Here is a 72,089-nt window from a genome sequence, read left to right on the forward strand (position 1 = left end):
AGACAAGTAGATCGAAACGATTCTACATCTACTACTATTACTCCACTCATCGACCACTATCCAGCATGCATCTAGAGTATTAAGTTAAAAACAGAGTAACGCCTTAAGCAAAATGACATGATGTAGAGGGATAAATTCATGCAATATGATAAAAAAAACCATCTTGTTATCCTCGATGGCAACAATACAATACGTGCCTTGCAACCCTTTCTGTCACTGGGTAAGGACACCTCAAGATTGAATCCAAAGCTAAGCACTTCTCCCATTGCAAGAACTACCAATCTAGTTGGCCAAAACAAAAAGGATAATTCGAAGAGACTTGCAAAGATAACTCAATCATACATAAAAGAATTCAGAGAAGAATCAAATATTTTCCATAGATAATACTAGATCATAAAACCACAATTCATCGGTATCAACAAACACACCGCAAAAAGAAGATTACATCGAATAGATCTCCACAAGAGAGGGGGAGAACATTGTATTGAGATCCAAAAAGAGAGAAGAAGCCATCTAGCTACTAGCTATGGACCCGAAGGTCTGAAGTAAACTACTCACACTTCATCGGAGGGGCTATGTTGTTGATGTAGAAGCCCTCCGTGGTGGATGCCCCCTCCAGCGGAGCTCCGGAACAGGCCCCAAGATGGATCTCGTGGATACAGAAGGTTGCGGCGGTGGAATTAGGTTTTTGGCTCCTGTTCTGATCGTTCGGGGATATGTAGGTATATATAGGAGGAAGGAGTACGTCGGTGGAGCAACAGGGGGCCCACAAGGTAGGGGGGCGCGCCCGGGGGGGCGCCCTCCACCCTCGTGACCTCCTCTAGCACTTCTTGGAGTAGGGTCCAAGTCTCCTGGATCACGTTCGGTGAGAAAATCACGTTCCCGAAGGTTTGATTCCGTTTGGACTCCGTTTGATATTCCGTTTCTTCGAAACACTGAAATAGGCAAAAAACAGCAATTCTGGGCTGGGCCTCCGGTTAATAGGTTAGTCCCAAAAATAATATAAAAGTGGAAAATAAAGCCCAATATAGTCCAAAAAAGTAGATAAAGTAGCATGGAGCAATCAAAAATTATAGATACGTTGGAGACGTATCACCTCCTCACAGGGAAGATTCACCACATAAGTGACGAGCACCCTTGGTTTTCAACCGAGAGGTCTTGGGTTCGAGTCCCAGGCACTTTCAATTTTGTCCGCCTTCCTTCCTTGCAAAAAAAGGGAAAGAAAACCAAAGACTTGGGAAGGCGTACAGAACAAGCTAGTGTACCAGTAAAGAGACGTTGCCGAGTTTTAGAAAAAGAGAGACGTGCTCCTGTAGCTAGTTCGAATCCAAACCTAGACTATGACTATATATGGTGCTATGCTACTCTACAAGTAATGAAACTGCCATATCCAACATTCGCTTCTCCTCTTCTCTACTTACTCTGCCTAGCATCAGAAGCTCTGGCCGCACCAACCATGTCCGCTGGCTGCTCGTCCACCTGCTCTTCAGCAGGCAACAACCAGATATGCGCCAAGTCGCCACTCGTACCATCGCATGTGGGTCTCATCACACCCCCGCCGGCACGCGCACCGCAGCCGATTGCTCATCGCAACCCGCTGCCGTTGGTGTGGTGCCACTGCTGCAAATCACACAGAGTCATCCATCGCGTGTCAACCACAATCCTCAACCCTGGCCGAGTCTTCTACAAATGCCCGAATAATGGGGTAATAATATGTTTAAGTGTTGTTCTGCTGCTTTCAGTTGCTGATTTTTTTAATAGTCTGGTTGATGACCTTCCAATTTGATTCGTGCGGAAAAGGGAAGATTTGTGTGATTTGTATTTCTGGGAAGTTGCTGATGTGGGGGAATGCAACTACGCTGATTATTTGGTTAGCCGAGGAATCCCAATACCAGTAGGTTGGGGTGTTGGACAAGTAACTGAAGGAACGGCAGAAGAGGAAGATGCAGAGCAGAAGGTTAAAGATGCATTTCCTCTGATCATGGCCAAGCAACAGATGCTGAACGGCCTTGACAGCAATGAGGAGATGCAAGAGCTTGTCAAGATAATGGGCAAAATCGACGTGCTCTGTAGGATGATTGTCTCTTTATTTGTAGTGTATGTAGCACTCATGATGTATTCAGTGGCTATGACATGAGCACTTTGCTGAAACTAGTAATGAATGAAACCTGTGTAGCAGGCTAGGCGTAGTGTTGTGAACATCTAATGACTTCTATTAAAAAAATCAGGGGGTATCCCCTTTTGCTAATAAATAAATAAATAGCAGAGGCCCTGTCGGGTCAGCTTTGTTCTCATTCGAAGACGTCGAGCAAATTGCAGTCCAACAGCAAACTATGTCATCAAATTCAAGTTTCACAGCCAAATATGAGTACAACTAAACAACAATGTCATCATGTTTTAGTTGTCATACAATCACCAAACACAAATCAGCATACATAACAAGTGATGTTCTCACAGCAAAATACTAAACAACAAGTTCATCAGGTTTCAGTTGCATAGCAAACACAATTTCACATAGTAGATAAAAAACGTCTTCTAACAAGCAAATACGACAAAAGCAATGTAATCATCATCTGCAGCAGCAGCGTCAACATCTTCGCCATGTGTATCAGTCTGAATCGTAATTCCCCATGGTGTCATCTTCTTCTTCGTCCTCAACGTCCTCGAACGTTGGCTTCTTATTGATCAACTCTTGTATGTCCGCAGGACGACAAGCAGTCTTTTTGCCGGCGTCATTGACGTGATGGTTCTCAAAGATATTAGGAACATCTGTGTTATCTTGTACATCAGGAGCAGTGTAAGCATCATCTTGTTGTGCAACTTCATTAAACGAATTCCTCTGCTCAAACCTTTGCAATACTCTCCAGTCATCGCTACGTGCAAATGTGTCTTCTAAGAAAAATATCTGTGTTGCTTGATTTGCCAAAATAAAAGGCTCATTGGTCTGGTATGCCGCCTTGACATAGATGGATTTGAAATAATCATCAACTCTGGGTTTTGCGACCCTGGAAAACAGGTTATACCAACGACAGCACAACAGAACCACACACCGATGATCCTCGAAATTGAGATATAATGCAACTGAACAATGTCTGTTATGTTAGCATACATTTCAGTTGTCTCTTTGTCATACTTATCTGTGCTAATCATGGAACTGTTTATGTCTTCCTGCCTTCGTCTCGTGCAAGGGTGTTGTAGCGCACATCTCCAACAACGCAAGATTCATAATGTCTTACCCGAGTATCAAGACCCATTGCTAGTGAGTAAAGGGCATCATCAACTGCCTGCCCATCCTCCTGCATCTTCTTAACCTATGGTTAGAAAATAGACAAGTTGATCATCTTATGTACTCAATATATTAAAAAAACTAACAGTGCAATTCAAAAGCTTACATAGTTCTTGAACCATTTCACAAATCCTGCCATAACCAGTTTGTCAATGTTTCTTGGATTTTGCGGTAGTAACTCCTTTTTGTAGATGCTGCACAACATAGTGATCACGTCAAACATCTAAATATATAAGAATGTGCTAGAAGTTTAGTAGATTACGATGTATAAGCTGCAATACTGCACTTACATGATATAAGGTAGTATCTCAGGACAGTTATTCTAACCATTTTGTCCAAATCTTTAGGTTTGTCCTCTTGTCGACTCTTCCCTGTAACTCAAACAGAATAATCAAAAACATTGAGCCCGGGATTGTCTTCACCCACCTCTTTGCTAAGCTGATTAGCTGTTTCAATGTATTTTGAGCAGAATGTCAACGCTTCTGTAGCAATGTAGGCCTCTGCAATGGAACCCTCGGGTCTAGCTCTGTTCCTAACATAGCCCTTGAAAGTGCCTAGCCGACTCTCAATAGGGTACATCCAGCCATATTGTACTGGACCTCTAAGTAGTGCCTCATCATGTAGATGAACAGCTAAATGCACCATCACATCAAAGAAGGATGGAGGATATATCTTCTCAAGGTCGCATAGGATAGTTGGTATCTTGTCTCTAAGACGCTCCAAAGCATCTATCCTGATATTTCTAGTGCAGAGTTCCCTGAAGAATTGTCCCAACTCTGCAACTGATCTGTATAAGTCAGGGCGGCCCAATCCTCTAAGGATAACAGATAAAACCCTTTGAAGTAGGACATGGCAGTCATGAGTTTTCAACCCTTGTACCTTGTTTCCATCTGCACTAACTCTCCTTTCAGGGTTGGAAGCAAATCCATGTGGGAATCTCACACGTGACAGGACCTCGCAGAATTCTTTTCTTTTTACCTTGTCCAAGACGTACACAGTTGGTGCCATATCCCATGGTTTACCTTCATCTTGCACCTGCAAATCCTTTCTGATAGCCAGGTGTGTCAAATCAATTCTCAATTTTAAGGAATCTTTCGTCTTGCCTTCAATATTAAGAAGTGTGCCGATAATGTTGTCACATATATTTTTCTCGATGTGCATCACATCAAGATTATGCCGCAGATCCAAATCTTTCCAATACTCTAAGTCCGACAAAGTGGACCTGCAGGTAAACAATAATCTCTCTTCTGCCCTGCCATGCTTCCTTTTCCCGCTACCATTACCAGGATGGTTTCCTGGTGTAGTATGCCTGACCTTCTCTAATTCCACTTGCAACTCATCGGTGGTGAGCCTCTTTGGCGCATCACGGTTTTCATGCTTTGCATTGAACACATGTCTTCGGTATTTTCTAGGATGCGGCTTGTCCTTGGCAAGGAAACGGCAGTGTCCAATGTAACAGATCTTGCTAAGTATTGCGTATGACTGTGGATTCCTGTCACAGCAAACACATGCATTGTAACCATGTGTCGTTCGCCCTGACATAGTGCCCAAAGCCGGATAATCATGGATGCACCAAATTATAACAACACGCAGAAAGAAATCAGCTGGTGGGCTGCTATATAGGTCTCGAGTGAGAACACCCCTCCATAGCTGTTGAAGTTCCTCCACAAGAGGCTCCATGAACAAATCAAAATCCTTTCCAGGACCTTTTGGACCTGGGATGAGCAAGGACATCATGTAGTTTGATTCTTTGGTGCAGACATTTGGAGGCATGTTGTAAGGGATAACAAGGACTGGCCACATGCCATATGTGGCGCTCTGGTGGCCAAATGGGTTAAATCCATCCGAAGCTAAGCCAAGTCTAATGTTTCTCGAGTCAGCAGCAAACTTTTTGTGTTTATCATTGAAGCTTTTCCACTCACTACCATGAGATGGATGGATCATTACATTCTGATCTCTGTACTCCTGGTTCCTAGAATGCCACAGTACATCCTCTCTTGTTTCAGCATCATGAAACAACCTCTGCAATCTTGGTGTAATTGGAAAATGTCTCAGAACATTATGAGGAATCCTCTTCACAGCATCGCCTTCTTTCCATCGTGATGATTTGCATTTCGGGCATTCACTTAAGTTGGCATAATCCTCCCGGAATAGAACACAATTATTATTACAAACATGGATCATATCATATCCAATTCCAACTGCACGAAGGAAATTCTTCATTTTACTGTAGGTGTGTGGCAGCTCCGACGCATCTGGGAAAGATTTGCGGAAAGCGGCCAACATCGCATCGTATGATTTGTTGGTCATCCGCTCAGATGTCTTCACCTGAAGAAAGGTGACCATAGCTGAGAATACCGACAGCTTATTTCCTGGGGTGACAGGCACGTTGCATTGTTCCAACATGCGGGCCCACCGTTTTTCTTCTCCAGGTGAAAGTTTACGGAATGCACGAGTATTTCGTAGCATTGTTTCAATGTTGGTCAAACTCACTGGCTCCGCCACCACCACCTCCTCCTCCTCTTCCACCTGAGCATCAGGCGGATCAAGACGGTGATCTGCTGCTTCCACGTAGTCAATAACATTGACGTTCATAGTTTCACCATGATGAACCCACCTAGTATATGTGAGCGACATCCCATACAACTGTAGATGATTTTGCACAGTTGACTGGGGTCTTGTAACTGAATTCATACAACTGCTACACGGGCAGAGCACATCTGATTTCGGACCACCATACTCAGCTCTGATAAAGTTCATGAAGTTTTCAACCCCCTCGACATATGCAGCGGAGAATCTTCGAGCAGAAGTTATCCAAGTCCTGTCCATCTGTTAGACATACAAATTAGTTCTTCTACTAGATATTACACGAAAAACATATATTCTTTTTTATGAAGTCCAGAAAAAAATGCCTAGGTCGATGTCTAAAGCTATGGCAAGATATTTGGACGAGCAGATCTAAGTAACGAAATATATGTAAAGCTAATTCAGAAAACAGATTTGAGTGCTAAATTATGGCAGGTTGTTTTAGCAGTCAATGAGGCCCAGCACACAGCCATCGAACTATCAAAGGCCATCGCAGCAACACAGATCGAGTATAAAACGGTGTAGAGCTATTTCACCTAACAGATTGGCTACTAGACCATGGCAATCTATGTCACAATAAATATATGGCAGGATATTTTAGCAACTAATTGGCCTTGGCATGCCATCTCAGCTAAGCAGATTGAGTTCTGAACCAGGCAAGGAAGCTTCTTAAGCAGAGCATATTGAGAGTAAACTACTTCGGCAAATAGTGAGATTAACAACGTCTATCAACTAACATTCAGCGCTACACCAACATGAACAGGGCCTCAGTCTAGAATGCGCATACCGTGGGGGAAGCTGACCGCCATGCGTCTCCACACGAACGTCACCAGCGGTGGCGGCGCTGACCGCCGTGCGCCTCCACAAGAACGTAGCCAGAGGTGGCGGCGCGGCCAGAGGACGGCAGTCTACGAGAGCGTACTGTGGGAGCGAGAGGATCACTGTGCATCCCCTCGACGAACTGCGGCTCCGTCGTATCGGCGCGGCGGGGAGGGAGGCTTTGGCGGAGCGAATGGAGTGGAGGGGGACGGGGGTTTGGGGAATATTATTGGCTAGTTGGCTGAAGGGCGGTTGAATCGGATTTGGGGGGAATTTTTGTGTGGGGGGGAGGATTTTCGCGTGGTGGGCGGGGGAAGTTTGGCGCATGGTCGGTTTCTCCAAGTGCAGTCCCGCATGTCAGTGAAGAAGCAAGCCTAAGCGTGTTCCGTTTGCATGAGCCGTGTGCAGGACCGAACGTGTGTGGGGTGCAATGCGACCGCAACAGGAGTGCTGTGAGTGTACCGCCTTTTTTCCTTTTAAACTAGGTGCTTCGCCCCCTCAAAAAAATTGTTGCTTTGTGTAATTCGTCGATACTACTGCTAGTAATCCGGCAATCCCGACTAAAACGGCGCGGCCGGGTCTTTTCCCGCGCGATATGCTGGGAGGTTGGCTTAGTTGGGTTTTTTAGGACAAGTAATGCTACACCTACGTAATCCCAGTTACGTAATTAACGTAATGTGAAACGTGTGAGCTGTTCATTGTAGAATGGGGGGAGGGAGGGGCCCACCACCATGAAAATCAAGGGAGGAGAGAGAGAGGCAATTTGCGTTAACCCTTTCGTAGGTTCCCGTAGATGTAGAAAGATGTGAAATGTGTGAATGTGTAGTGGATGTACTATTGGAGTGCCTAAGATAAATTGTGTATGTATAGACCCTATGTGTTTATTTTACTTCGCACGTTAGATTTGTCTCGGTTCAATAAAAAGCAGAGTTGGTGATGATGGTGTGCCTGTCATCCTGCAATATAGGTTGTCCAATCTATATCTAACGGATAGGATGGAAACTATGACAATTTACCCACACTCCTCTCCACATTTGCAGATAAGGCTTTCCCGCGTTCATCCTTTTCTCCCACAAGATCTTGATCTTCTATGCAACGCACGGGCATCTTGCTAGTACTCCTACAATATGTATATTATTGTGAAAGTTCATATACACCGGCCGAGATTAATGCAAACACGGCAAATTTTCATTACATTTCGAACTTTTATAGGACAGAAAAATAAAAGAAACCCGACCCTAAACCTATTCTACGGCAGCGACCTACGTCCTCCATCTGTGATCTCTATGTACGGGGGCGGGGTCAAGACCCGTGAAGTGAAGGTGCGGTCTCCGGCGATGAAGAGTAGAACACGGGATACGGACCGGCAAGTTGGCACACCATGCCCTGCCGCCTCCCATGCCCTACTCATCCTTGGAGGAGTCCCCGACCTCGGCGGTGCCGGACTTTGGACGGCGGCAAGTAGGACGCGTGGCTGACGGTGCTCCCATCGTCGGCCGCCAGCGTGGCCACCACTTGTGCGGTCGCGTCCGCGTTTGGCTACGCCGCTATTGCATCGCGAGAGGCAACTTGAGCGAGGGCAGTGTCATGCCCAATATGCAACCCTATCCAAAAGGAACTCAAAGGTCCCATCAAGGATAGACCCGCATATTGAAACGCTTTTGCAAGGTGGATATCATTACATCAACATTACATAATAGATGGGGATACATCCAATACATACAATGTCACATAAATACAATAATACAGTATACAAGAACAACATCCGACTACGGATGAATCATAAACAAAAACTCAAACAATATCCACCCTGCTAGCCCAGGCTGCCGACCTAGAACCTATCCCCTGATCGAAGAAGAAGCAGAAGAAGAACTCCAAAACAAGCAAACATCGCTCTCGTGTCATGATCATCGCATAAACCTGTACCTGCAACTGTTGTTGTAGTAATCTGTGAGCCACGAGGACTCAGCAATCCCATTACCATGGCTATAAAGACTAGCAAAGCTTCATGGGAAAGGAAGGGGTAAAGTGGTGAGGTTGCAGCAGCGGCTAAGCAAATATGGTGGCTACCATACGCAAATGAGAGCGAGAAGAGAAACAAAGGAACGGTCGTGAAGCTAGCAATGATCAAGAAGTGATCCTGAACTCCTACTTACGTCAAGCATAACCCAAAGGACGTGTTCACTTCCCGGACTCCGCCGAGAAGAGACCATCACGGCTACACACACGGTTGATGCGTTTTAATTCGGATCAGGTGTCAAGTTATCTACAACCGGACATTAACAAATTCCCATCTGCCACATAACCGCGGGCACGACTCTCGAAAGTTTAAACCCTGCAGGGGTGTCCTAACTTAGCCCATGATAAGCTCTCGCGATCAACGAAGGATATTCCTTCTCCCAGGAAGACCCGATCAGTCTCGGAATCCCTGTTTACAAGACATTTCGACAATGGTAAAACAAGACCAGCAAAGCCTCCCGCTGTGCCGACAAATCCCGATAGGAGCTGCACATATCTCGTTGTCAGGGCACACCGGATGAGCCAGACGTCGGGTTGGCATAGACCCTGGTTGCCCAGGTTGCGCCGGACATCGCTCGGTTTGGACCAACACTTAGACAAGCATTGGCCCTGGGGGCTAAAATAAAGATGACCCTCGGGTTGGCCGACCCAAGGGAAGGGTATAGGTGGTGGTGAGGCAAATGGTAAAACCAAGGTTGGGCCTTGCTGGACAAGTTTTATTCAAAGCGAACTATCAGGGGGTCCCATAAATCACCCGACCACGTAAGGAACGCAAAATCTGGGAACATAACACCGGTATGACGGAAACTAGGGCGGCAAGAGTGGAACAAAACACCAGGCATAAGGCCGAGCCTTCCACCCTTTACCAAATATATAGATGCATTAATAATATAAGAGATATTGTGATATCCCAACATAACCCTGTCCACCATGGAGCAATCTTCAACTTCACCTGCAACTAGCAACGCTATAAGAGGGCTGAGCAAAGCGGTAACATAGCCAAACAACGGTTTGCTAGGAAGGGTGTCAAAGGTTAGAGGTTCATGGCAATTTGGGAGGCTTGAAGAACAAGTGATAGGTAGCGCAGCATAGCGATAGAACGAAGCAACTAGCATAGCAATGATAGTAGTGAGATCCAGGGTAACGGTCATCTTGCCTGAAATCCCGCAAGGAAGAAGAACGAGTCCATGAAGAAGATGAAGCCACGAAGGCGAACCACACGTAGACGAACGCATCCTCACGATCGCAACGAAACCGGAACTATCGAGAAGAAGCACACAACATGGTAAACACACCACACATAGACAAGACATGATGCACAACAAGCATGATGCATGACAAAGGCTACACGAAGCTACTCATGGCAAGAGATGATGCAAACAAGAACAACACATCAAAGCAAGTTTAAATGAGGCCGGGAACAACATATAACAATTCCGGTAAGTCCTCGTATGCAAATTTCGAAATTGATCCAGAACTGAATAAACATTAAGTTAAAGTTGTTAAACAGCAAGTTAAGATGCACCAATATGATCTACACGAGATTCTAGTCAAGTTACATACAAAGTTCATTAGATTCGGAGCTACGGCCTAGAGGATATGAGCAAAACAAGTTAAACATGGCATTGATGCAAAATGCATACAAACATCAAGCAAACACCTCAAAACAAGGATACAACATGATAATATGAAACTACATGCAAAATCAAGCAAGTTTCATATAGAGCACTCTCAAAACGGAGCAACGGTTCAACACACACACACACACACACACTATACAAGTCATAACAACAATCTGTCCAAAACAGTAACTAGGCATATTGCAAGCATCAAAAAAATATGCTACAGCACCCCAACATAATAACAAAAGGCATGGGCATGAAGTACTGGTAAAGCATGACAAAACATGAACACTGAGCTATCTCCAGAAACAACTAGAACATGCTCAAAAAGACATGGAAAGATTGCAAATAATAACAGTTTCAGACTTATCAGGAAATAACATCAGGTTGCAATGTTTAGAGCTATCAAACAACATGTTACAGGAAGCTATCATGGCAAACCAAGGCATGACATGAATCTACTAAACTCATAGAACAAAAGTCCCTTACTGACCATGAGCCAAAAGGGCACGGAAAATATGATGGCACCCATGTAAACATGGCAAGTTATATGACAGATTCATACATGGCAGGAACAACAATAAGTAGGCATGTTGGTGAGCTTGAATCACTCACCACAGAGCAATACATGGCATGGAAAGGCAACCAACAGTAAGAATACATGTTTATGAAGTTAAGCATGGCAAGATCAAGTTCATAGGGTGCAAGGATCACTAGGAAAACACATGGCCAAAATTGATCTTAATGTTAACAGGCTGACAGCAACATTATTTAGCAAGTTTGGAGCAAGATAACAACAATCTACAGCAAGCTATAAATGCAACCAGGAGCATAAATGGATAGAGCATGACATGTATAACAATTCATCCTTAGTGAACATCTCCAGATTATGCATAGAATGACCAGTAGCAGCAGGTTAACATAGCATCACGAAATAACAGAATATGTCTAGCAGAACAGCAACAGCAAGTACCCTACTTAACAAGCTCGATGCACTCACTACACAAGTCACAAAAATACATGGATAGCACCACTGAAAAGATGGCATGACATAGATCAAAACACATGTAGACATCAACCTCATAGGATGCACACATCAAACATGGCAAAAATGACAAATGAGCATGTTATAACAGTTTCAGCAGATTAACAGCAACATGCACTCTTCCAACAACATTTAGGGCATCAAGATGAGCTCAAATGAACATGATGCAATGGAATGAAATGAAGTACTCGTTGAGTCGAACAATTTGAAATATTACACGCGCAAAACGGAGCTACATATGCAGAGATATGATGAAACGAACATGGCATGATTATGCAAAATTATTCGGGACTTAGGCGAATCGGGGAAGGGGAAAAGTCAACCTCCGTCAGATCTGGGTTGCACGGGTCCCGAGGCGGGCTGGGCTCGCCGGAGTTGGAGGAGAGATGGCCGGAGACGGCGAAGGGGACCGGATCTGAGGCGCTCCTCGCCGGATCCGGCGCCCACGGCAGCGGAGACGAGGCCGGACGGCGACGGAGGGCGAGGCAGGGGCGGCGGGCACGCTCGCGGCGCCATGGTGGCGACCGGAGCGGGGCGCCGGCGGCTAAGGCGACGGGGCCGAGCCGGATCCGAGGTAGGGCGCGGCGGAGGAGATGGAGGGCGGCGGCGGCCGGAGGGCGCGGCAAGCGGGGCGAGGCGGCCGAGCGGGCCGCGAGCGGGGGCGACGGCCGGCGAGGGCTCGCGGCGGCGGCGAGGCGCTCCGGCGCGGGCAGGGCGAGCGACCCCGGGCGGGCGGCGGCGGCGCGCAGGCCGGGAGGGCCCCGCCTGGGCCCCGGCGGGCCGGCGCACGAGGGCGGCGACGGAGGACACGTGGCGACGGCGGGTTGGTCCGGCGGAGCGGGCGGACATGTCCGTCAGCGGGCGGACATGTCCGGCGGCGCGAGGATGAAGAAGGCTAGGGTTAGGGTGGATTCATCCGCGAATTTCGGGGGAGGGTGTGGTTATATAGGTAGAGGGAGCTAGGAGAGTCCAAATGAGGAGCGGTTTTCGGCCACGCGATCGTGATCGAACGACCGAGAGAATGGAGGGGAGTTTGCTGGGTTTTGGGCCATTTTGGAAGGGGTGTTGGGCTGCAAACAAAAGAGGCTTTTGTGGTTACCCGGTTAACCGTTGGAGTACCAAACGACCTCCAAATGCCACAAAACTTGACAGGCGGTCTACCGGTGGTATACCAAGGCCACTTGGCAAGGCTCGGTCCATTCCGAGAAAGTTTAACACCCGCACATGAGAAGAGGCAAAAGGGGAACGCCGGAGGACATAGGAGTGCCGGATTGCAAAACGGACAACGGGGAAAATGCTCGGATGCATGAGATGAACATGCATGCAAAATGAGATGCACATGATGACATGATAAAATGCAACACGCAAGCAAATGACATGGCAACGACGACGAATAACTAGCAAACACCTGGCGCATCGAATCCGGGGCGTTACAGGCGGCGACCTCGAGCTTCATCCCCAAAGACAAGCTCTCCCGCAGAGCGTTCGCACTTGCGGTCATGGCGGACGTCGTGCTAGGTAGGAAGACAATGCGCTATGGTGTGGAGGTTAGCTGGGCGTTGCCGCTTTAAGTAGCGCATTCCGGTGAGGCCAATTGTCCAGGTGTGTCATTAAGTTGCCGGAGTTGGTTCCTCAGGCACCGAGCCTCTTAACGATGACATACGAACAGACGGCATGAATGTGGGCAGCCGGCGCCGGCTGGAAACGCACCGCGTGACGACGTGAGGGACGAGGGTTTTGGTGTGCCAGGGCAGTCAGCTGCGGTCGTGGCAACGTTGGAGATGCCCTTTTCTCACATGCGATCCCCGCATGTCATTGCAAAAGCAAGACGACCCGGCATGGTCTCAGGTTTTGAGGATGCAGTTGGCCGCGCTACACCACTCCGCGGACGCGTCGCGGCGCCCCGTGCATCCTCGACGAGCCGGGTGTTGGGGTGTGTTTGGATTGTGGCCAAAGTGCACCTTACCAAAATTTTGGTCATGACCCAAAGATTGGTCTTTGTTTAGATGGTTGCCATTTTTTTGGCATGCCACTGAACTCTAGCCAACTCTAGTTCATTTTTCTTGCCAATGTCGGCAAAATCATGAGCAACCAATACCTCAACCAAAATTTTGGCTACCCAATGCTTTGATGGGGAAACCTTGGGCACAAACCAAACATATTGTTGGTCTTGCCACAACACTAACGCCACCCTCGACACACTGAAACCGACCGTGCCTAGCGATGATATGAGCGTGTCGCTCACCGCGGTCGCCGTGTCCAGAGGCGGTGCTGGAGTTGTGCCCCGTTGTTGGCCCCAACGACCCACATGAATGATTGTCAGTGGCGAGGAGGTCGTGGGCCAGCTCATCCATTGGACTAGTCTACGCTACGTCGTCCCGGCAGGTGTGCCCCACATGTTAGTTTCCCTGTTTTCCCGGCCATATTTGAGCGTCAGTGCTCCGCGTTGTGCATTAGGCCTTTCACTATGTACGCCAAGCGAGACAACTTATTGTTTATTTGAGCCGTTCAAGTATAATCATGTGGCGTTTGCTTATTTCTCATTCCTCTCCAACCCTCTTCTCCATCGACCATGTCGCCCTCCAGTCGAGTCCATCGTCCCGCATGCCTCATTTGAACATTCCGCCGAGTATCATTCGCATGTACCCACCTAGTCTTCTTTCAATCGATCTCCGGACCCTGAGATGAAATCGAGAGAGAACGAGTGGGGGCACGTGATACCTAAGGCGGATTCAAAATTTTGAACCAGTGATCATAGCATACGCAAATCATATATAAAGGGTATTCAATGTTCGTTTCATTTTTGAACGTACAATATACTCCCTCCTATCCTTTCTAGTTTACATATAAGTTTTATGTGTAGTCAAAGTATCTCTACTTTGATCAAAAAGGTATCAACATTCAACAACGCCCAATCAATATTGTTAGATTCGTACGTACTCCTAGATTTGTACTCGAGATGGTTTCCAATTTGTTTTCAACCATGTGAATTTGCTTGTTCTCGCGCATGCTCTTCCTACTAGGATTTCGCCACGTATAGCCAGTCCAATAGTAACTTTTTTAAGCTCCCTGTCCAATAGTACACGTGGAGTACTGACAACATCTGTACTCCCTCCTTCCATTTATATAGGGCCTATGTGGAGGAGAGAGATGTGAAAAAGTAAGGGGAGTGAGCTCTCATGCAAGAGCCTTAGCTATATACGCATTCCTAGTTAAATACTAGTACAGTAAATATGAAGAAAGAGATAGAGAGGAGATGGAAAAAGGTACTAATACAATAGCCAACCTTATATTTTTTTTGCGGGAAATAGCCAACCTTATAGCCCACACTACCGTATGAGTGCATATAATAGATGATGGCTATAGATGACATGGCAGTCCCTCATAGCCATCGACGGGCTATATTATTAACCATGCTCTAATGCGTTTTTAAAACCGCATTTGACTATTGACAAGATCAATAGTACATGAGATGTATAATGTGAAAATTATATCATTGGAAACTCCTTTCACATACGAATTTGACTATATGCTTTGTGTAAGTTGCATGGCATATATTATTACTCTAACATTTGGTCAAAGTTAGTCTCGAAAAATGCATTAGGCCCTGTATAGTAAATGGAAGGAGGGAGTAGTAGTGGAAGTGGATCCTCTGACGTAGGTATCCCTGCCTTACCCTCCCTTTCGGTCACTTACTGGCGGACCCCATGCTTGCTAGGACCCGCATGTCAGTTACTCAATGGGTTCGGCCACGTCAGGGGATCCTCATCCGTAGTATACTCCCTCTGTTTTTATTTACTCTGCATAAAACGGAGGGAGTGGTAGTATAATAAATGACGCGGGCGAGGGAGGGGGAGGGACGTCGGTTTGCTCTCAACTGCGGTCCCACAAGCGAGCGAAAACACAAAACGAAGTGCGTTCCATTCGGTGAGCAATGTGGAGGGTCCAGCGTGCCGGGCTGCAACGCGAACGCGACAAGAGCGACGTATAGTCAAAACCAATTGACCGGTCGTCACCGGAACCACTATTCACACCAGAACCTTCGCTACTCGGCCTACGCCAGCCACTGCCCTAAAACCACACCTAATCTCTAGCCCATTCACCCACCTTTCGATCCCCTAGACCGCATCAAGCATCACCTAGTTCGCGGGAAAGCCATGGTGCGCCGCAAGATCACTTACTACAAGATGCTGACGCCGGAGCGCCGCGCAGAAATCGCGGTGGCGGTCGGCGCCACAGACCTCCATTCCCAAGCTTGCTTTGCGGCGGGCCAATCCCCGAGTTCTCTGGAGCCAAGGTATGAGGAGGAGGAAGCCGATCCAATGTTCATGGCGGAGGTTGCAGCGCGGAAGGCCCCCGATGGGTATGAAATGATGGACGTCGACTTCGTGCCGGCGTACGAGTCCCCCATGGTGCAAGCGGACCAGCGGTTCAACATAGCGATACTAAAGGAGGACCGGGAGGCAGAGGCTCCGCTCGACGCGGAGCGCGCGCATGCCGCTGCCATCGAGGCTCTCCTACAAGAGGAACTGGATGTCGTGGATGTGAACCGGGCGGCGGAGGCTCAACTTGAGGCGGAGCGCGTGGATGCCACTGCCATCGAGGCCCTCCTACAGGCGGAACTGAACATCCTGGACTTGAACCGGGCGGCAGAGGCTCGACTCGACGCAGAGCGCGCAGATGCCGCTCTCATCGACGCCCTCCTCCAGGCGGAACCGGACGTCCTGGACTTGAACCGGGCGGCGGAGGATCGACTCGACGCGGAGCGCGCGGATGCCGCTGCCATCGAGGCCCTCCTGCAGGCGGAACCGGACGTCCTCGACCTGAACCAGGCTGTGCTCTCGTCCGTGCAGAGCGCCCGCACGCTCCGCTTGAACGAGTAGCTGGAGGCCGAGGACAACCATGGTGCGGAGACACACGTCGGCAGCTACGGCTGGTTCGCCCGGCAGCCAAAGACGACAAGGTCGTCTCTTTTCGCGAGCAGTGATAGTTTCTATTTATGTCGTTGTTTTTATGGATCTTTTGCTGTGTAAAAACGTATATTTGTTATGCAAGTCGCTTGACTTGGGTCAGTCTACCATTTCAGGTGGTTGGATGAATATCCTACGTCTCCTAACCCGTCTTTCCTTCTTCATCACCTCTTCTTCTTCCCCAACAGACCACCGCACGGGCCGTATGGATACTCCCCAACATGCGGTTGGATAAACATACTCTATGAACGAAAATTATGTGTCAGCGATAGGATGGCTGAGTTTGGTTTGTTCACATGCGACAACACGTGTCAGTGAGGGTGCGTTCCCTTGGTTGGGTTTGCGGCATGCAGGAGCGACTGTGTGAGGGTGCAGTGCGACCGCGGTGTGCAGGAGCGACCGTGTGAGGGTGCGGTGCGACCGCGACATCCGTGCGCAAGTGTACCTCCTTCTCATTTTGAAAACTACAGGCAAGCTTGGCAAAAATGTGTGGCGGAGTTTGGCAATGCAAGGCCTAGACCCAAACAGGATAAGTACGTACGTACTAGGAGTACTAGTGTTAAAAAAGAAAGGCGGGGTTTTCCTTTGCGGGATTTAATCGATACAAATCCTCGTTTCACGTGTCAATTAATGCGTTTTTTTCTCCAAAGACCAAAGAGCTAACCATCTCACTCCTCATCGCTTGATTAATGCAGCGCCATGCAAACCAACCTTCTCACTTCTACATGCATGCAGGGGATACTAATGTCCTTGGTTGCTAGTACAAGGCAAACCCCATCAATTTTGCCTCGATTAGTGTTCAAATTGTAATTTTGATATACTAGCCTTGTGTACAAAAAAATGGAGGTAGTAACTACATTTGACTTCCTTCCCCATTGCGGTGACGTTGACGATATCTTTTTTTTGTTTGGCAAAGTGCGTTCGACGGAGAACACCATTGAGGAAGACCACGATAAGTCATTCACAAGTGCCTCCTGCAAGCTGAGACAACCGCCTTATTTGCATCCAGGAAGTCCATTGAACCAAAGGACTAGTACTACTAGGAGTACACAATAGCGTCATCCGTCCAGCTTAGTGCGGTGAGATGGTTTCTCGAATAAGACGATGGAGAAGCGGAGTCAGCGAAGAGTGAAATGATGGTTGCTTCGTCCGTGCTTTTGTGATTTGACGCCTCACTGCTTTGTGATTTGTGATAGAAGGTACAGGGGAGTAGACTCTATGCTCTATACTGTACTACATGCGTCCAAGCATGGGAGAAAGAGGAGAGACGTTGCATTTTTCTATTCCTTCAATCTATCAATCAGGGAGCTTCGGTTCCATATTTTTGGCTTTGGCAACACCGTCCACAATGGTTCCCACGAGGCCAAAAGCTATTTTCACATTTGGCTACACATTGTGGATGACCTTAACCGTACCACTTGGTTTTTCTCCTGTGTGCTATCTATACAAATCTCAATTATGTTGATCTAAAAAATTATAGAATCAAGATTAGTAAAAAGGAGGTGATTTTGCTGCGCGGATGGCGGGAGAGGTTTCTTATTTTTAGAGGACGTTGTCCTGGCGGTTCACTAACATGTGGTCCCACGTGTGAGTGCTTTACCAAGCCGATATGCGTCCCACATGAGGCAGAACAATGGCAGAAGCAACACGTGGTTAAGTTGAAGAAGATGAGGGAGAAGCGGATTCAGCAACGAGTGAAATGATGGTTGCTTCGTCCCTCCAACTTCTTTTTTTAGCATTATTACTTTGTCCCTCCAACTTAACTGCGGGAAAGGTGCAGCTTTGTGATTTAACGCCTCATTGCTCATTACTACGCCGGCACCATGACTGGGGTGCTTCACCCCGGCTGCTCTGCACTGTATTCCGGTATGGCACGTGGACCCGGTAGCTTGATGTCCCACATGTCAGCGAAAGGGACTAGAAGATTTATGAAAGCGAGCGCTCCACTCTTACAACGGAGGAGTACAAGACACGACGGCCCAGTGAACTGTCACTTGTACTGTATAGTACTATAGTTTTGCTGTTTCGCACGATCCATCGATATAAACCCGATTAAACAGGAAAGGGCGGGATTTTTCCCGCGTGGTAGATGATACTGGCCATACATTTCAAAGGCAATTTTAATGTGTGCAAACTGAATAATTAAGTAACAATATGATATCTAGTAAAACTAAAAATACATATGATTTATTGTGTTAGAGTGTAGTAGTAGTGTTGTATTGCATAGTTGTTAGATGTAACATGCGAGAACGTGTAGAGATGTAGTTTTGTAGGGCCTACAGAGAGAAAAGCGTAATACGGTCACCGAAATTCAGAATAAGCTGATTACGGTCACTATATATGTTTTGCGGTGATTATACGGTCACTTGCTACGGTTTGGATTGCACTCTGTTGACCGGCCAAATAGTCTGCATCGCGTCATGTTGACTAGTTAAATTGACCATGTTCCTTGTGGGTCCCACCTGTCAGTTCACATAGGGAAAAGGTCAGATAGAGACAAATTTACGCAGGCGCGACAAGGCTCCAACCCGTGCGCGGGAATCACCTGGTTGTGTATGTGTCTGTCAGGGCCTGATGTGTGCGCATGCACGTGTAGGTTGAGCACTTGAGCGTGAGAGTGTGTGTTGGTCGTGTGGTGTACTGGTGTGTGCATGCATTCGTGCGTGTGTGCGTGTGAGTGTTGCGTGCGTGCGTGGCTGCGTGTGTACATGTGAGTGTTGCGTGCGTGCATGGGTGCCTGTGTTTGTGTGAGTGTTGCGTGGATGTAGTTCGTGTGCATGCGTGCGTGTGTGTATAATCACCACACTAGCTCCTGTGTGTTAAAACAGACGGCTCAGCATACCAATACAAGGCCACCTTGTCCGCTGTGCCCGCGGTCATGACTTCGAACCACCGTCTAAATATTTTTTTGTCGTTAGTTTTCATTCTTACTAGCAAGATACCTGTGCGTTGCACGTAACGTCAAGATGCATTTGTATGACTAGTTTATCTTGTGAGAGAAAAGGATGAACGAGGGAAGGCCTTATTTGCAAATGTGGAGAGGTGTGTGGGTACCTTTTTGCAAAATTGCCATAGTTTCTTTCCTATCCGTCAGATATAAATCGGATAGCCTATATTGCAGGATGGCAGGCACACCATCATCACCAACTCTGTTTTTTATAAGAGTGTATTTTCTGTATTTTATAAGAGTGTAGATGTAGAGTAGATACAAGTCGACAGGTGGGCATGATGGTAGTGAGATAATGTGATGCAACACTAGAGGTGCCACGTGGAGCGTTTAACTGGTCAACTAGTCATGTCATGAGCAAATACAGAGTTGTACGGTGAGCCCGTGACTGTATAATAACCACTAAACGTAAATGGTGACCGTAATGAGTGGTTCTGAAGTCCAATGTACGTATCGTGCTTTCGCTTCAAATACGATGATCGTCATTGCATATATCACGAGAGAAAGATGAAACATGCGTGAATTTTCTGGGGGCTTACTTTTAGAGGACCTGGAGATAGTTTTGTGTGCATACGTGAAAGGGGCGTACAGGGGGGGGTATGCGATGGAGAGAGAGATGCTCTTCATTTCTCTTTATTATGACTAACTTTGTATATAGTATAAAAATATACAAATTCACAGTGCGGAATAAATATCATTGTGGGCACCATGCAATGCAAATTAGCGTTCGTACTCCTCCATATAACTTTGTAATGTTGTATATATGTAGAAACTCTAAAATATTTTTTTGGCCACACTTTATTCAAAAGGAATGTTGTATGCGAAATAAACGTGAAGAGAAGGCTTTTTAGATCAATGGGGTACGTGATGTAACATGTGTGAATGTGTAGTTGATGCATTTGGCGGGGCCTAGAGAGGTATGTGTGTGTATTACGTATTCGAGAGAGGCATGGATATAGAGGGGCCGACGGGGGGGCGTGGGAGAGATAGCACGAGAATTGAGAGTGGTCTAGAGAGAGAGAGACGAATATGACGTCACGACGATGCATTCCATTCCCTTGAGTGTGTATATGCAAGGGGGGAGGGAATAGAGGCACCAGGAGAAAATTTTTGTGTGTGTGGTGTTTGTGTTGGTATGTGTGGGTGTGAGAAGATAATGAGACGTGGGGGCAGAGGTTGTGTCACCGCGTGAGGTCCGGTGGGTCGAGGTGAGGCCCTTCGTTCGGTTCCGTCCTGCGCCACATTGGTCGGCCCGTGACGCATTTAGAAAGACCCATGGATGACTAGTCGTACAAGACAAAGATAGCAGAATTGTGAAGGACTCTGTGTCCACTGACAAAGCCAGCTAGGATTCGTAACCCTAGGTTCTTGGACTAAGGTAACCCCTTTATCTCTGATATTACTATTCATCCAACCTAGCTTTAAGGGGCATCCTATAGAATGCTCTGCTACAATCATACTCGTCGATTAGGAAGAGAGGTGTGAGACAATGCGTGAGAGACAGGCCTAAAGATAATGTGCGTACATGAGACATGTAGGCAGGTCCATGTATATAGAAAGGGTCGATGGGGATTGTGCGTGTGTATGTTTGCGAGAGGAAGAGCGCTTGTGATAAAGGTTAGTGAAAACAGTTGTAAATGGTTACGAGAGGGTGGGAGGGTTATATCTAGAGCATGTGTGCGAGAAAGACACCTCGGGAGAGAGTGTGTGAGCATGTGTGAGAGACCACCGATGGAGAGTGAAACTACACGTAAAAGACCGTTGTACACATTGATTAAAGATATAAATTGTATCCAAATATTAGGATGGGATCATGATATTTGCAATTCGCGTAAGGAGCGGTCATTGATCCATCAAACATCTAAATTCTATCGAATTTAAGCATGTCTATGTTATTATTCGACATAATTGATCCACATAGTTAGTATTTTGAATTCCAGACAATGCATCGCGTTAGCAATCGAATATAAATGTGAGTATAGTTCATGTTGTGTGTGTAAAGCACATTATACATACGAAAGTTACACAATGAACATTATAAATAGCTACCTATGAACTAGCATACATTTGAATTCAACTTAAGGTGGTTTTAAAAAATTGAATTCAACATGAAGTCCATTCAATTATTTGAATTTGATATCATGGCATTTGTAAATCATACCTAAATTATGGGGGCACCAATCTTTGCTCTGATTTTGCTCTGATTTTGTACGTAATAGATCTGGAGGTCGACCGGGATTAAAGGGATGGCCTGGGGGTGCTGCCAAGCACGGCGGTGGCGTGAGGTCGAGGGAAGGGCGGGGCGGCGGAGGCAGGGGTCTGGGCCGGTGGTCACTGGCGGTTCGAGAAATATCGTCAATAGTGACTGGCGGGAGGTAGACGAAGGCCATCTGCACGTTCCTTATAGGTCGGATGGTTCACTAAAAAAATCGACTGACCTATTTGTTTTCAGTCGACTGTTATCTTGACATGACCACATGTGGTGGTGTGCTGGAGGAGTACCTACATTTCTTGTGCTCACATATTAGAAAATCATACGGAGTAGAATCTAATTTTGTTTGCCATGCAATGTTGTAGAGCTATCATATGTATCCTGTCATTTATTTTTCAGCCACCTGTTATCTGCTACTTTTACAGTGCACTAGTTCTGCACACACTTCACCCATACTCTCACTATTGTGTTTTTATGCAAGGGTATTTCAGACCCTGCCTTGATAGAAGCACAAAAGACAAGAGAGAAGTCGCTCCAGCGTGGTACGCGGCTAAGCCAGACACGTTTCAAGACTTTAAAGGGTGTAGTGTCAGTAGATGGAGACGGGGAATGTAGCTCTGGAGTTGATGATCTCTCTCGCCATGAACCACCATCCAAAGTGCTTGCTTTAACTTCACAGTGTCATATGTGGTTGCATGTTCCTTATGGTGTCTAGCTTGTATTTGAAAGGCCGAAGTCAGTCTTTATTAAGATAAGGAAAGATATTTTTTTACATGAACCACCATCCCGTGAGCACCAGAAGACAAATAGCTAGTCAGGGCACTGGTCGAGCCAGTGACAAGCCCAGCAAAGAGAGGCATCACCTGGAAGCCAACTAAAAAGCCGCGATGGTGGCAAAGCAGCCTGCCTCCCACCAGGCTCTCAGGTCCTAGATGATCATGCTCACCACTCCAGCCGGATGTCTAGCTTTTATTGCTTCCAATTTGGTTAAATTGCATCTACTTAGCTTACACATTATACCTTTGAATATGACATGCCTTTCTGTTTTTGGTACATACTAGTACATCTGTGTATTAACCATGTTCTTACATCAAACTAATGTTCTTGTGTATCCCTCATCAATCACTTATGATGAGGCAGGCGGGCAAGGGGACTACTCCTCATTTAAATAATGCAGTGTCAGCCTCTCGACATGATTCTCAAGAAACAGAAATGCTAGATGAAGATAGTGAACGTAGCTCTGTAGTTGATTACATCATTTCCCCTACACTAGCATCGCAGGTGCTTGCTCTAACTTGGCAGCGTGATATGTGGTTGCATGTTGCATATGGTGTCTAGATTGTAATTCTTCCAATCTGGTTAAACTGCATGTGCTAGTCTGCTTAGCTTATACATTATACCTATTAATGTGACATGCCTTCCTGTATTTAGTACATAGTACATCTGTTTATTAAGCATGTCCTTACATAAAACTATTGATTTTTTTGTATCCCGCATCAATCAATATGACGAGACACCTTTAGTACATGCAGTGCGATATTAGTTGCATCTTTCATATGATTTATAGCATGCGCTGCTTCTAATTTGTTGAAATTCCATTTATGATGGGACGCTTTTAACTTGGCAGAGTCATATTGGTTGCATCTTTCATGTGGTGTCTAGCTTGCATTGCTTCTTATTTGTTGGAATGGTTTATGCTTAGTTTACACAAATAGTTGTGAACATGCCATGCCATCCTGTTTTTCATACATATTCCATCCTGGTATCAAGTGTTTGCCTTACATCAAAGTAGTGATTGTCAGTATCATGCATGAATGAGTTCTGAAGAGAGAATTTTATTGCTTTTTCTTGTCGGTTTTACTTGACAATTCAAAATCAATAAAGCGGAAGGAAGTTAGCAAGGCAGCGGATAAAGGTGCTCCTTCCGAACGGAGGGCCTCTACAGTTTCTACTCCTCCACACCCCAAAGATGATTTCCAAGACAACACATGCATAGACACTCAACAAAGCTGTGTTTATGATGAGCACGTCTCCCCTAGTGCACCATCACCGGTGCTCCCTCTAACTTGGCACTGTTATATGTGGTTGCATGTTATGTGTGATGTCTAGCTTGTATTGCTTCTAATTTTGTTGAATTCCATCTGCTTACTTTACACATTATACTTGAATAAGACACGTGTTCCTGTTTCTAGAACATACAATATCTGTCTATCACACCATGTTCTTACATCAAATTACTACTGTTGTGTAACCTGCAACAATCACTTATCATAAGACACGTTTGACTTTGGAGTGTGATATAGGTTACATCTCGCATTCTTTTCTAGCTTGTACTACTAATTTGTTGAAATGGCACTTATGACGAGACAGTTTTAACTTGGTAGAGTGATATTCGTTGCATCTTTCATATGGTGTCTAGCTTTCATTGCTTCTAATTTGTTGAAATGCCTTCTCCTTAGTTTACACATCATAAGCTGTGAATATGCAATGCTGTGAATATGCAATGGCACTAATGACGAGAGACCTCTAACATGGTAGTGTGATGTTGTTTGCATCTTGCATATGATTTATTTCTTGTACTGCTTCACATTTGTTTAAACGCCATTTATGATGAGACACTGTTAACTTGGCAGAGCGATATTTGTAGCATCTTTCATATGGTGTCTACCTTCCATTGCATTGCTTCTAATTTGGTGAAATGTCTTCTTCTTAGTTTACACATCATAGTTCTGGTTATCTCTTCCGTCCTGTTTTTCATACATATTACATCCTCCTATCATGTGGTTGTCTAACATCAAAGTTCAGTTCGTCTGCATCACGCATCAATTTGTTCTGAAGAACTAAATTGTTATTCGTTTTTCTTGTCGGCTTGACTTAACATGGCACAGAGAAAGAGGAAGAAACACAGAATGGCAGGGAATGAGAAGCGGATGAATCCTGCAGATTCTGCTGGTACTGATGGTGCAATAGAAGGTCAAAGTCCAGCGGAAAATTCTACAAACACGGCATCCCATGCTACACGAGCTGCAAAAAAAGCCAAACAGAAACAAATAGCTGCCACCAAACAAGCAGAGACAGCCCTAGTTCTTGCAACACCTACCACAGTACTACCAGCTGCACGACTTACTCGTGCGTCAACTGAGCTAGCAGCACGTTCCCAAGCTCCCTTGCCACCTGACACTACTTCCCAAGCACTCTTGACACAAGACGAGTTGGCAATATCAGATGAACCTTGTGAGCTTCAACAGCAAGAAGGTAGTTGCTGGAGTCAAGTTACAGTTGCATGCTTCTTTATATGTAGTCTCACAGTTTGATGTACACTAACACTTCCTATGTTCGTTGTTGGACTAGCACCTAGGCGCAAGAGGAAACAAACATCAGGGATAATGCTCGATAGGTTAACTAAATCTAGAGGAGGAAGAATGGAGATCCGTTTTGAGGCAGGTTTAAAAAGGCCACGTGATGCTACAGAGTCAGCCAAGTTAGTATCAGAGGCAGCGGTTGCCGTTAGGTGTCATGTACGTATCCTCCCAACATGGATTCAGTACAGGAATGACAAAGACGAAACCCAGTTCAACACCTTCCTCGACCATTTATCTGTAAGTATGGTTATGTATGGAAACTAGTAATATCGTCTTGCTCTGTCCCATACTTTCTAGGTTGCTGATAATGAGACTCCCATAATTTTCAACAGATGAGGTTCAAGTTGGATAGCCAAGATGATGCAACCAGACAAGCTTGCACCCATGTTTTCAAGTCTGCTCTGCGACAGTATCGGTATAACTTGAGGAAAACTCACTTTGAAGGCAAGGCTAACAGTGAACTTTCCCAAACATCTCCAGTGGAAAATATATCGGATGAAGACTGGAGGGGCCTTGTTAAACACTGGTCTGATCCGAAGTATCAGGTACATTATATATATGTGATCAGATCACATGTTGAAGTCCTATTTACGCATGTGCCACACAAATCTATCTTCTTGTAGGTGAACTGTTCAAAGAACAAGGCCAACCGTACGAAAGTGAAATTCCAACAGACGACAGGATCTCGTAGCTATATTGCACACTGCGAGGCTCTTGTAATTAGCTGCTGTTTCACTCTTTTCGCTGTACCATATTATCAGATCTATATTGACTTGTTCGAAATGCAGAGGAAAGCCCGCAAGGACCAAAAAGTACCTGAACCAAATGTTGTGGAAATCTTCAAGGACTGTCACACCAGCAAGAAGAAGGGCATGACTACACCAGTCAAAGCCGCTGTTGTAAGTCCTTAATCCTCATGCCTTTTAACTACTACTTACTCTGACTTGTGCCTTGAACTGCATGGTTTGCAGCCAATGTCTATTACTCTTTTCAATTTTATACACAATTGTCTTAGCGTATCATTGCACCTTACAAGGATTAAAATAGAGGAGTGATGTTCCTTTGATCTTGACCCGTAATCTAGTTCCATGCTGGACTTGCCCACACAACGTTACAATTGCATGTTTGTCTGTTCTTAGTTGTTTAGTGATATGAATGATGTCATACTATGCTTACCGTATTATAAACTTCGTCTCTTTATCCTTAGCCCTCAATACAATGTGAAGAAATAGACAATACATTAGCGATGGTACATGGTCATATGTTTGGAACCTGGTTTTATTATGTACTTTGCAATAAAATACAACTAATATTTTACATGGGTTCACCAGAATAAGTTCTGTATATAGACCAAAGCTATTTTGTTTGGTTTTGCTGCCTCCTTAATATCTTCTGTTCTGGTACTACTAATGTAAAACCTCAACTTTTCAGCGAGCTATGGAAAAAATGGTGGAACCGCCACCTTCTGAAGGTGGCGAGGCAACTATAACCGCAATGTCAGCTCTTGCTGCAGTGGGTCAGTACCTGTCCACTAACAGTGCCAAAAGCACGTTCCTGCGTAATACTGGGTTGGTTGTTAAGGCAATATCGTCCAAACTGCCTCATGATCAAGATATGCAAGCTCAAAGCAATGTTGTATCTGCGCTCCAGACACAAGTCCATTCCCTAACAGAGACCCTTTGTGAAACAAGGAGAGACATTGTTCGATGTCGTCAAGATATGCATGGTTTTGAAACCAGACTATCAGACATTTGCTATGTTGTTCAGGAGCCTAGGGGAAATGAAGGCGAGGGTTATGGTGCTCCATCGGACAATACAGCATGAAAACGTAACAGTCAGGTCAAATGAACTGAGCTTCTGAACTTCCGGTGGTGCATTTATCTGCTAGACTGTTAAGTTTTATGCCAACCTTCCTTTTGTTATATAGTTGTAATTTGTTTTGGTGAGATACAAAATTTATTCTTAACGTGCAGCCACCGGCTGAAGAAAACAGCAAGCCATTTTTTATAGTGTAGGGTGTTCCCTATATTTGCACTGGTGGCGATCTTTGATGCCTAGTGGATGTAATCTGTGCAATCGCCTTAATAGCCTAGCGTTAGTTTCGTCCTTATTTATTTCCTAGTCTTCTTTTTCCCTGGTTTACTAGTGTCCGCAACAACCATGGGCCATATACGAGCCGTAGGATCCATGGGTCTCCTACCGGCCGTCGATAAATGGGCCTCCAACAGGGCCATAGAATCGGTGGGCCTCGGGCCGTCAGATAAATGGGTCTACATGGGCCGTAAACGGGCGTAATTGGTATCGGCCCAGCACGGTAACGGGCCATTAATAGGCCGTAGGACAGCAAAGGCTTAATTCTGTCACAGTTATAACGGGTCATTAATGGGCCAGAATATAGGACGGGCTGGAAATAGTGCAACGGGTTAACATGCCAGAAACGGGGCGACTCTTGTCATCGGCCGAATTTGGCCCATTAGGGTAACAGGACAGTAATGGGCCGACTCTTGCCATGGGCCGAATTTGGACAATTAGGGGAACAGGACAGTAACGGGCCGGAAGTAATCGAGGGCCAAAAAGGAGCCCAAGAACGTATGGGCCGTCAATAGGCCGAAAGCTAACACGGGCTGGAAACGGCCCATGTAAATCACGGGTTGTTAACGGGTACAAAGAAAATTACTATTCATTATGGGCTAGAGTCACCGTGGGCCTATAAAGGGCCGAAAGATATGAAGGCATCTTATGGGCCGAAAGACGTCGTGGGTCATACATGGGCCGAAAGTGAAATGGGTTGGTGTTATATTCGACGGCCCACATGATGTTGTTGGGCCGATTTCCTTTAGGGCCTAACGGGCCGTGAGTTAATGGGCCGTAAAATGGGCTATTTGCAAAGAGACCGTTAACAGACTTTTCATGGGCCAGCCCGTTAACTTTTGACCAAGTCAAACGGACCGGCTTTGTAAGCTAAATGGGCCAGTGGTGGGCCGTGGCACGTGTCGACATATCATAGGCGCCTATCTAACCCACTGACGAGCTGATACGTGTTTCGTCCGGCCAATAAGAATTTAACACGTGGAAATTTCCCATTGGTCGGGGCTGTTAACGGGTTATCAGATCCAAAACCCGACCCGATACCTTAACAACGTTCCGTTACGGTGGATGCCACGTGTCGGTCACCCTTGAAGAAAGCACTTCTGTGACGCGTGATTTATCGTCATGGAAGTAGACACTTCCATGATGATAATTTTGGTAATGTCATGGAACACTTCTACGACAGCACAGGTATGACTATCTTGATTCTATCATAAAATTGTCACGGATGTACATGCATGACAAAAAATGCGACCTACTATGACAAACATGTATCATCACGAAAGTGTATTTTTTTGTAGTGACACTAATCGCCGTATTTTCTTCTTGATTTGATCTCACGGTGCTGCCAGCGCTCGGTCCCGAGCCGACACGGCGCGGCTCCATCCACGGCGGCGTCGCCGGCCACTTCCTCCACGACGTCGCTCCCTCGGCGGTGACGTCCACATCAGTAGGAGCTGTTGCTGCTTTACCTCTCGCTCGTGCTGCTGCTCTGCTCTTTCTCTCGATCCCTTGCCTAGTCTGCTCTTGCTATTGCTCTTGCTTGCGCTGCTGCTCTCGCTCTTTCTCTTACTTGCGATGCTGCTCCGATTTAGCTACACTTCAGTCGACTGAATCGACTTTTGGGTCAGTCGATTTTTAGGGGGTGGGGGGCTCGCTAGGGTGAAGGAAGAACCAGCCGCAGCGGGGAGGGGGCTCGCCGGAGAGGTACCCTAGTATGTATCTTAGGGTTCGGGGTGGGGGCGGTGGTCGCCGGCGGTGGCGGGGCGGTGGCGTGGGGATCGCCGGAGAAAAATCTCGGCACGGGGGGGGGGGCTAGAGGGATGGCCGGGGCGGCAGCGGACCGGCGGTGGGGAGTGTTTTCGGGGCGGGCGGGGCGGCCCACCGCCGGCCGCGGGCGGCGGGGGGCTGCTGTTGGGCCGGTGGTGGCTGGCGGCTCAGGGGGGTGGAGGTTGAAGATGAACTGCAGGCCCTTGATTTCGTATCCAATGGCTGCAAAATCAACTGACTAGAGATGAAAAAGTCAGCCAACCAACATGTAGCCTCACCTTGCTAGTGCGTTCAGTTTTGACAGCAAAATTCAGTTTCGACAGCAAAATTCAGTTTCAACAGTTAAGTTCGGTTTTGACAGTTAAGTTCAGTTTCGACAGTTAAATTCAGTTTCGACAGTTAAGTTCATGGATGAGCGGCTGATGTATTTTTCATCTAGCACTTTGTGGTTATGTATTTTACGTCATGTATTGGAGATGTTATTAGAATTCCACTCAGGTTAACATTGTCTCTCCTGTCCTGCTTCAGCCTCGGTGTCGTACAACTCACCGGAGCTGCGCCAATGACGAAACCCTCCATCACAGCGGAGCAGTACCTCGGGCTCCATCTCCAGACGCCTACGATCTTCTTCCTCTCCTCCAACAGCCAAGTCAGCCGGAGCATCCTCACTGGCCAACCCAATCACGCTGAGATCAACATGGCTTCGCCACAGAGGTTGTACACTTGTTGCATCTCTTTTTTATTATACATGTTATATATATTGTCCACTGAGCACACATATTTGTTCCTTTAGTGTCTCCTTGAAATAAAAAACGTAGGAATTTTAATTTTCACTTGTCCTCCTTTTCAAATTTCTATTCATGAAGCACAAGACTAAGAGATAGTAGCATAATAGCAATATAACCATACATTTTCTTGTGGGTTAACTTAATCTCACCATGCTTCTTTGCATCCTGTGATCTTCCAATTGTTCTGAATCAAACACCCAGATTGGCAGAAATCCTGTGTTTTTATATTCTCTGTTTTGCACGTGCATTCCTATCCTATTCCTGTCTATTTCCTATCCCTGCATTGTTGGAATCGTCCAATTCAAACGAGCCCTTACAGAATTACTTCTCATACAGATAGTTGTCAAACAAAACCTTGCATGGTTTGTCCCGCTCCTGCTGCACCGTCGTCCACCCCAGCTCAGCTGCTCCAACGATAGAAGGATCCAGCACAGCAGGGATCCGGCCTCCAGACTGTATTTCGCTGCCTCAGATCTTCTTCCCGGCCGCCGGCAGCCATGAAAACTGCATTACCATCATCAACCGAGCAGATGACCTCGAGGACTACACGGGTCCACAAGAGAGGTCGCACTCTTTCGTGTCTGCTTACATTATGCATCGCTTAATATTACTTGCTACTTTATCGTCCTGTTCACCGATTAGACTCCGAGTCAGCTCCAAACTAATGGTCAAACTTGAGTTTTTAAATGGTTGTGGGGTACATATCGGGGCCGCAATCAATAGTATCTATCTACTATCTGGTTAATCTCCGGTGTCTACTATGAGTTACATGTTGGGTGGGAAACAAATAGTAAAGAAGCCATTATCTGTATTTTTTAACTGAAGCCATTATCTGCCTGCTATTATTGGTTTTGGGTCTATCCACAGGTTGCTACCATCACTCTGGATTTCTGCATGCATTCCTTACATAATCTCACTATGTTTTATTCCTATGCATGACAGTTATTGTAAACAATGGAACTGAACATGTAGAGAAAAAGAGACGAGCTTTGCGTGGCAATAAAATTTCATGCAGACGTCGCTCCATGGTAGGCGCAAAGGCATCCCCCCTCCACGCATTTAGGATTGTAATTGAGAGGAAGATATCTGTTCTGAGGGGGATTCAGAAGGAGATGACAACTCCTATTTACCCCCTGAGGTCTTCGCTCTAACTTGGCATGCTGATGATGGTTATATCATGCATATGGTGTCTTGCATTGCTTACTTTATACATCAAATATGTCATCTGCTTAGTTTAGACATCCTTTGTGCGAATGTCATCTGTTTAGTTTATTCATCGTTTATGTGAATTATGCAACGCCATCTTGTTTAGCCAGGCATCATATATGTGAATTTTGCAATGCCATCCTGCTTAGCCAGTCATCTTATATGTAAATTATATCAGGCCATCCTTTTTTTCGTTACATATTACATTTGTCAACAATGTTAGTACATTCAACTGCTCTTCGTGTGCATCAGCCATTTCACACGGTGATGGCAAATTCTGGAGTGAAAACAAGGTCTTCAGAGCAGACTATGCTATCTGACGAAGCGCATATCTCGCTGGTTACGGATAGCTCCTCAGAGGAGGATCCAGAGATAGATGACCAGTCCTATCCCCCCCCCCCCCGAGGTGTATGCTCTAACTTGGCAGGGTTATGCTGCTCATATCGTGCATATGGTGTCTCGCATTGCTATGTCATTTGATTAGTTTAGACATGCTTTGTGTGAATGCCACCTGTTCAGTGTCTAATTACCATATATGTGAATTATGCATTGCCATCTTGTTGCAAGACATTATATATGTGAATTATACAATGCTATCTTGTTGCAAAGGCATTATATATGTGAATTATGCAATGTCATGCTGTTTAGCCAATCATCATGTATGTGAATTATATCATGCTATCATTTTTTTGTATTACGTGTTCCATTTGTCGACAACATTTGTATATTCAACTACTCTTCTTGTGCATCAGCCATTTGAAGCGGTGATGGAAGTATCTGGAGTGAAAACAAGGTATTCAGAGCAGACAATGCTACCTGCTGAAGCAGACATCTTGCTGGTTACAGAGAACTCCTCAGAGGAGGATTCAGAGACTGATGACCAGTCTTGTTTCCCCCCTGAGGTCTATGCTCAAACTTGGCAGGGTTATATTACCCATGCCATGCATGTTATCTTGCATTGCTTAGTTTTTACATCATATATGGATTTCCATCTGCTTACTTACTTACTATATAAATCATATATTTGAATTATATCATGCCATCATGTTTACATAGTACGTACACATCATCTATCTGAATTATGGCATGGCAACCCATTTAATAAAGACATCATATAGTTATATCATCTCATCCTGTTTAGTGTTTACAGTCATCATATTTTGAATTATGGCATTCTATCCGTGAATGTATGTGAATTATGGCATGCCAACCTATTTAATAAACACATTATATAGTTATATCATGTCATCCTGTTTACATATTCTCATACTTTGAACTATGTCTTTCCATCTTTTTTAGTTAGCCATCATAATGTGAAATTGTGTCATGCTATCCTGTTTGGTTAGACAACATAAATATGAATTATTTCATGGCCTCTTTTATTCCCCAGTATCCATTGCACCTGTGTATCATACAATGTCTATACTTTCAATTACTTTTCTTGTTTATCAGCCATTTGAATTGGAGAGGGTGATGGCTGTATCTAAGGGAGTAACAACACAGTCTTCAGAAAAGATAGTGCTACCAGTTGATGCAGATAGAACCACGGTTGTACTTACCAGATCTACCGCACATAACCCAGACTCTCGCAGATTGTACCCCTACCCAGTTGGACAGAGAACCAGCTACACCCCTTCTAACCCCAACCCCGGCAGATAGTAACCCAGTTCCAGTTGACACAGCACCGTCTCCACCACAGAGCACCCAAACACGAGCAGTTAGTAAGGGAACTGTAGTGCCCAAAGCACGACGACCACCACTCCGAATCCCAACTAAACGCTTAAAGGAGAAGAAGATTTGTTCTCAGGTCAGGTTCTGCAGCTATGGTTCATACTCCTTTGCTCTTGCATTACTGTATTTACTCATACCAACTATTTTCAAATTTGAAGGATGGAATTGAAACTCCAGTGGCACAACAGGTATGTTTTAAACCTGTTTCTTTAACTGGTTTGCTGTTGTAACCTGCTCTATGTTGATTTCAGTTTCAATTGAATAAATAGTTATGTTCTCATGTCATGCGCATTACAAGTGTTGTTATTGCTCTATAGTTTCCCACACTTATATTCTATCTGTTTTGCTTTGTCTTGAACAAATATTATTTGAACTGTGTCCCTATCTTGATTTGGTAACAAAAACTAGAATGATATAGACCATAAAGTGACCATGGTACATAGATATATGTTTGTTTCATGCTGTTATCCTATCCACTTTACTACTGAACTCATTTACCAAAATGAGTTTCATATACAACATGGTAAACATGTGATGTGTCTGCTTGTTTCTCTTTTAGAATGCGGACAAAATATTGGAGAACAATACCGCGTTATCCAATGGTAAAGGAAGTAATGTAGATAAGGTTCAAGATAGTGAGACCTCCCTATTGGTCTCCAAGAAAGCTGATAAAAACTATCTTGACGATAGTGAGAGAACCCAAAAGTCCTGTCTTGATGTAGTGTTCGAGTTACTAGCCACTACTGCTGGCACAAGCTCTTCGAACTCGATGCCTGAATCAGATCATCTTCTTGAGTCTCAACTTCAAGTTGAAAGACATCGATCAGATGTGCTGCGACAGGAGGCTGAAGGACTGAGGAAGTCCCTGTAGAATTCAGATGCATATTTCCTGGTGCAACAACAAGCACTAGAGGATTTAAGCGCCAAACAAGAAAAAGTTAATAAGCTTGCTAAGAATCTTGCCAGCATTATGGGTACCCAAGATATTGTTTCTTGAGATCTTCTGAAGTGGTTTCAGTTCTGGATTTGTTTTGCTGCGGCGTTTATTTGCGTTGATCGCGAACTTTGACAACCAGTGTATATGATATGCTGCTTTGTTCCCTATATTTGCACTGGCAGCGAACTTTGATGCCTAGTGGATGTAATATGTGTAATAGCCGTGATAGCCTAGCGTTAGTTGCTTGCTTATTTATTTCCTTGTTGTATTGTTTATTTGTTTGCTTGTAGTCATTGCAGTTCATTTTCCGCGGTTTGCTAGTGGCTGCAATAACCTATTTTTTAAAACTAGGCCACAGTAACCATGGGCTAATATTTACTGTAGTGAAACTAGGCCTTCTACGGGCCGTAGAAACAGTGGGCCTTCTACGGGCCATAGAAACAATGGGCCTTCTATGGGCCGTAGAAACAATGGGCCTTCTATGGGCCGTAGAAATAATGGGCCTTCTGCGGGCCATATCATCAATGGGCCTTATACGGGCCGTATGATCGATTGGCCAAACATGGGCCAAACAGACCGCATTATGGCTGCAAACAGGCTAGAGTTGGAATCGTTCATTCATGGGCCTACCATAATGGGCCATCGGTAATAGGCCATATTTGATGACGCTATGAAAACGGCCCAACATATTAACGGACCACAAACGGGCCGACTGTAACCACGAGCTGAATTTGGCCCACAAGCAGAAAATGACAGTAATGGACTGTAAGTAAACGAATGCTGGAGATGAGCCCAAGAATAAATGGGCTCTGAGAAGGCCGAAATATAACATGGGCTGGAAACGGCCCAACGGAATAACGGTCCGTTAATGGGTATAAAGTGATACACTGTTCATTACGGGCCAGATTCACCACGGGCCATTAATGGGTGTAAAGAGATACACTGTTCATTACGGGCCAGTTTCACCACAGGCCGTTAATAGGCCAAGAGTTGCAAAGGGCCTCATATGGGCCGAAAGACGTCATGGGCCATACATGGGCCAGAAGTGAAAACGGGCTGGAATCATATTGGATGGCCCAGATGACGCTACTGGGCCTAATTCGGATAGGTCGTAACGGGCCTTGGGTTAGCGGACTGTAAATGGGCTATATGCGAACAGGCCATTAACAGGCTTTCCATGGGCCGGCCCGCCACCTTTTGACCAAGTCAAACGGGCCGGCCTTTTCACAAGAATGGGCCTATGTTGGGCCGTGCCACGTGTCGACGTATCATAGGCGCCTTCTGTCCAATGTGTGGATGACATCTGTCCCAACAATGATCCAACACATGTTTCCTCCAGCCAATGATGATTTTACATGTGGAAAATCCCCATTGGTCGGGGCTGTTAACGGGTTATCGGATCCAAACCCGACCCAATAGCTTAACGGTGTTCCGTTATGGTGGATGCCACGTGTCGGTCACCCTTGACGAAAGCACTTCTGTGACACGCGATTTATCGTCATGGAAGTGGACACTTCCGTGATGATAATTTTGGTAATGTCATGGAACACTTCTACGACAGCACAGGTATGACTATCTTGATTCTGTCATAAAATCATCATGGATGTACATGCATGACAAAAAACGCGACCTACTGTGACAAACACGTATCATCACGGAAGTGTATTTTTTTTGTAGTGCATGCGTGATCTTAAACATGCTGCTGGAGCATGGGTGACTGAATTGCCATCAGTCCTATGGGGGCTAAGAAAAACACCCAACCGGTCGACTTATCGAACCCCTTTCTTCCTAGTGTACGGTGTTGAGGCTGTGCTTCCGAGTGATCTGCTACACAATGCTCCCAGAGTTGAGCTGTTCTCAGAAGCCGAGGTAGAGCAAGCACGCGAAGACGCAGCCGATCTCTTGAAGGAAGAACGCGAGATGGCTTTGGTTTGGTCGACCATTTATTAGCAGGATCTGCGTCGATTCCACGCCCACAATGACAGAGGTCGAGCGTTTCAGGAAGGAGACCTTGTGCTTCGAGTGGTTCAGAAACGACCTCACAAGCTCGCTCCAGCCTGGGAAGGTCCCTTCATCATCACCAAGGTGCTTCACAATGGGGCATATCACATCTACAACGTAGACAAGAAAATGGACGAGCCACGTGCATGGAAGCAGAGTTGCTTCGTCCTTTCTATACCTAAAATCACTCGACCCGACGAATTGTAATAAAAGCACTTCAGTTTGTTTTCCAAAGAAAAGATTTTTACAGTATCTTAATGATTGGTTTCTCGTAATCACTTGTGTTCAAATCCCCCAGTGGGTGGCTCAGCCGCGAACCCGATTCGCCTAAGTTAATAAACACTCCGAGTGGAGAGCAATCCTCCCACTCGGGGGCTTAGCCGTGAACCCGATTTGCCTAAGTTAAAAACATTCCGAGTGGAGAGCAATCCTCCCACTCGGGGGCTTAGCTGCGACCCCATAATTGCCTAAGTTAAAAACATTCCGAGTGGAGAGCAATCCTCCCACTCGGGGGCTTAGCTGCGACCCCATAATCGCCTAAGTTAAAAACATTCCGAGTGGAGAGCAATACTCCCACTCAGGGGCTTAGCTGCGACCCCGTAATCGCCTAAGTTAAAAACACTCCGAGTGGAGAGCAATCCTCCCACTCAGGGGGCTTAGCTGCGACCCCGTAATCGCCTAAGTCACAAATATGCTCTGAGCACCGCCACAAATACAACGTGCGCTCCATCCCTATCCGCAAGGATGACGAGGTGTCGATCGAACACCACCTCTGAGCTATGCCACAAGTACAATTGTTGTCCCTATCCGCAAGGACGACGAGGCATCGACTGAGCACCACCTCTGAGCTACGCCACAAGTACAATGTTCCATCCCTATCCGCAAGGACGAGAGGTGTCGACTGAACACCGCGTCTGAGCTACGCCACAAGTACAAGGTTCTGTCTCTATCTGAAAGGACGACGAGGTGTCGACTGAACACCGCATCTGAGCTTCGTCACAAGTACAATGTATGTTCATTAGGCAAAGGGTGAGAAGATCAAGTCCAGTCGGAACCGAAAGAGAATCAGAAATAGTTTAAAAACAGAGCAAAAGCCATGATATTCAAAGAAATTCAAGTTCAGATATACCCTGCAAAAGTTCAGAACCGCAGCGGGCAGAAGTACTCAGGCATCAAGCCTGTAAGATTTTAACGATTACATAATCGCTCGGCATTCCGAGGCAAATAAGGGTGGGGCATAATGTTTTTTGGTCACTCGTCAGGAGAAGGGCTTGCTGGATCACAGAAACCGTCAAGATCAATATTGTCTGCGATGCGAGTGGCAGCTTCAAGGAAAGTGTCCATAAAGGACAGGAAAGTGTGCTTCTTGGTGTTCACAACCTTGAGGGCTGCCAGCTTGTCTTCTCTGATGTCCTTGCAGTGCACTCGGACCAACGACAGAGCAACGTCAGTGCCACAGCGAGCGGACAATTTCTTCCATTCTTGCACTCGGCCAGACATCTGATTCAGTCGAGTTATCAATGACTCGAGATCTTGTGAAAGTTCTGCCTGAGGCCAGAGTTCAACATCAACCCGAGTCATCGCCGCCTTCAGTCGGGCAAGATAAGCAACATCGTTGTCCATGCGTGATTACAACCACAAAAAGTTCATCGCAACATCATCTTTAACATGACAATTGATGGGGTCGAGACCCGTCTCGACCCGCCCAGTCTCAGCCTCAAAGTCCTGACCAAGTTCTGCACAGTCGGAAAAAATGGTGAGTCGACAGTATGACAAGACGTATCAATCGTCAGCAACAAATCAGTCGAACAATAATACCTTCAAGCTTCAGGACCAGTTTTGCAGCAAGTTGTCCCGAATAGGACTCCAGCTCGCCCTTCTTGGCTTTGAGGTTTCCAACTTCACTGGTTAAGTTCTCCTTGTCTTTCTTCAGTTGCTCGACCTCCCGATTGGCCTCAGAGATGGCAGTCTTCAACTTAGAGTTCTCCTCTTCTAACTTGCTGACTGAAGCCAGCTTCTTGTCTGCAAGCACTGTCTTCTCTCGCGCCTCCTTCTGGGCAGCAGCAAGATCCTGATCCTTCTTCTCCAGAGCCTCCTTCATTTTCTCTAAAGAAATAACATTCTTCAGACGAGCTTGAAGTTGACGGTTTTCACTACGCACATCTGTTCGAGTAAAGTCACTCGGTTCAAAGAGACTAAAAGGAGAAACACGGTGGAGTGCGAGTCGCAAGGTGGACAGTTGATGATTGGTTATCTCCCATGATAGCCGCTTCATCCTAAGCAGTCTTGAGGTTCTTCTTGGCCAGCTCCAAATCAAGACTGAGGCTGATTTGTTTCTTGTTCAGTTCGGAAAGTTGATCCTCAAGATCACACGACCTCTGCGGTCAGCAAACAAGATACGTCAGTCGGCAGAAACAAAAGACAATCACAGTGAAAGTTACTCTAAGACTACTGCCGAATCAAACATTCAACAGTAGTCTCGGGGACAACACCCAGTGGGTGCACTTAGTGTGTCCCCACTGGTTTGGTTCAACACTCAGCATGGTTCGTCCAGCGTGAGTTCAAAAAAAAGAGGAGATTCTCAGACCCCAGCCGACTGCCAGCAGTCGACCGTGGTCTCGGGGACTACACCCAATGGGTGCATTCTGCGTGCCCCCACTGGTTCGGACAAACACTCGACTCAACTTAAGTCGACTGAAGTGGAAGACCTATTCAATCTAAGACAGACACACCCAGTGGATGATTGGATGTGAAACACAGACCCATGATAGTAGATGCACATATGGGCAGGGAAGCAACATTTTTCATCATTCAAAAGATCAGTCGGGAATCAACTAACCTTGACGTTGGTTTGCAGAGAGGTGCTGGCATTATAAGCCACTTGACTGGCCTCGTGCACCACCTTCATCTGCTCCATCACAAGATTCACCTGGAGAAGAGCCTCCCTGGCGGCACTTGGCGAGTCGTCTAGAGTTTGGTACGCAGCAAAGAGCGATGGTGTCAAGGCAGTCGAAGTAGCCACTGGGTCGGACCCATGGGGTTGTACTGGAGTAGCAGGGGTCTGAGCAGTCGACCCTGATGGGCGATCAGTCGCCAGCGGGTTAGCGAAAGTGACGTTAGTCCGAGCCAGATCTCCAGCTCGCTCGACCACCGTCTCTAGCACCAGTGTCGATTGAGGAACCCGAACCTCAGGCGCTTTCCCGCTTGATCCCTTGCCCCTCCTCCTCCTCTCCCTCAGAGGCACTTCTTCTTCATCATCATCTGGAAGCACGACAATGTCTCGTGGAGCTACAATAAAAAGAAACATCAGAGATTCAATTGACCGACAAATCAATCGACAGAATAAATTCGAGTCGAGGAGACTTACTAGCTCTAGAGGTGGTCGCGTCATCAGCCTCCTCGTCACCTGGGGCCTTGTCAATGTCCATATCAGTCGCGGCGGAGGCAGGGCTAGAAATGTATACGATCCATTCGATCAGAACAGAAGAGTCAGTCGGTGGAGGAAAACACAGAAAGAACACCCACCTAGAGGCAACAGGAACATCCATCTTGATCCTGGGCAAAGTCTTCCGAGATTTTGGGGGAACGACCTTGGGCTGCTTGGCGACTTTCTCTGTCGGCTCCGGAGTCGAAGTCCGAGTACGCTTCTGAGTTTGGGTGCTCGAGGCTACGGTCTTGCCACGCCTGCCCACTGGATCATGGAGTAGTTTGGATCGACGTTCCAAATGAGGTGGTGAGTCGACCATCTCTTCGTCATTCGACTCGTTGCTCTCCTCTTCATCCTCGTCGTCCGGAGATTGCCAATCGCCACTCTCCTCCGCACTGTCCTCTCCCTCTGGTCTTGCTCCAGAACTTGTTCGCCATTGGGCATCGAGTACATCTCGGTATAAACCTACAAGACAAGAAGTCGAGTGAAAGTCAGTCGGATTCAAAGATAGTCAGAAGATGTACGCAAATACAGTCGGTGGCAGAGGCCGAACCTTGTCTGGCTGGTTACTGTCGTTGAAGGGGTCGACTCTCCTAGCGCCTCTAGGGTTGTCCTTGTTTCCTGTGATACTCCTCAACCACTGGGCCACAGTCTTGGCCGGTACTTCCTCTGGATGAACCTGAGCAGTGTCGTTGACTCCAGAATACATCCACATGGAGTGGTTGCGGGCCTGGAGTGGCTGGATCCGCCGACTGAGAAATACCTCCAGCAAATCCATACAAGTGACGCCTTGATTGATCAACTGGACCACCCTCTCAACCAGCATGTTTGTTTCCACACTCTCCGCAGGGGTCTGAACACGATCAAAGGTAAAAGGGGGAAGTCCAGTCGATTGGCCTGGAGTTGCAATGTCCTGGCAGTAGAACCAGGTCGACTGTCAGCCCCTGATCGACTCACGAAGGGTCATGGGAGGGAAAGAGCTCCTCTTCCTCTTCTGGATACCCAAACCCCCACACACTTGGATAACGTGTGTTTTCTCGTCACTCGAGTTTTCTTTCTTTACCGACTGGGAGCGGATAGTGAAAATGTGCTTGAAAAGACCCCAATGCGGTATGTGATGGTGTTGGGAGAAAAGTGATGGAGTTGGGCTCCGAAGAAGTCCAAGAAACACCGGAAAAAAGATGCGGAGGAAGCGAGAAACCACGGTCGACATGGGTGGCGAGCAGAACGCACTCACCTAGTCGCGGCTGCGGCTTTGTCTCCCCCTCCGGCAACCGCGCAGCGCCATTGGCAATCAGTTCGGACTCAGCCAACTCGTCCAAGTCATCCTGCCGGAGCGAGGATCGGATCCAATCGCCCTGGATCCAACCCGGCGGCAGCACCGACCGTGACGACGACCCCCAATTCTGCTTCTTGCCTTTCGCCGCCCCCGTGGCCTTCTTTGCGCGTTCCAGCGCCGCCATCTTGTCCTTCACCATGGTCACGGGGCAGCGACATCGAGAGCGGAGGAGCCGGATGCGGTGGATAAGTGGAGGAGAAGGGGAGAGAATGGACACGCACAGTGCAAGCGCCTCGGCCCCGTCGCCTTTTAAAGACCCACTTTCGAGTGGCTGACACGTGGGCCCAGGCGATCCTGTCAAATCCCGCAACAGTCGCGCGCTGGGTACATGGCGAAAAAGGTGGCGTGGGGATCGAGGCACTCCTGTCTATCCATCCCGCTTACCACAGCACGCTCCATCCCGCGCGCTTCCCTGAAATTTCGAATCCCGTGATATCCGGGATAGGCCGTAACCAATCGCGCCAAAGGTTCCGTGCCCAAAGACAACAATCGACGGATGACGCTATAAATTCACTCGGCAACTTTTGAATCGATCAAGGCGACTGAAACGAAGCCGAAGTTCTAACATGAGCCTTCTGTCCAACATAAGTACTTGTGAAGCGCAAGGTTCGAAGCAAGATCATCTTTAACCTTCTTTCCACTCGGACCTCAATCCATTCGGGGGCTGATGATGATGATACAGACCTGGGTAGGGTCATAGGCCTGACCTATACGCCCTACCCAAGGTCACTACCCTAGAAGCAAAGAAGCTCAAGAGACAACAGAGAGTACCCAATAAAGGCGCCAAGTGCAATCCACTCGACCAATCAACCACTCGGGTACCCCTCCTTCCCGAAGTCACACGACCAGTCAACCACTCGACCATACAAGAAACCACTCGACATACTGAAGACCAGGAGTCACTCAGAACATCAACGGGCAAGCATTCACTCCGTAGTCGTTAAGGTCATTTAAGGCACTTAAGGCTGGCGTTACCAGCAATGCCTCATCTTTATGTACATTGAACCCTCTGTAACGGGGGATGGCTAGGGTCTAGGCGAACTCTATATAAGTCACCCCCTCCTCTTGCACGAGGGTTCGCACCCCCTGTAACACACACACACACACACACACACACACACTCATATAATCCAGTCGACCGCCTCCGGGCACCGAGACGTAGGGCTTTTACCTCCTCCGGGAGGGACCTGAACTCGTAAACACTTGCGTACAATCTTACTGTAGCTAGGACCTTGCCTCCTCATTCGTACCCCCTATACTTACTGTCAGACTTAGTACCATGACACCGCCCCCGCGCCTCTGCTCTCGGCTTCGGCCCCTCATCCTCTCCCCCACCGTCGCCGGTGGGCGCCCCCGACTCCGGCCTGGGGGGGGGGGGGGTGAGGCGGCGGCAGGATATCCTTTCCCCGCGCGGGCGTCCTCCTGGCCCGGGGCAGGGGCGGCGGCGGTGTCGCTCGGCTTGGCGACGGTTCGGTGACCCGGCGGGGTGGCCGGCGGCGGACATGGTGGCGGCACTGCTCCTTGGCAGCGGGGTGGCGTGATGGTGCTGGGTGGCCGACATCGCGCCCCCGGCCCAGATCTGGGCCCGACGGGCCCCATCTGGGTCCTAGCGGGCCGGCCCCTCGGCGTGGCCTCGTTGTCTGCGACGCGGTGAGGAGGAGGAGCAGCTCGGATATGGGGTGTCGGCGCCGATGGCGTGCCGGCAGCAGCGCGAAGGTGGGAGCTTTACAGGCCCATGAGGGCTCGGCCGGGCCTGTGGGCCCACGGGCCTGGTGTGCTCCTGCTATTGCGTCCGGACGGCTACCGTTGCTGACGGTGGAGGTGGGGCCCTCCCGCGTGCTGACGGTGCTGATGCCCTAGTCCTGGCTCTGATTCTTCGTCGCGTTGTCCTCACTTCGCGGTGCCGTGGTGAGACAGCGTGGGGGCCTCATGATCGCGTTGGCGCAGGGTGGTGGTTGGTTTCGTGGCTGGATTAGGAGCGCTCGAGGTGCGGGTTGGGATCGGGGGAAACCCCTGTCGGCGTGGCCGACACCGGCGCGGTGGCGCCTGTGGGTGCCACCTGACCTTCCGGGAGGGCGTCGGGGGCTACCCTTCCTCTCGCCTTATCGTGTACCAGGGGAAACCCTTGGCAGCAGCGTCATCATCGTCGCGATCCTTCTTGGAGATGTTGATAGGTGCCGGCGCTTCGGAGTCCTAGAGCCTAGTGGAAGATCCCGGTGGGCGCAGCGATCGCGAGGCTTCTTCGTTTTTGTTGATCCGCCGTTGTCGGCATTTGTTTATTTTGCTCTTTCTCCGTCGTCTTCTTTTGGGCGTGACTGTGCTGCTTCCGCCCTAGCACCTATCTGTGTATGGTTTGGTTGGTTGCTTTGTATACAAAGCGGGGGAAACCCTTTTTCGGTAAATAACGAGCAGTTTACCGAAGCGCGGTGAATAATCTTCAGTTAACTGTTACTCCTTCTGGTCCTTTTTACTCCGCATATAAGATTTGTATGTAGTCAAACTTCGTAAAGTTTGACCAACTTTATAGAAAAAATATTAACATTCACAACATGAATTTATTTTTCATACTGTGTAACTTTAGTATTGTAGATGTTGATATTTATTTTCATACAAATATGATCAAATTTTACAAAATGTGACTTGAGTCAAATTTTATGTGCGGAGTAAAAATGATCGGAGGGAATACATTTGCCTGACGGTAAACAGGGAAGCCAAGCGTCAATCGTAGCCGTCCATCGAACTGTTTTCTTCCTCCTCTGTTTCTTCAGTCCGCGCCGTAGCGTGGATTTCTCCAGACGGTTGTAGTTTCGTCAGGTTCAGAGCGTCAGTGTCCTGAGAGGCTGCCGGCGGCACGGCCCAGCTGTCCCCGTCCTCCTGGCTCACCCGCCGTCAGGTTCCCCCACTCCCAATCCCGAACGATTCCGCGGCTCCGCCGCAGATGGTGATCCCGCGCCTCCGCGCCATGCCCTCGTCCGGCAGGCTTAAGGTTCTGTTGGCGCCGCCGCGCGTCGATACGGCGTTCTGCGGTGCCTCGGTCACTGAGGGATGGGCCGAACGTTGCCGCCTCCGTCACTAGTGCCTCGCCCGCACCAAGATCCCATCGCCGGCAGAGGTGACCCCTACTCCTTCCTCTCCCTGCCTCCCCGCCTGCGCTCTTAGTATCAACTAATTAATTGCCCGGTCCGGTGATCTCATGATAAATTGAAGCCAATTGGAATTTAAGTTTCATATGACATTTTCCTGATTGGATTCCAGACAAGTTGCGTGATGCAGGGTCCAATGAATCTGCTGAACAATAATATATCTTATACCTTTGCCTGCAGCCGGCTCACTATTGAATTTTGGTCCTGGTTTGCACTTCGTAGGGGTTTTGACTTTTGAGAGGCAGCTGTTATTGTTTAGTTGACATGTTCTAATTTTTCTGAGGTTGCCAATGCTTCATTATCTCTTCCTGCTGATTGCAGAAGACTGGTCGTGTTCAATTGCCGTTATTAGCTAGTAAGTATAATTTAGATGCAGTTTATAAGCTCCTTCGTTTGCTTACTAGAGTCTGCTGTGTGGGAAATGAAACCTTAATAGAGCTTATTCAGAGACAGTAATGCGGGTAGGGTAAAGGTCTGCCAACAGAACAGACTGCTAGCAAGATTGTTCATCTTGTAAGGCAGCTTCAGACCACTTTGCCTCCTTAAGCACTTGCTTCTACATGGTCTTCTCTTCAGCCATAGCAACATTTTGCGCTACAATCAGAGGGCGGCACGCCACAAGCAGCGGCAGTCAGTATCGAGGGGTGGGGCAAACTAGGTTTCCGCGGCGACCAGGTACACGCTTGTGACATGCCTATCTGCTTGATATGGGGCGTTCTTCTCCGTAGATTGGGCGTAGGTTGGTTCTCAATCCCGTTAACTCTGACTTGTTCAGGTGATTTTGGTGTTCAAGCCATGTTCAAAATCGAGGGTTAATCCTCTATCTGGTTCCAAGTCAGCTTCCCAAATATTTACTCTGACTGCGCAAATCGGTCTAGCTCTGATCATTCAGGCTGTGCTTGTATAATACTACTCACTTGTACAAATAAGGGAAAATCCGAACGTGAAACGAAATGCTATGGCAAAAGAGAAGGGTACAGTCTGCAAGTTTCACTAACTTGAACTAACAAATGGAAAAGCCATATGTAAGATATTACACCATCGTTCTTTTTGACATGAATTTCTGTCACTAGCTACCATCCTACAGATCCTTTGCTTCATCTGACATCAATGTGTGAGGCCAGATGCTTGATTCTAAGGATTTCGGCAGAAACTTGTCCCATGTCCGGCCGTTCTTTGGGCGATGTCATGGAGCAGGAGAGGCCTATTTTAACCATTGGAATGACACAGTTCTTCATCACTTCCGTTGCGTTGCTGTCATCTTGTAGCATTGTTGGATCAACAACCTCACAGATATTATCTGGAAATGCTCTACGAACAAATTCATGAAGGCTTGCACCATCGCTGAATTTTCCGTCAGTTGGACTTCGCCCTGTTATCATTTGTAACAGAAGCACTCCAAAACTGTAGACATCACCCTTGCTTGATATCTCTTCACTCATGCCATACTCTGCATTTACATTTACAAATACAATTAGGGAATCTACAGTAATTGTGTAACTCTGTAAAGAACAAACTGAACCAACAATCTAACATACTAAGGATATGCTTAATCTCACCTGGTGGGATGTATCCGATGGATCCTTTTAGGCAGGCCAGACTTGTTGAACTATCTTTGTATGCATTTGATGCGGTGAACACAAACCTTGACAGGCCAAAGTCGGTGACATACGCAACCATGTCAAGATCCAAAAGAATATTGCTTGGCTTTAGGTCACAATGTATCAATGGAGATGCACATTGGTTATGAAGATAATCCAAAGCAAATGCTACATCCAAGCCAATATTGATCCTTTGGCTTAAAGTCAGGATATGTCTCTCACCATGTTCAAGGTCTTCAGGATGTAGCCACATTTCTAGGTTCCCATTCGGCATGTATTGGAACACTAGGGCCTTGAAATCTGCCCCACTAGAATCCACAGAAGAACATGATGTGATGATCTTTACAAGATTTCGGTGACGGACATTTCGCAGGGCTTCACACTCTGCAATAAAGCTCCTATTTGCTCCATAATTATTAAGGTTGAAAATCTTGATGGCAACTTGATCTTTCTGAAGCTTCAAACTGCCCTTGTAAACCACTCCAAATGATCCTGATCCAATTAGGTTTGCTGGAGAAAACCTATTTGTTGACCTTACAATGTCTTCATATGATATCTTCTTCATATGGTCATCAAATTCCTGCAAATGTGGATTTTCTTGCATCCTCTTCCTCCAGTATATTGTTGCAAGACATGACAAAATTAATATAACAACAGCAATGGTTGGAATTGCTATCTGTAGGACTAGAGCTGATGAATTTTGTTTTCCTTTTCTTTCAACTAGTGTGGAACAAAGAGGTATACCTCCTGTTGGAATGCTGGTACACAAATCATCATTTCCTTCAATTGACACTGCACTAGCATTGTAAAAAATACCACCTCTTGGAATTGCCCCATCAAAATTGTTGAAGGATAAGTTGAGATTTTGCAGGGAACTTAAGGATGTGAGGAACTGCGGAATCTTTCCGGACAAATTGTTATGAGAAATATCCAAGTACTCAAGAACCACACACTGGCCAAGAGTGGATGGGATGTTGCCAGACAGCCTGTTATCTGATATGCTAATTTTATTCACATTAATGAGATTGCCAACTTCCACTAATACTCCCCCAGATAGGTAATTGTGTGACAAGTCCAACTCTTCAGAAAGCGAAGAAATTTTGAAGATTTCACTTGGTATATTCCCATCTAGTGAGTTGTGAGCAAGGTTTAGTATTTGGAGTTGAGTACAATGTCCTATGCTTGCAGGTATCCTTCCGCTAATGTTGTTCCTATCCAACTTTAGAGATTTTAGCTGAACCAAATTACCAATAGTATCCGGGATTTGCCCTGAAAGTCTGTTTTGTGCAAAGGATAGATGGACCAAGCTGTGCAAATTGCCAATTGTTGGTGGTATATTTCCAGTGACAAGATTGTAATCCATGTACAACCTGCTGAGGCTCTTAAGATTTCCAATCTCCGGTGGTATAGGCCCAGAAATTTGGTTTTCCCTTAGCCACAGCCACTCGAGACTATTAGAAAGATTGCCTATCGAACTTGGCATTTTGCCTTGAAGATTGTTCCCAACCAACATCAACATAGTCAACCTGGTACAATTTGCTAGTGAAGAGACGAATTCCCAGTCTCCTGCTTCTAGCTTGTTGTATGACAAATCAAGTTCCTCCAAATTTGGCAATGACCCAAAGAAGGGTATAAACCCAGTTAGGTTGTTACTATACAGGTAAAGCTGACGAAGGTTGTAAGCTTTGGGAAGAGAAGCTGGGATTGGGCCATCAAACTTGTTTGTTGAGAGAACCAATGCCTGAATATTTGGGAGTGTGTAGCCAATATTGGAGGGTAACCTTCCAACAAGTGAGTTGTTTCCTACGCCAAGAAATGTCAGAGATGACATATTGAAGAGAGATGGTGGAACTGTCCCAGACAAGTTGTTGGCTGTCAAGGTCAGTATCTCCAGTGTTAAGATATGACCTAAGCTGTCTGGTATACGCCCTACTAAATTATTTTCCGTCAGACGAAGATCGATGAGGGAGGAAAGGTTCCCTAGCGAGGAAGGTATTTCTCCTGAAATATGATTATACCTTAAATCGAGGTATTGAATAGGCGGGGAGGTGGCAGTAACAACAGGTATAGAACCAACAAGGTTGTTCTTTTGAAGGGAAATGTCAAGAAGAGATGATGTGTTGAAGAGAGCCTTTGGTAGTTTTCCAATAAGCCTATTACTCATGAGCCAAAGTACTTGGAGGGATGAACTATTTGCTAGGGACTCCGGGATGACCCCTGTCAGAGCATTCACCCCAAGATCGACATATGTAAGAGAACGGCTGCTGCCCAGAGACGGTGGTATGTTACCTTCCAAAGTGTTCATGCTGAGGTTGAGGTCACGGAGCTGGCTCAGGAGGCCAAGCTCCGACGGTATGCCACCATTGAAGCTATTGTTTGACAGCTGAAGCCTTGCAAGAGAGGTCAGGTTGGCAAGGCAAGGCGCTATGGGGCCTGAGATGCCTTCTGACTCAAGGTGCAGCTCAATCACACGACGAGGAGGCACCGTGCTGCAGGTGATCCCATGCCACTCGCAAACTTCCAGGGACGTGTTGCTCCATGAAGCTAAAACTCCTGCTGGACCCGAGAACCGGGACTTGAAGCAGAGGAGAGCTTGTCTATCATTTTCAGTTTCATTGCAGATGGCTAGTCGTAGGCTGCAAATGAAGCTAAAGAGGCATAGAAACGAAACAAAGGCTTGAAACATGACACTGGAAGATGGAATTGTTGTTGTTCACAGGCTACAGCTATGGAGTATGGAGATGAAAGCTTTCATTTGCAAGAGGATGTTTAAGTACTCAGCTGTGGAGTGCGACGGTAGCTAACCGCTTAAAATAGCACACATATTCGCGGCTCAGCGATCAATATGGTGGGAACGGGGCTGATGCATCACGGCATCCTTTTGGATCAGATACGGTGTTCATTCAAACTATTTGCTGACTAAATTAGCTTGTGCTTGGAAGTAGTTGTTCAAGTCCACACTTGTGGAATATTTATATTGTGAGCACGCATTTGGACGCCAAGAGATTTGACCTTTCACGTCTCAGACTGGGACAGGATGATGCCTCCAACCTCTGCTTACATTGCATTGACCCAGCCACCCTCCAACAACATGTTGCCTGAGGTACAGTGTGAATTTACGCTTCATCATTGAAGAATAATGAGCATGCAATTCGATATTAAAAAAATTGAAAAATGCTAAAGTGGAATAGGGAATGCTAGGAATTTCTGACATCCAAAATTTGGCAGAAGATAAATGAAGTTCTTCTGTGATTTATGCACATGACATGATTAGTCATATTATTTTTGATAAATTTTCACGGGTGGGTCATCATCTCTCTTGGCATTCTCTACTTCCATGATGTTTTTTCTCGTATTTTTTCAAAGGTTCAATACACAAGAGCACTTATCAGGACTGTCTAGGGTCGTTTTTAATCTTTTTAGTAATATTTCAACATCTTCTGCAATCTCTTTTTTGTACTCATTCGCATATGATTGATGCACTTTTCTTGTGTTCTATCGAAACAACTATTTCTGCAAGTTTTATGTGTTTTACAATATAATCTGTGTTCTACCCGTATACCTGTCAAATTCTTATATTTTTCTATGCTTGTACTTTCTCTTCTTGAAATCCAGAGAGGCCCCGCCTGTGCATTTCATTAGTCTGATCTGATGAACCTCCGTTTGGCGGCAAGGTGGCTCACGCTTTCTTCAGCGCAAAAAAAAAGATAGCGAGACGACTCTATGGCTGGTTGTATGCGCACTGCATTGACCCAGCCAGCGGCCCAGCAACTTGTCTGAAGAACGGCGGCTCCGTACTCTAGACACGCTACCATGACCTGACCGGCGGCCGAGCAACTCGCCTGCAGAATGTCAATGGTACGTACGGCATACTGGCACGGTACGAACGTACGGATCCATTCATCAAGCGCGCGTGCCGCTTATGCCCTAACCCTAAACCCTGAACCCTAAATTCTTATATTTTTCAAATATCGCAGAAGGTTGACTCGCGGACATGCATGTTCACACGTTGTTTGATTGGAACCTTTTTGAGGGACTAAGATATTTGGCGTTCAAGTCTCGGGACTGACCTGTCAACATGTCAAGATACCTCCAAACCTCTGAATACATTGCATCTACCAGGCCAGTGGCAGAGTAGAGTGTTTGACTAGGCAACATTATCCACCACATGGTATGAACCCATGCCTTCCACTTGATGAACACAAAGTATGCATGGACTGCTAGGTGAAGGTCGAGGTCGTAGCCGGGCTGGGTGCGCGCGCGTACCTCCGTGAGATACATCAAAAGTCCTCTCTGAAACACATACTGTACTATATAAACATACAAATCCCGGGGCCAGGAGGCACATCCCTCAATCCTCACCCATCAAGCTCTGCCAAGCCAGCTAGCTAGAGAGGATGGCGCTCGCTCCCAGGTCGTCCCTGCGCTCCCTGGTGTTGCTCATGTCGCACGGGAGGCCACGGCTGAGCTCTTTCTTCTCCTTCACCACCGCCCCAGGAGCCGATGCTCCTCCGGCCGTCCAGCCCCCAGGTAACATACTGACCTGCACAGATTAATGCTTCCTCCTTCGCTTCTATTGCTAACGGTTACTCCATTTCGAGCTCTGCCAGGTCCTTCATGCCACAAGCTCCCTGTCGAGGAAGAGTTTGTTCTTAACCCAACTCCTGGTTATGGTTCATGTAGCACACCTGACAAGCCTCCCTCCGGCGCCTCCGAGGATGTGAAACAACGAGATGTTGATCCACCACCTCCCGCGCGCGAAGGTGTTGGACACCGAGTTGTCGATCCACCACGCGGGGGCAGGGGGCGTCGCGCGCCCGACGAGCCAGAGCAGTGCGCCCAGGAGCATCCCAAGTACCCAGTTCCTGACAATTCAAGTGACAAGGTCTGCTCCTCCGCTACTCCGCCGCCGGCTCCAGGACCTTGCACCACGGCTGCCCCCGACGTCCAGCCTCCAGTCACCCCAGGTAGCTCGCCAACCCGAACAAATTAATGCTTCCTGCAACGCACGCATCTCTCCTTGATCCCAGCTAACAGCTACTCCATTGCGTTGCAGCTCCGCCAAATCGTTCAGGCCACAAGCTCCCTGATCACGAAGAGTCTGTTTTCAACCCACTTCCTGATCCACCATCAGGTCACAGGCTTAGCCCTGTAATCGAAGAGCCTGCCCGGTGCACCCTGGACAACCCCAAATACCCAACTCCTGATCGTGGTTCATGTAGCCCATCTGAAGGTGCATCTGGGGACTTGTTGGAAGATCCTCTGCATCGGGTGCCTGATCCACCACGTAAGCCGTAATCGACGAGCCTGCACCCAGGAGCATCGACCCTGCTAATATTGTATCGCATTCGCATAGGAGAAAAAACTGGGCAGCTTTCGCTGGCTTCTGCCCGTGCTGGGCTGCATATACTGTACACTCATAATTTTGTTTCGATGAACCTTGTGTTGTGCGCTCAGAAGAAATATCCCGGTGGTTATTTGTAATCTCAATACATGCTGTCAAGGAAAAGAATCATGGTTGAGCCCCAGCTGCACTGCCTCTCAGCACATACAAATACACGTTCATCTAAAATTAAGAATCCATTACATTTCATACACTTACACATTCATTTCAATTGCCCATAGTCAACTTATACAACGAAGTACTCCCTCCGTAAAGAAATATACTTGAATCTAAAGTGTTGTACTGAGCAACCAAAAGGAACCGCACCCCCTGGTTACGTCATCGTAGTCGTCTTGGGGAATAGAATTCAGTCTACGAATCTCGCCTCTTTGTTTCTGATCAGCCTGAGATATCTTCTCGACCATGGGTATCTTAGCTCATGGACTTGCTCGCTCGGCTATCTTTGATACCCCCGGCCGCCATGTTTGGCTCGCTGTTCCACCAGTCGGTGTTTGTAGCCCTACAACTATTACTCAAGAGGGTTCTGGGACGGCCAGGTACAAGCTTGTGCCATGCCTATGTTCTTGATCTGGGCACGCATATTGGGCATGGGCTTGGGCCTTGACCCTGTTCTAGTTAAACTTCTCAGGCAAGTTTCATGTTGTCATGTTCAGACTTCAGATTTGAGGTTTAAGTTTAATCCTCAATCTGGTTCTGAGACAGCTTCTAGAATATCTGACTTTTTTTTTGCGGGGACTATAATATCTGACTTGATTTGATTTGGCACTGCTTGCACAAATAATCTAATTCAGATCACTTGGATTGAGCGTGTAGAAATACTACTCACTTGTAAAAAGAAAATGAGATGGCAAAAGAGAATGTTACTTTCTACAAGTGTCACCAACTATCTAACTGAATTTCAAAATGGAGAAGTCATTACATCACTATTCGTCTTTACATGAATTTCTGTCACCAGCTACCGTCATGTCTATTATTTGCTTCATACACCCATTTGCGAGGCCATATGCTTGATTCTAAGGATCTCAGTAGAAACTTGTCCCATATCCGGCCGCTCTTTGGGTGATGTCATGGAGCAAGAGAGGCCTATTCCAACCAGTGGTATGATACAGTTCTTCATAACGTCCGTCATGGAGATTCTTTGTAAATGGAGATTCTTTGTAAATGCTTCATCAACCCCATGGTGATGCATGCGCCCTTTGCGACCAGGAGGAGGAGACCATGCACCATCTCCTTGCCGGCTGCTCTTTCTCTCGCCAAGTTTGGCACTAGATCCTCGGTTGGGCACGTGTGCCCATCGGCCTCCTCACCCCTGACACTCCATTTCAGCTCTGGTGGAGATCCTCTCTCGACTTTGTGCCGGCATCCATGCGCAAGGGTCTATCCTCCCTCATCATCCTGTCTGCTTGGTGGATTTGGAAGCACCGCAACGCTTGCATTTTCGACGGAGCTTCACCATCGATCACCTTCACCGCCGACTCCATCAAGGACGAGGCGCACCTCTGGGCCAAAGCGGGCGCCACCGGACTACATAACATTATCCCCGGTGCTTAGTCTTTAGTTTCTGTCGTGGGGCTGAGCATACCCCCGTCTGTTGTGCTCCTTCGCTTGTACACCATGCCTAGTGCGTACATGGCCTTGTAAGCGTTGTAACCCCATGCTTGTACTCTTCTTCTATCAATACAAAGATACGCATCTTGCGTATTCGAGAAAAAAAAACAAATTCGTGAAGGCTTATACCACCCTGTTATCATTTGTAACAGAAGCACTCCAAAACTTTAGACATCACCCTTGGTTGATATCTTTTCGCCCATGCCATACTCTGCATTTACATTTACAAGCACAATAAAATTAGAGAACCTGCAGTATTTGTACGACTCTATAAAGAACAAACTGAACCTACATGTTGTGAATACGCTTAGTCTCACCTGGTGGGATGTATCCGATGGATCCTTTTAGGCAGGCCAAACTTGCTGAACTATCTTGGTATGCATTTGATGTAGTGAACAGAAATCTTGCTAGGCCAAAGTCAGTAACATATGCAACCATATCATTATCCAACAGAATATTGCTTGGCTTCAAGTCACAATGTATCAGTGGAGGTGCACAGTGGTTGTGGAGATAGTCCAAAGCAAATGCCACATCCAAACTAATATTAATCCTTTGGCTTAAAGTCAGAATATTTCTTTCACCATGTTCAAGGGCTTTATTTTTAGCCGGATTTCCAGATTCCCATTCGGCATGTATTGGAATACTAGGGCCTTGAAATCTTCCCTGGTAGAATCCACAGAAGAGCATGATGTGATGATCTTTACAAGATTCCGATGGCGGACATTTCGTAGGGCTTCACACTCTGGAATGAAACTCCTTTGTGCTCCATAGATGTCAAGATTGAATACCTTGATAGCAACTTGATCTTTCTTGAACTGCCGAGTGCCCTTATAAACCGTTCCAAATGATCCCGAGCCAATTAAGTTTGCAGAGGAGAACTTATTGGTTGCCCTAACAATGTCTTCGTATGATATATTCTTTATATGCCCGTTGACTATTTGCAGATGTGTATTTCCTTGCACTCTCTTCCTCCAATAAATTGTCGCAATACAGGACAAAATTATTATAGTGACAACAGTTGGCATTACTATCTTGAGGACTAGAACTAATAAGTTGTGTTTCTGTTTCTTGTCGTCCACCTGTGGAGAACAAAGATACACGCCTCCTGTTGGAACACTTGTACACAAATAATCATTTCCTTGGATTGATATTGCACCCACGTTGTCAAATACACCACCTTTTGGAACCTCTCCATAAAAGTTGTTGAAGGATATATTGAGTTTTTCCAGAGAACTCAAAGTTGCTAGGAATTCTGAGATTTTTCCGTGCAAACTGTTACGGGAAATATCCATGGATTTGATGCTAACTAACTTCACAAAGGACTGTGGAATGCTTCCTACAAAGAAGTTACTTTGCATTTCAAGATTCTCCAAAACCACACACTGTCCGAGAGTGGATGGGATATTGCCAGACAACCTGTTATTTGAGATGCTAAGTTTGTTCAGATTAATGAGATTGCCAACTTCCTCCGGCATGCCCCCAGATAAGTAGTTGTGTGACAAGTCCAACTCTCCAGTGAGCGAATAAATTTTGAATATGTTCCTCGGTATACTGCCATCTAGTGAATTGTGAGCAAGGTTGAGATTTTGGAGCTGAGTACAACGCCCTATGCTTCCAGGTATCTTTCCAGTCAAGTTGTTCCCATCCAGTTTTAGAGAACTCAACTGAACAAGGTTGCCAATAGTATCTGGTATTTCGCCCGAGAGCAAATTTTGAGCAAAGGATAGATAGACCATGCTATATAAATTCCCAATTGTGGCGGTATTTTGCCAGTGAAAAGATTGTAATCCATGTACAACCAACTGAGGCCCTCAAGATTGCCAATCTCCGGCAGTATAGGCCCCGAAATTTTGTTGTTTCTCAGAAAAATCTGCTGGAGACTATTGGAAAGATTTCCAATAGAACTTGGCAAATTCCCTTGGAGATTGTTCCCATCCAACATCAGGATAGTCAATCTGGAGCAATTTGCGAGCGAAGAGATAAAGCCCCAATCGCCCGCTTTTAGCTTGTTGTATGACAAATCTAGTTCCTTTAAGTTTGGCAATGAACCGAAGGATGGTATGAATCCAGTAAAGCTATTATTGTACAAGTAAAGCTTGCGTAGATGATAGGCTTTGAGAAGAGAAGTTGGGATTGAGCCACTAAAGTTATTTGTTGATAGAATTAAGCCCTGAATATTTGGTAGTGTGTAGCCAATATTGAAGGGTAGTCTCCCTACGAGGGAGTTGTTTGCCATGGCAAGAAATATCAGGGACGACATGTTGAAGAGAGACGGCGGAACTGATCCAGATAAGTTGTTTATATTTAAGGTCAATATCTGTAGTGGCTGAATATGACCTAAGCTCTCTGGTATGCTCCCAACAAAATTATTATCTGTAAGTCGAAGTTCAAGCAGGGAGGAAAGGTTCCCCAGTGAGGATGGTATTTTTCCTGAAAGATAGTTGGACCTCAAATAGAGATATTTAATATGGGAGGTATGGAACCAACGAGGCTGTTCTGTTACAGGAGGTATGGAACCAACGAGGCTGTTCTGTTGGAGGCAGATGGCAACAAGTGATGCAGTGTTGAAGAGAGTCTTTGGGAGTTCTCCAGTAAGATTATTTCTCATGAGCCTAAGTACTTGGACAGATGAACTGTTTGCTAACTGATGTCGTTTGTACACCACGGGAAGAAAATCACTTTGAGTGGGATCCAGCCTCATACCGAGGAGTGCCATCCTGTGTCGTTGGACCAGCTTCACTTCCTGGTGGCATGTAATGGCATAGACCAAATGGTTCAGCTGCAGGCAGTGGATGGAAAGCAGAAGGGGCAAGCAGTAGCAAGTGTGCCTCCACCCATGGCTGAATTGATCGACAAATTTCAGGCCTTGTTTGAAGCACCAAAAGGCTTACCTCCATCCATGCCATTTGCCCACAAGATCCCCTTAATACCGGGAGCCTAGCCTGTCAACATCAAGTCTTATCGGTACAATCCCTTTCAGAAAGATGAGATAGAAAGACAGATAAAGGAGATGTTGCAGCAGGGCATCATACAACCCAGCTACAGTCCGTTCGCTTCGCCAGTGCTGCTAGTTCTGAAGAAAGACTTGTCGTGGAGATTTTGCGTCGACTACCGACAGTTGAACGCTATCACGGTCAGGAACAGGTTCCCGATGTCGGTTATAGAGGAGCTTTTGGATGAATTGGCTGGTTCAAAGTGGTCCACCACCCTGGATTTGAGGGCGGGGTATCATCAAATCAGAGTGGCATCTGAAGATGTGTTCAAAACTGCCTTCAAGACTCACTTGGGCCACTATGAATTCAGGGTGATGCCTTATGGATTATCGGAGGCACCGGGAACTTTTCAAGGAGGCATGAATTATGTACTGGCTGATTTGATAAGGCATGGAGTGCTCGTGTTCATCGACGATATACTTGTCCACAGTGCTACGCTAACAGAGCATGTCAGCCTCCTCCGGCAAGTGTTCGAGAGACTGGAAGCACATCAACTTAAGGTAAAGCTATCCAAGTGTACTTTTGCTCAACCACAACTGACCTACCTGGGTCATGTGATCAGTGCTCAGGGAGTTGCGACTGATGAGAAGAACATCACAGCAGTAAAGGAGTGGCCGACGCCAACTAGGGTGCGCCAGGTCAGAGGGTTTCTTGGGTTGGTTGGGTATTACCGTAGGTTCGTCCGAAATTTTGGGCTCATCAGTCGTCCCCTGACCAATTTGCTGAAGAAGGGTGCAGTGTTTGTTTGGGCTCAGGAAATTGAAGAAGCATTCCAACACTTGAAAACAACACTTATCACTGCTCCTGTTCTGGCTTTGCCCCGCTTCGACAAACCTTTCGAGATCGAAACGGATGCGTCTGATCATGGGGTGGGCGCGGTGCTCATGCAGGAGGGACACCCATTGGCGTTTCTCAGCAAAGCTTTGGGTCCCCGGAATCGAGGTCTGTCCACCTATGAAAAAGAGTTCATGGCTATTCTCATGGCGGTGGAGAAGTGGCGCTCATATCTGCAAAATTCTGAGTTTGTCATTCGAACTGACCATAGTGCTCTGGCTCATATCAGCGACCAACGGCTAGTTACCCCGTGGCAAAGGCGCGCCTACACCAAGCTGATGGGGTTGCAATACAAAGTGGTGTATCGCAAGGGAATTGAGAACACAGCGGCAGGCGCCCTATCCCGGAGAGATGTGGAAATCACAGCAATCACCATAGCTACCGCTCTATGGCTGGAGGAAGTAGTGAAAGGATATCAAAACGATGACAAAGCCAAGGCTATATTACAGCAACACAGTGCAGCAGGAGATCTCTCTTCAAATTATGAGGCGAAAGACGGGGTCATATTGTACAAAGGCAGAGTCTGGGTGGGGCTGAATGCAACCATGCAACAAAAGATACTGCAAGCCATTCACGCAAGTGCAACGGGGCCACTCGGGAATTCATGCTACCTATGAGCGTCTAAGGCGACTGTTTGCTTGGCCAGGGATGAGGCAAGATGTTGTCACTTGGGTGTTGAACTGCGGCACTTGCAAACAAGCAAAGACAGAAACGATCTGTACCCCGGGACTGCTGGAACCCCTGCCAGTTCCTCCACATGCCTGGCACACCATCACCCTCGACTTTGTGGAAGGTTTACCCAACTCTCGGGGCTATTCTTGCATTATGGTGGTGGTGGATAAGTTGACACGGTACACACATTTTATTCCTTTGGCACATCCCTTCTCAGCGCTTCAGGTGGCTACAACGTTTATGACCCACGTTTACAAACTGCACGGACTTCCTCACGCAATGGTCTCGGACCGTGATCGGGTCTTCACAAGCAACATGTGGAAGGAGCTGTTTCGTCAAGCTGGGACGGAGTTATGAATGTCTTCAGCGTACCACCCACAAACAGATGGCACCACCGAGAGAGTAAACCAGTGTATGGATACTTTCTTGCGATGTTTTGTACACTCCTGCCCGCATAGATGGTTTCAGTGGCTGCACCTGGCTGAGTTCTGGTACAACACAGCTCCACACTCCGCGCTGCAGGCTTCTCCTTTTGAGGTACTTTATGGCCTCCTCGCCATTTTGGGATTGTGAATGCCTAGATGGCAGCTCCAGCCGATCTGAACTGCTGGCACCAGGAGAGGGAAGTTATGACAGCCTTGCTGAAACAACATCTGGAAAGGTCCCGACAATGAATGAAAGACCAGGCGGACCAAAAAAGATCAGAGAGATCCTTCTCGTTGGGAGACTGGGTGTTCGTGAAGCTGCAGCCATACGTGCAGGTCTCTGTTGCAGCGTGGGCTAACCACACGTTGTCTTTCAAATTTTTTGGCCCTTTCCAGGTTACATCGCGCATTGGGAGTGTGGCATATCGCCTGCAACTGCCGGAAGGGAGCCGAGTCCACCCGGTGTTCCATGTTTCCCTACTCAGGGGAGCACTGCCACCGGGCGCTGAAACGGTTTCGTCACTACCGGAGCCTGCGTTGCCGTACTCGCCTCCTGACTTTCCCGAGAAGGTGCTGGCTAGGCGCCTGATTACAAAAGGCAAATCGAAGATTCCTCAAGTGCTGATCAAGTGGTCGTCTCAGCTAGAGGCGCTGGCGTCGTGGGAAGACTTCTTCGAGCTCCGGAGCCGGTTCCCAGGAGCTGCGGTTTGGGGTCAAGCCGCGTCTGAGGAAAGGGGGGATGTCACGGCTGATACTGCATCAGCATCCCGTCCAGAGCCCACCAGTACCACCGGGCGGCTCAAGAGAAGAAAGAAGCCCAACAAGCTCTTCGACCCATCGACCTGGGAACTGTAAGCGTTCGGTTAAGTAGCCCACGGGGGAGTGGAGATAGGCACGGAATTGTAATAGACTGAACCCACTACTCGTCCCCTTCTCTGTTCTCCTTCTATCTCCTCTCCTGCTACCTCCCGATCCCCTTTCTCCCTCTCAAACCCTAGCGGGATCCGCCTGTAATCGCCATGGTTGCTTGAATCGAGTAAGAGGGTCGTGACACCATTGCCGTTAGTCAGAAGTGTGGAGGTGAAGGCTCTCCTCTACTCTACAGGATGGTGTTTAAGTATGGTGTATAACATGATTTTGGACGTGGTAACAACTAGCCAACTAGGGGTGCATGAACGCGTGCTTTTGGTGATCACAGATTCAACGCTGTACATTCAAACCATATGGTACAACTTGAATATATGGGTGAAGTCCACCTTGAAGGCTTGAACAGGAAAAAAGAAAAGCCCTGGGATGGCGTTTTGGTCTGGCGACTCGGGGGGCGATTCCGCGGGCGACTCCGCTCGCTGCCCCGCGGCGGAGGCGAATGGCTGGACGGCGGTGCGGCCAGCAGAGGGGCGCGCGCGATGGTGCGTGCTGTCCAGGGGGCGGCCCCTCGCCCTGCCCATCTCCGGCAGTAGGTTCTGGGCGTTGGAGGGGGTCGACTCCGACGCCGACGACGATGAGGTTAGTAGCCAGGTAAGTGGTGGTGGTGGAGGTTCGCCGAGGCCCCGTGCGGGGTGCTCGGTGGGTGACTTTGTCGCCCGTGCGGAGGATCTTGGGGGCTCCTTCATGGCCGGCCGCTGGCGTGCCTTTGCGCCTGGTGGGCACGGCGGGCGCCGCCTGGCGCCGCGGATCTGGCGTCCGCCGATGGGGGTGATTGCTGGGCCTGAGGGCCGCTCGTGTGCCCTGCCGGAGGTGGGTCGCCGCGATCTGGTGTTGGCGGAGCCTCCTCCGGTCCCGACGAGCTCGTCGGAGCAGACAGGGGTCAGCGACGGCGACGACGGGGATGCCCGTGACGGGGAATCGCGGGTCCTGGCTAGGGTTTTCGGGGCGCCGACGGACGGGCCCGTTTCTCTGTTGGGCCAGGAAGATTGGCCCAGCCTACCAGGAGGTGGGCTGGGGGGCCCACCGGCGGTCCTGCCCGTCTCTTTGCCAGTGGGGGTGCAGGGGCGCCCCTCAGTGCTTGGGCCTGGCCCGCCTGGCCCGGTGGCCTGCTGTGCGCCTGCGCTTCGGCCCGGGCCCAGCACGGAGGAGGCTGCGTGGCCGCCCTCTCCTATTTATAGGTGGTTGTGGGTGCCGAAGGGAACCCTAGATCTGCCGCTAGGGTTTCCCGCATCCCATTCTCAGGTGCGGCGATTCGGGCACCTCGCTCGTCATCTTCACCGTTCTGCCCCTCCCCCACCTCTCTCCTGCTCGTTTGCCACTGCTGTGAGGATGGGTACCCGCCGCGGTGACAAGCCACCCATGTCGCCTCCGATCCCGGCGGCGGATCGGCAGCGCGAGCAGGATCTGCGGGCGAAGGCGCTCCCCAAGGCGCAAGTGATGCCCGCGGAGGAAGGGGGCTGGGGGCCGCCGCCTCCATGGTGGCTCGCGGAGCAAGAGCGGAAGCAACAGAAGGAGCGCGAGCACAAAAGGAAGAAGGAGGAATATCGGCGCCGCAGGCTGGAGCAGAAGAAAGAGCTCAAGAGGAAGGAGTCCTAGCTCCCTCCGGGCGGTGAGCGGAGCGGGGATCCTTTGGCCAAGAAGCAGAAGCAAAAGGGGGCCGGTTCGGTGCCGCTGCAGCTGACGGCCGGGCCGTCGGCTTCGAAGGGGTCGGCTGACGCTCCGATCCCAGTGGAGGAGGCCGACGGGCCGGAGTGTTTCAAGTGCGGTAGGGTGGGGCACTACCAAAATATGTGCCACTTCAAGCCCCTGTGCATCGTCTGCCATGAGGAGGGGCACGCGTCGGCGTACTGTCCCACGCGGGGGCGCCCTCTGTTCCTGCAGATCATGGGCAACGCCATCCCCGGCGAGGGATTCTTCTGCCTTCCTTACGTGGAGACGGAGGGCGAGGAGGTCTGTGCCCCGCTGGTGGCCGATGCGGCGATCATCTCGGCGGCGCCTGACACGCTGTCGATCCCCATCTTGGAGGCGGAGCTCCCTCACCTCTTCGAAGGGGAGTGGGATTGGCGGGTGACGGCCATCGGCGTCGACCAGTTCTTGGTTATCTTCCCCAACATGGCCATGCTGCGGATGGCGACCCGCAGCGGCAAGCTCTACCTTTCCCTCAACAACATCATGGCGGACATCAAGGAATCGCGCCCGGAGGAGCCCAAGGCTGAGATCATGCCGGACGTGTGGGTCAAGTTGTGGGGTGTGCCGCCCAAGCACCGCCGCGTGGATCGCCTCATGGCTGGGATGGTGATGATCGGGCGTCCAATGGAGGTGGACCAGACGTCACTTTCGGGGCTCGGCCCAGTGCGGATGCGCTTCGCGTGTCGATCCCCGGCCAAGCTCAGGGGGTACGTCCAAGCGTGGTTCAATAGTGAGGGCTTCACCATTCATATGGAGGCCGAGGCGGGTGACCTGCAGGGCGCGGCTCCCCCTCCCCCTCCGCCAGCCAGCGTGGACAAGGGGCCGGATGACAAAGACAAGGACCACGACACGAGCATGGGGGACGACTCCATCGACACCGCGACTCGGGACAAGCTTGGGCTCAAGGACAAGGACGCACAGGCCGCGCCCCCGGCGGTGGGCGCTGCGAAAGACCAGGAGGAGCGTCAAGTGGTGGTGGGCAGCAATGAGATGGGTTTCAACCAGTACGGCTCCAACATGACGCTGGGCCTCGACATCGACAAGGGGGTCTCAGCGTCTTGCGACTCGGAGGGGCGCTCGATGCTCGTCTCCCCGGTGGCTGCGGAGGTGGGTGAGCCTCGGGCTTTCACGACGCGCTCTCCCAAGGCGGCATCCGGCCTCGGTGGCGGTGGGACGAGGCTCCACAAGAAGCCGGCGGGCTGCAAGGCTCCCGCGGTGGCACAGGCGAGCCCCCCTTCGGTCCGTGCGGGCACGCCCGCCTCGCAGCGGCCGGTGGTGATGGCGCTGGCTTCCCCTGGGGGTCCAGTTGGCGGCACCTCGTCGGTCATCTCCCCTCCTGCCTCTGATGCGCTTCGCGCGGAGGTGTCCAAGGTGGCGCCCATATCCACGGCCAAGCGTTCCAAGGCGGTGGTGGCGTCCCTGGCGACGCAGGAGCAGGTGAGCTCTTGTCCGAAGGGAGCCAAGGGCAACCTTCCCGCCCTCCAGCGTGCCCAACTCCTGCAGGCTCAGAAGAACCTGGAAACAGAAGGTAATCCCATGCCCCGCTTTACGATCTTCGATGAATATTCTGATGACTGCTTGGGGGGATCTTAGCGGATAGCGGCGTCGAGATGTCTGACGAGGGGGAAGCGCACGAAGTGCTTTCTCTTATTCGTGCTAAGGAAATCGCGCAGGCCGCGCTTGCTCAGGCAGCATTGGCCCGCGCTGCGCCAGCAACAGAAGAAGCAGGGGCTTCTCTGGTGCCTATTGTGCGGCCCGATCAGGAGGACATAGCAGCAGGGGCTGCGCCGTCCCCCTCCAACCGTCGTCCTGCCAAGACACGGCGCGTGGCCAAAGCGGTAACCGCTCGCGGTATCCGCCTCTGCAACCGCATAATCTAATGCGTTTCATTTTCTGGAATATCCGAGGCTTCGGCCACGCTGGGAGGCGGACCCAGTTAAAAGAGTTCATTCAGGAAGAGGGGATCGACGTAGTAGGATTGCAGGAAACTATCATGGCTGATTTTAACCATCGGGATCTGCTAGCCGTCGACCCGCTAGAGCATTTTGTTTGGCATTGGGTGCCGGCGGTCGGGCACTCGGGGGGCATGTTGCTGGGCATCAACCTAGTGTGCTTCGAGGTGGTGGCGTGGGATGCCGGTCGTTTCTTTCTGTCGGCTCATGTTGGGGAATGTAGCAGAAATTCCAAATTTTCCTACGTGTCACCAAGATCTATCTATGGAGAAACCAGCAACGAGGGGAAGGAGAGTGCATCTACATACCCTTGTAGATCACTATGCGGAAGTGTTCAAGAGAACGGGGTTGAAGGAGTCGTACTCGTCGTGATCCAAATCACCGGAGATCCTAGTGCCGAACGGACGGCACCTCCGCGTTCAACACACGTACAGCCCGGTGACGTTTCCCATGCCTTGATCCAGCAAGGACAGAGGGAGAGGTTGAGGAAGACTCCTTCCAGCGGTAGCACAACAGCGTGGTGGTGGTGGAGGAGCGTGGCAATCCTGCAGGGCTTCGCCAAGCACCGCGAGAGAGGAGGAGTACTTGGGAGAGGGGGAGGGCTGTGCCAGAACTTGGGGTGCGGCTGCCCTCCCACCCCTCCACTATTTATAGGTGGGGGGAAGAGGGGGCCGACCCCCTAGATCCCATCTAGGGTTGGGGGCGGCGGACAAGGGGGGAGTAGTGCCTCCCAAGTCAAGTGGAGGCCCGCCCCCTTAGGGTTTCCCCCTTCCCATGCGCATGGGCCTTGGGGGGCTGGTGCCTCTGGCCCATTAAGGCTAGGGCACCCCCCTATAGCCCATGCTACTGTATTGGACGTGGTGGAACAATTTCTGGACCTCCGGACCCCTCCGGAATCCTCCGGAACCTTCTGGAAGCTTCCCGGTACAATACTGGAAAAACCCGAACTTTTCCCGAAACCCAAACAACAACTTTCCATATATAAATCTTTACCTCCGGACCATTTCGGAACTCCTCGTGACGTCTGGGATCTCATCCGGGACTCCGAACAACATTCGGTAACCACATACAAACTTCCTTTATAACCCTAGCGTCATCGAACCTTAAGTGTGTAGACCCTACGGGTTCGGGAGCCATGCAGACATGACCGAGACGTTCTCCGGTCAATAAACAACAGCGGGATCTGGATACCCATGTTGGCTCCCACATGTTCCACGATGATCTCATCGGATGAACCATGATGTCAAGGACTCAATCAATTCCGTATACAATTCCCTTTGTCTAACGGTATAGTACTTGCCCGAGATTCGATCGTCAGTATGCCGATACCTTGTTCAATCTCGTTACCGGGAAGTCTCTTTACTCGTTCCGTAACACATCATCCCGCGATCAACTCTTTGATCACATTGTGCACATTGTGATGATGTCCTACCGAGTGGGCCCAGAGATACCTCTCCGTCACACGGAGTGACAAATCCCAGTCTCGATTCGTGCCAACCCAACAGACACTTTCGGAGATAGCTATAGTGCACCTTTATAGCCACCCAGTTACGTTGTGACGTTTGGTACACCCAAAGCATTCCTACGTTATCCGGGAGTTGCACAATCTCATGGTCTAAGGAAATGATACTTTGACATTAGAAAAGCTTTAGCATACGAACTATGATCTTTGTGCTAGGCTTAGGATTGGGTCTTGTCCATCATATCATTCTCCTAATGATGTGATCCCGTTATCAACGACATCCAATGTCCATGGTCAGGAAACCGTAACCATCTATTGAACAACGAGCTAGTCAATTAGAGGCTTACTAGGGGCATGGTGTTGTCTATGTATCCACACATGTATCTGAGTTTCCTATCAATACAGTTATAGCATGGATAATAAACGATTATCATGAACAAGGAAATATAATAATAACTAATTTATTATTGCCTCTAGGGCATATTTCTAATAGTCTCCCACTTGCACTAGAGTCAATAATCTAGTTCACATCGCCATGTGATTAACACTCACTGGTCACATCGCCATGTGACCAACATCCAAAGAGTTTACTAGTGTCATTGAACTAGTTCACATCATCATGTGATTAAGACTCAATGAGTTCTGGGGTTTGATCATGTTTTTCTTGTAAGAGAGGTTTTAGTCAACGGGTCTGCAACATTCAAATCCGTATGTACTTCGCAAATCTCTAGGTCATATTGTAAATGCTGCTTCCATGCTCCACTTGGAGCTATTCCAAATGGTCGCTCCACTATACGTATCCGGTTTGCTACTCAGAGTCACTCAGATAGGTGTTAAAACTTGCATCGACGTAACCCTTTACGCCGAACTCTTTATCACCTCCATAATCGAGAAACATGTCCTTATTTACTCCAAGGACAATTTTTGACCGCTGTCCAATGATCCATTCCTGGATCATTCTTGTACCCCTTGACTGACTCATGGCAAGGCACACTTCCGGTGCGGTACACAGCATAGCATACTGTATAGCCTACGTGTGAAGCATAGGGGACGACCTTCGTCCTTTTTCTCTATTCTGCCGTGGTCGAGCTTTAAGTCTTAACTTCATACCTTACATCTCAGGCAAGAACTCCTTCTTTGACTGATCCATCTTGAACACCTTCAAGATCATGTCAAGGTATATGCTCATTTGAAAGTACCATTAAGCGTTTTGATCTATCCTTATAGATCTTGATGCTCAATGTTCAAGCAGCTTAATCCAGGTTTTCTATTGAAAAACACTTTTCAAATAACCCTATATGCTTTCCAGAAATTCTACATCATTTCTGATCAACAATATGTCAACAACATATACTTATCAGAAATTCTATAGTGCTCCCATTCACTTCTTTGGAAATAGAAGTTTCTCATAAACTTTGTATAAGCCCAAAATCTTTGATCATCTCATCAAAGCGTACATTCCAACTCCAAGATGCTTACTCCAGTCCTTAGAAGGATCGCTGGAGCCAGCATACCTTTTAGCATCCTAAGGATCGACAAAACCTTTCTGATTGTATCACATACAACCTTTCCTTACGAAGACTGGTAAGGAAACTCGTTTTGACATCCATCTGCCAGATTTCATAAATGCAGCTAATGCTAACATGATTCCGACGGACTTAAGCATCGCTACGGATGAGAAAATCTCATTGTAGTCAACTCCTTGAACTTGTGAAAAACTCTTCGCCACAAGTCGAGCTTCATAGACGGTGACATCACCGTCCATGTCCGTCTTCTTCTTAAAGATCCATTTATCTCAATGGCTTGCCGATCATCGGGCAAGTCCACCAAAGTCCATGCTTTGTTCTGATACATGGATCCTATCTCGGATTTCATGGCTTCTAACCATTTGTCGGAATTTGGGCCCACCATTGCTTCTCCATAGCTCGTAGGTTCATTGTTGTCTAGCAACATGACCTTCAAGACAAGATTACTGTACCACTCTGAAGTAGTACGCATCCTTGTCACCCTACGAGGTACGGTAGTGACTTGATCCGAAAGTTCATGATCACTATCATAAGCTTCTACTTCAATTGGTGTGGGCGCCACAGGAACAACTTCCTGTGCCCTGCTACACACTAGTTGAAATGACGGTTCAATAACCTTATCAAGTCTCCACCACGCTCCCACTCAACTTTCTGAGACAAACTTTTCCTCGAGAAAGGACCCGATTCAAGAAACAATCCCTATTGCTTTCGGATCTAAGTTAGGAGGTATACCCAACTGTTTTGGGTGTCCTATGAAGATGCATTTTATCCGCTTTGGGTTCAAGCTTATCAACCTGAAACTTTTTCACATAAGCATCGCAGCCCCAAACTTTTAAGAAACGACAACTTAGGTTTCTCCAAACCATAGTTCAAACGGTGTCGTCTCAACGGAATTATGTGGTGCCCTATTTAAAGTGAATGTGGTTGTCTCTAATGCCTAACCCATAAACGATAGTGGTAATTCGATAAGAGACATCATGTCATGCACCATATCCAATAGGGTCCAACTATGATGTTCGGACACACCATCACACTATGGTGTTCCAGGCGGTATTAATTGTGAAACAATTTCCACAATGTCTTAATTGTGTGCCACACTCGTAACTCAGATACTCATCTCTATGATCATATCATAGACATTTTATCCTCTTGTCACAATGATCTTCAACTTCACTCTGAAATTACTTGAACCATTCAATAATTCAGACTTGTGTTTCATCAAGTAAATATACTCAACATCTACTCGAATCATCTATGAAGTAAGAACATAACGATATTCACTGCATGCCTCAGCACTCATTGGACTGCACACATCAAAAATGTGTTACTTCCAATAAGTTGCTATCTTGTTCCATCTTACTGAAAACAAGGCTTTTCAGTCATCTTGCCCATGTGGTAAGATTTGCATATCTCAAGTGATTCAAAATCAAGTGAGTCCAAACGATCCATCTGCATGGAGTTTCTTCATGCATATACACCAATAGACATGGTTCGCATGTCTCAAACTTTTCAAAAACGAGTGAGTCCAAAGATCCACCAACATGGAGCTTCTTCATGCGTTTTATACCAATATGACTTATATGGCAGTGCCACAAGTAAGTGGTGCTATCATTACTATCTTATATCTTTTGGCATGAAAATGTGTATCACTACGATCGAGATTCAATAAACCATTCCTTTAGGTGCAAGACCATTAAAGGTATTATTCAAATAAATAGAGTAACAATTATTCTCCTTAAATCAATAACCGTATTGCGATAGACATAATCCAGTCATGTCTATGCTCAACGCAAACACCAAAAGACAATTATTTAGGTTTAATACTAATCTTGATGGTAGACGGAGCGTGCGATGTTTGATCACATCAAACTTGGAAACACTTCCAACACATATCGTCAGCTCACCTTTAGCTAGTCTCCGTTTATTCCGTAGCCTTTTATTTCGAGTTACTAACACTTAGCAACCGAACCGGTATCTAATACCCTGGTGCTACTAGGGGTACTAGTAAAGTACACATTAACATAATGTATATCCAATATACTTCTATCGACCATGCCAGCCTTCTCATCTACCAAGTATCTAGGGTAATTCTGCTCCAGTGGCTGTTCCCCTTATTACAGAAGCACTTAGTCTCGGGTTTGGTTCAACCTTGGGTTTCTTCACTAGAGCAGCAGCTGATTTGCCGTTTCATGAAGTATCCCTTCTTGCCCTTTCCCTTCTTGAAACTAGTGGTTTCACCAACCATCAACAATTGATGCTCCTTCTTGATTTCTACTTTCGCGGTGTCAGACATCGCGAATACCTGAAGGATCATCATATCTATCCCTGATATGTTATAGTTCATCACGAAGCTCTAGCAGCTTGGTGGCAATGACTTTGGAGAAACATCACTATCTCATCTGGAAGATTAACTCCCACTCGATTCAAGTGATTGTGGTACTCAGACAATCTGAGCACAAGCTCAACGAGTGAGCTTTTCTCCTTTAGTTTGCAGGCTAAGAGACTCGTCGGAGGTCTTATACCTCTTGACGTGGGCACGAGCCTGAAATCCCAATTTCAGCCCTCGAAACATCTCATATGTTCCGCGACGTTTCGAAAACGTCTTTGGTGCCTCAACTCTAAACCGTTTAACTGAACTATCACGTAGTTATCAAAATGTGTATGTCCGATGTTCGCAACATCCACAAACGACGTTTTGGGGTTCAGCACATTGAGCGGTGCATTAAGGACATAAGCTTTCTACTGTCCGCATAATCGCTACTGTCAACTTTCAACTATATTTTCTCTAGGAATATATCTAAAACAGTAGAACTAAAGCGCGAGCTACGACACAATTTGCAAGAATCTTTTGACTATGTTCAGGATAATTAAGTTCATCTTTATGAACTCCCACTCAGATAGACATCCCTCTAGTCATCTAAGTGATTACATGATCCGAGTCAACTAGGCCGTGTCCGATCATCACGTGAGACGGACTAGTCATCATAGGTGAACATCTTCATGTTGATCGTATCTACTATACGACTAATGCTCGACCTTTCGGTCTCTTGTGTTCCGAGGCCATGTCTGTACATGCTAGGCTCGTCAAGTCAACCTAAGTGTTTCGCGTGTGTAAATCTGGCTTACACCCGTTGTATGTGAATGTAAGAATCTATCACACCCGATCATCATGTGGTGCTTCGAAACGACGAACTTTCGCAACGGTGCACAATTAGGGGGGACACTTTCTTGAAATTTTAATGAGGGATCATCTTATTTACTACCGTCGTTCTAAGCAAATAAGATGCATAAACATGATAAACATCACATGCAATCAAAAAGTGACATGATATGGTCAATATCATTTTGCTCCTTTTGATCTCCATCTTCGGGGCTCCATGATCATCATCGTCACCGGCATGACACCATGATCTCCATCATCGTGTCTCCATGAAGTTGTCTCACCAACTTATTACTTCTTCTACTATGGCTACCGGTTAGCAATAAAGTAAAGTAATTACATGGCGTTGTTCAATGACACGTAGGTCATACAATAAATAAAGACAACTCCTATGGCTCCTGCCGGTTGTCATACTCATCGACATGCAAGTCGTGATTCCTATTACAAGAACATGATCAATCTCATACATCACATATCATTCATCACATTCTTCTTGGCCATATCACATCACATAGCATACCCTGCAAAAACAAGTTAGACGTCCTCTAATTGTTGTTTGCATGTTTTACGTGGCTGCTATGGGTTTCTAGCAAGAACGTTTCTTACCTACGCAAAAGCCACAACGTGATATGCCAATTGCTATTTACCCTTCATAAGGACCCTTTTCATCGAATCCGATCCGACTAAAGTGGGAGAGACTGGCACCCGCTAGCCACCTTATGCAACAAGTGCATGTCAGTCGGTGGAACCTGTCTCACGTAAGTGTACGTGTAAGGTCGGTCCGGGCCGCTTCATCCCACAATGCCGCCGAATCAAGATTGGACTAGTAACGGTAAGCATATTGAACAAAATCAATGCCCACAACTACTTTGTGTTCTACTCGTGCAAAGAATCTACGCATAGACCTAGCTCATGATGCCACTGTTGGGGAACGTAGCAGAAATTCAAAATTTTCCTACGTGTCACCAAGATCTATCTATGGAGAAACCAGCAACGAGGGGAAGGAGAGTGCATCTACATACCCTTGTAGATCGCTAAGCGGAAGCGTTCAAGAGAACGGGGTTGAAGGAGTCGTACTCGTCGTGATCCAAATCACCGGAGATCCTAGTGCCGAACGGACGGCACCTCCGCGTTCAACACACGTACAGCCCGGTGACGTCTCCCATGCCTTGATCCAGCAAGGAGAGAGGGAGAGGTTGAGGAAGACTCCATCCAGCAGCAGCACAACGGCGTGGTGGTGGTGGAGGAGCGTGGCAATCCTGCAGGGCTTCGCCAAGCACCGCGGGAGAGGAGGAGGACATGGGAGAGGGGAAGGGTTGCGCCAGAACTTTTTGGGTGCGGCTGCCCTCCCACCCCTTCACTATTTATAGGTGGGGGGGAGAGGGGGCCGGCCCCCCTAGATCCCATCTAGGGTTGGGGGCGGCGGCCAAGGGGGGAGGAGTGCCTCCCAAGTCAAGTGGAGGCCCTCCCCCCTTAGGGTTTCCCCCTTCCCATGTGCATGGGCCTTGGGGGGCTGGTGCCCCTGGCCCATTAAGGCTAGGGCGCCCCCTACAGCCCATGCTGCTGTATTGGACGTGGTGGAACAATTTCCGGACCTCCGGACCCCTCCGGAATCCTCCGGAACCTTCTGGAAGCTTCCCGGTACAATACCGGAAAAACCCGAACTTTTCCCGGAACCCGAACAACAACTTTCCATATATAAATCTTTACCTCCGGACCATTCCGGAACTCCTCGTGACGTCTGGGATCTCATTCGGAACTCCGAACAACATTCGGTAACCACATACAAACTTCCTTTATAACCCTAGCATCATCGAACCTTAAGTGTGTAGACCCTACGGGTTCGGGAACCATGCAGACATGACCGAGACGTTCTCCGGTCAATAACCAACAGCGGGATCTGGATACCCATGTTGGCTCCCACATGTTCCACGATGATCTCATCGGATGAACCACGATGTCAAGGACTCAATCAATCCCGTATACAATTCCCTTTGTCTAACTGTATAGTACTTGCCCGAGATTCGATCCTCGGTATGCCGATACCTTGTTCAATCTCGTTACCAGCAAGTCTCTTTACTCGTTCCGTAACACATCATCCCGCGATCAACTCTTTGATCACATTGTGCACATTGTGATGATGTCCTACCGAGTGGGCCCAGAGATACCTCTCCGTCACACGGAGTGACAAATCCCAGTCTCGATTCGTGCCAACCCAACAGACACTTTCGGAGATACCTGTAGTGCACCTTTATAGCCACCCAGTTACATTGTGACGTTTGGTACACCCAAAGCATTCCAACGGTATCCGGGAGTTGCACAATCTCATGGTCTAAGGAAATGATACTTTGACATTAGAAAAGCTTTAGCATACGAACTACAATCTTTGTGCTAAGCTTAGGATTGGGTCTTGACCATCACATCATTCTCCTAATGATGTGATCCCGTTATCAACGACATCCAATGTCCATGGTCAGGAAACCGTAACCATCTATTGAACAACGAGCTACTCAATTAGAGGCTTACTAGGGACATGGTGTTGTCTATGTATCCACACATGTATCTGAGTTTCCTATCAATACAATTATAGCATGGATAATAAACGATTATCATGAACAAGGAAATATAATAATAACTAATTTATTATTGCCTCTAGGGCATATTTCCAACAGCTCACGTGTGCCACCGCGCAACTCTTTAGGAGTGGGAGGTGATTGTGGTTTACGGCCCGCCGACCACTCGCTCTCACTTGAGTTCTTTGGAGAACTCCAGACGAAGGTTGCGTCTTTGGGCATGCGTAACCTTCCTCTACTAGTGGGAGGGGATTTCAACTTAATTCGTTCGGGCGCGGATAAAAACAACAGTATAATTAACTGGACAAGGGTGTCCATGTTTAATAATGCGATCGCATCCATGGCCCTTAGGGAAGTGGCTCGCGTGGGGGCACGCTACACCTGGACCAATAAACAACTAACGCCGGTGCGGTCGGTCTTGGACAGAGTTTTCATGTCCACGGAGTGGGAGATGTTATTCCCCATGTGCTCGTTGCACGCCGAAACGAGGATAGGGTCGGACCACGTCCCCCTCATCCTCTCCTCAGGGGAGGAAAGGTTAAAACGCAGCCCTCGTTTTTTCTTCGAAACCGCCTGGTTAGAGTCTCCGGACTTCGAGCAAATGTTCCTTTCGAAATGGGAGAATAGCGTAGCCTGGGTCAGGCACGCGGGCGGGCCGATGGAGTTCTGGATTACCGCAGGGGCGGGTTTGCGTGCGGCCCTCAAAGGGTGGGGGGCCAACCAGGGGCGCGAGGATAAGTTGCTCCGATTGCGCTTGACTGCGGAGCTCGCTCAGATGGATGCTGCGGCGGATGTGCAGGCCTTTTCGGAGCATGACTGGGCTCAGCGCTACGCGCTCGAAGCCCAAGTCGAGTCCCTCCTTCGGGCAGAGGAGGAGTACTGGCGTAGACGCAGGGGTATCAAGTGGACGCTCAAGGGAGACGCGAACACTGGGTACTTCCATGCTTACGCAAACGGCCGGCGCCGCAAATGTGCCATCCTGAGATTGCAATCCGAGCAGGGGCTCCTTTTGCGACAACAGGATATCGTTCGTCACATTTACGATTTCTACATCCAACTTACGGGTTCCAGGGAGGAATCCCGTACCCGGTTAAGGGCGGATGTGTGGGACCCTGCGTTGCGGGTCACGGACGAGGAAAACGAGGGCCTGGGGTTGGCCTTCCTCCCGGAGGAGATTGACAAGGCGGTCCTTGGGATGAAATCGGACACTGCACCAGGGCCGGATGGGTGGCCGGTGGCGATGTTTAAACGGTTCTGGCAAGTGCTCAAAGGACCTATTTTTGACGTTTGTAATGGTTTTATGCGGGGTACGATAGATATTTCTCGCCTAAACTTTGGGGTTCTCTCTCTGGTCCCTAAAGTTCCGGGTGCGGGTCATATTAGGCTCTTTCGTCCAATTGCGTTGATTAATGTACCGTTTAAATTTTGTGCTAAGGCCTGTTCGACTCGCTTGTCTCCGTAGCTCACCGCACTATCAGTAGGAACCAATCGGCTTTTATTCGTGGTTGCAACATCTTGGAGGGTCCGTTGGCCCTCAAAGAGATTGTGCACTCCCTAAAATGCGCTCGACAACCTGCGATTCTCCTGAAACTTGATTTCGAGAAGGCGTACGATCGCGTTAACTGGGAGTTTCTCCGACAAGTCCTCCTGGACCGAGGATTCTCGTCGGTTTGGGTTCATCGCATGATGCAATTGGTCTCGGGGGTCCAAACGGCGATTGCGGTGAACGGAGAAGTAGGGAACTTCTTTCGCAACAAGCGTGGGCTGCGTCAAGGGGACCCAGCCTCGCCGTTGCTATTTAACTTTGTGGCGGACGCCTTGGGCGCCATGCTAGACAGAGCTCGTTTGGACGGCCACATCAGGGGAGTGGTGGGCAATCTTATTCCAGGGGGTGTGACACACCTACAATACGCGGATGACACACTTCTCCTCTTCGAGCCCGACACACACAGTATCGCAACGGTT

The 72,089-nt window shown here is 47.8% G+C and overlaps 2 protein-coding genes and 1 pseudogene across 5 annotated transcripts; 1 reads left to right on the plus strand and 2 right to left on the minus strand.

Moving 5' to 3' along the window:
• Positions 1 to 42,946: 42,946 nt before the first annotated feature.
• On the plus strand, positions 42,947 to 50,389 carry LOC123160219 (formin-like protein 3). Of its 3 annotated transcripts, none has more exons than XM_044578030.1 (5): positions 42,947 to 43,267; positions 48,515 to 48,779; positions 48,877 to 49,429; positions 49,510 to 49,866; positions 49,956 to 50,389. In XM_044578030.1, exons 3-5 carry the CDS (start codon positions 49,297 to 49,299, stop codon positions 50,195 to 50,197), a joined length of 732 nt encoding a protein of 243 aa, XP_044433965.1. In that variant the 5' UTR covers positions 42,947 to 43,267; positions 48,515 to 48,779; positions 48,877 to 49,296; the 3' UTR covers positions 50,198 to 50,389. The 3 variants fall into 3 exon arrangements, with proteins under 3 accessions (XP_044433965.1, XP_044433963.1, XP_044433964.1); XM_044578028.1 differs by having other exon boundaries at positions 48,515 to 48,757; XM_044578029.1 differs by lacking the exon at positions 42,947 to 43,267 and adding an exon at positions 47,606 to 48,002 and having other exon boundaries at positions 48,515 to 48,757.
• LOC123160218 (probable LRR receptor-like serine/threonine-protein kinase At3g47570) lies at positions 44,287 to 47,619 on the minus strand. 2 transcript variants are annotated; one of them, XR_006480051.1, is made up of 3 exons: positions 45,122 to 47,619; positions 44,858 to 45,005; positions 44,287 to 44,748 (listed from the first exon to the last, which is right to left on the minus strand). XR_006480051.1 is itself a non-coding variant. In XM_044578027.1 (2 exons), the coding sequence occupies exons 1-2, from the start codon at positions 47,583 to 47,585 to the stop codon at positions 44,396 to 44,398; spliced, it is 3,081 nt and encodes a 1,026-aa protein (XP_044433962.1). In that variant the 5' UTR covers positions 47,586 to 47,619; the 3' UTR covers positions 44,287 to 44,395. The 2 variants fall into 2 exon arrangements, 1 of the variants encoding a protein (XP_044433962.1); XM_044578027.1 differs by having other exon boundaries at positions 44,858 to 47,619.
• An 893-nt stretch (positions 50,390 to 51,282) lies between the features above and the next one.
• On the minus strand, positions 51,283 to 54,817 carry LOC123158084 (receptor kinase-like protein Xa21; annotated as a pseudogene).
• Positions 54,818 to 72,089: the final 17,272 nt, after the last annotated feature.

This window comes from Triticum aestivum, chromosome 7B (assembly GCF_018294505.1).
Source record: "Triticum aestivum cultivar Chinese Spring chromosome 7B, IWGSC CS RefSeq v2.1, whole genome shotgun sequence".
Taxonomy (NCBI): domain Eukaryota; kingdom Viridiplantae; phylum Streptophyta; class Magnoliopsida; order Poales; family Poaceae; genus Triticum; species Triticum aestivum.

What these genes read in the sequence shown, in the direction of transcription:
- LOC123160218 (XM_044578027.1), bottom strand. Translation starts at nt 47,585, where the DNA reads ATGTTTCAAGCCTTTGTTTCGTTTCTATGCCTCTTTAGCTTCATTTGC. An exon ending in CATCGGATACATCCCACCAG is followed by an intron (nt 44,749 to 44,857) that starts GTGAGATTAAGC and finishes ATGTAAATGCAG; the next exon opens with AGTATGGCATGAGTGAAGAG.
- LOC123160219 (XM_044578030.1), top strand. Translation starts at nt 49,297, where the DNA reads ATGGCGCTCGCTCCCAGGTCGTCCCTGCGCTCCCTGGTGTTGCTCATG. An exon ending in TCCGGCCGTCCAGCCCCCAG is followed by an intron (nt 49,430 to 49,509) that starts GTAACATACTGA and finishes GAGCTCTGCCAG; the next exon opens with GTCCTTCATGCCACAAGCTC. An exon ending in CCAGCCTCCAGTCACCCCAG is followed by an intron (nt 49,867 to 49,955) that starts GTAGCTCGCCAA and finishes ATTGCGTTGCAG; the next exon opens with CTCCGCCAAATCGTTCAGGC.